Below are 72,089 nucleotides of genomic sequence, written 5' to 3'. Positions count from 1 at the left end.
ACCCCAACATGCAAGAGATCTGTCTCTCTGATGCAACTTGGGCTAATTTCTATCCTCTTCTAATTTGGCACTGCGTTCAAAAACTCAATTAGCCAAGCTTTATCCTGGGACATAAGAACGCGCACCTTCATGGAACATACAAACCTCCAACAGCCAGAATCGAACCTGGGACCCTTATGCTACATGTGGGAATGCTAACGCAAAGTAATGGGCCTTCCCCATAACTTAGCGGTAGCATTCCCGCCTATAGCACAGGGGTCCCGGGTTCGATCCTGGCTGTTGGAGGTTTGTATGATATATATATTATTCATTATACTTTGTCGCTGTCTCCCGCGTTAGTGAGGTAGCGCAAGGAAACAGACGAAAGAAATGGCCCAACCCACCCCCATACACATGTATATACATACACGTCCACACACGCAAAAATACATACCTATATATCTCAATGTACACATATATATACACACACAGACACATACATATATACCAATGCACACAATTCACACTGTCTGCCTTTATTCATTTCCATCGCCACCTCGCCACACATGGAATACCATCCCCCTCTCCCCTCATGTGTGCGAGGTAGCGCTAGGAAAAAACAACAAAGGCCCCATTCGTTCACACTCAGTCTCTAGCTGTCATGCAATAATGCCCGAAACCACAGCTCCCTTTCCACATCCAGGCCCCACACTACTTTCCATGGTTTACCCCAGACACTTCACATGCCCTGATTCAATCCATTGACAGCACGTCGACCCCCGTATACCACATCGTTCCAATTCACTCTATTCCTTGCACGCCTTTCACCCTCCTGCATATTCAAGCCCCGATCACTCAAAATCTTTTTCACTCCATTTTTCCACCTCCAATTTGATCTCCCACTTCTCCTCGTTCCCTCCACCTCTGACACATATATCCTCTTTGTCAATCTTTCCTCACTCATTCTCTCCATGTGACCAAACCATTTCAACACACCCTCTTCTGCTCTCTCAACCACACTCTTTTTATTACCACACATCTCTCTTACCCTTTCATTACTTAATCGATCAAACCACCTCACACCTCATATTGTCCTCAAACATCTCATTCCCAGCACATCCACCGTCCTCTGCACAACTCTATCTATAGCCCACGCCTCGCAACCATATAACATTGTTGGAACCACTATTCCTTCAAACATACCCATTTTTGCTTTCCAAGATAACGTTCTTGACTTCCACACATTTTTCAACGCTCCAAGAACTTTCGCCCCCTCCCCCACCCTATGATCCACTTCCACTTCCATGGTTCCATCCGCTGCCAGATCCACTCCCAGATATCTAAAACACTTAACTTCCTCTAGTTTTTCTCCATTCAAACTCACCTTCCAATTGACTTGTCCCTCAACCCTACTGTACCTATCAATCTTGCTCTTATTCACATTTACTCTTAACTTTCTTCTTTCACACACTTTACTAAAATCAGTCACCAGCTTCTGCAGTTTCTCACCTAAATCAGCCACCAGTGCTGTATCATCAGCAACAACAACTGACTCACTTCCCAAGCTCTCTCATCCACAACAGACTGCATACTTGCCACTCTTTCCAAAACTCTTGCATCCACCTAACAACCCCATCCATAAACAAATTAAACAACCATGGAGACATCACACACCCCTGTCACAAACCAACATTCACTGAGAAGCCATCACTTTCCTCTCTTCCAACTCGTACACATGCCTTACATCCTCGATAAAAACTTTTCACTGCTTCTAACAACTTGCCTTCCACACCATATATTCTTAATGCCTTCCACAGAGCATCTCTATCAACTCTATCATATGCCTTCTCCAGATCCATAAATGCTACATACAAATCCATTTGCTTTTCTAAGTATTTCTCACATACATTCTTCAAAGCAAACACCTGATCCACACATCCTCTACCACTTCTGAAACCACATTGCTCTTCCCCAATCTGATGCTCTGTACATGCCTTCACCCTCTCAATCAATACCCTCCCATATAATTTCCCAGGAATACTCAACAAACTTATATCTTTTTTTTATGCATATTCGCCATTTCCTGTGTTAGCAAGATAGCGTTAAGAACAGAGATCTGGGCCTAAGAGGGAAATATCCTCACTTGCCCACCTTCTTTTGGAAAAGTAAAAGCTGGGGGGTAGGATTTCCAGCACATCGCTCCCTCCCCTTTTAGTTGCCTTTTATGACATGCAGGTAATAAATAGGAAGTATTCTTTTTCCCCTATCCCCAGGAATACAGATTGTGTGTGAACGAATGTGGGTGGCCTTTGTTGTCCTTTCCTAGCGCTACCTCATGTGTGCGCAGAGGGAGGCGGGTGGTTTCACGTGGCAGCGTGGCAACGGGAATGGGCGAAGGCAGCAAGTATGAATATGTAATGTTTATGTATGTATATGTCTGTGTATGTATATGTATGTATACATTGAAATGTTAGGTATGTGTATGAGCATGTATGGGCATTTATGTATATACATGTGTATGTGGGTGGGTTAGGCCATTCTTTCGTCTGTTTCCTTGCACTATCTCGCTAACGTAGGAGACAGCGACAAAGTATAATGCATATAATGCGGAAGTGGATCATAGGGTGGGGGAGGGGGCGAAAATTTTGGGAGCCTTGAAAAATGTGTGGAAGTCGAGAACACTATCTCGGAAAGCAAAAATGGGTATGTTTGAGGGAATAGTGGTTCCAACAATGTTGTATGGTTGCGAGGCGTGGGCTATGGATAGAGATGTGCGCAGGAGGATGGATGTGCTGGAAATGAGATGTTTGAGGACAATGTGTGGTGTGAGGTGGTTTGATCGAGTAAGTAACGTAAGGGTAAGAGAGATGTGTGGAAATAAAAAGAGCGTGGTTGAGAGAGCAGAAGAGGGTGTTTTGAAATGGTTTGGGCACATGGAGAGAATGAGTGAGGAGAGATTGACCAAGAGGATATATGTGTCGGAGGTGGTGGGAACGAGGAGAAGAGGGAGACCAAATTGGAGGTGGAAAGATGGAGTGAAAAAGATTTTGTGTGATCGGGGCCTGAACATGCAGGAGGGTGAAAGGAGGGCAAGAAATAGAGTGAATTGGAGTCATGTGGTATACAGGGGTTGACGTGCTGTCAGTGGATTGAAGCAAGGCATGTGAAGCGTCTGGGGTAAACCATGGAAAGCTGTGTAGGTATGTATATTTGCGTGTGTGGACGTGTGTATGTACATGTGTATGGGGGGGGGGGGGTTGGGCCATTTCTTTCGTCTGTTTCCTTGCGCTACCTCGCAAACGCGGGAGACAGCGACAAAGTATAAAAAAAAAAAAAAAAAAAAAAAAAAAAAAAATATACATATAATCTCCCGCACCTGTTCCCAAATGGGACTCCCTCATGGGAGTGGCCATGGCAATATAGTCTCTATAACTAGTGAGCTCCAGGGCTTCTTCTTAGCCTTTAGTGCCTTACCCCTGACTGGTCACTGACAGATGGCAACTCTAGCACAGTGGTTACAGAGGCTTCAACCTAACGTTCCTACTAACTACTTCTACCTAATGTTCCTACCAACTACTTCTATCTACTTCTCCTACCATTTTGACAAAAGGCAGGACTAGTGTATAGTGCTCAATGTATGGAAATCTAATTATGAAGAATGAGTTGTGTGAGTTAAGTGTTGTCAAGTGTTTTGTATGACAAGGACACAATGCTTGAAGTCCACGTGTGGATGAGGCAGAAAGAAAAGACAGCTACCTTGGTCAGAGGAGTGCAACTTGACAACCACTGAAGTACAGCTCAATACATAGCCATCACTAACCCTCCCAATACCAAAGCAGGTAGTATAGGTACTATAACTCACTAGTCATTGGTTGTCTTCCAGTACACGTATAGCAAACCATTAATAAAAAAGAGGGGCAAATATACTGCAGAAGTACAATATTTCTTTAATAAGTAACCAGCTTTTACATCAGTTAATTATGGTGAATTCTTTGGAGTGAGAAGTACTATAGTTTCATCCATAGATTTCAAACTCCAACGAGCAATAAGTTCATCTTCTTCAGTCCAGTAGAATTTTTCTAATATCTTTAGCTTGCAAATCTCACCTAGAAAGTAAACCATTATAATTAGATAAGCAAACTTTTTCTTTCTTAGGAGTAAAAAATAAATAACATTTTAATAGAATATTCTTCGAAAAGACAGTGGCTTTCCTTACAGCATACTGTACCCTGCACACACATATCACACAATTTCTAAGTAAACCTAAAGTTCATATGAAATATCCTCTCTGTTTTATCACTCTATTCTTTCAAAGGCTCCTGTCATTGTTAAAAGTCCTCTCTATGGTAAAGCCTTGAATAAAGTGGCAATAGTGAGAAAAAAAGTATAAACAAAGAAGAGGGTGTAAAGTGTGGTGACAAGAAAGAAAAAGTATCTATTATCTACTTCTCTTCCAACTTACACTGAGTAAGAGCATTCATCTCAGTGCACTCATACACATCCTCATCCTATGTTCATTGTGTGGAAGTGAAAATTGGCTTCAACATTAACAAACTTGCTTCTTTAATTTTCCTCTTGAACACCATATTAGTTCATCAAGTAAGACTAATGCCTCCAATCAGACATGTGTTTCCCCACCTATCCTATGAAGTCAGATGACTTTGCAAGAAGCAATATGGTGAACAGGAAGAGAGGAAGTCAGCTGAAATGAAGGAAAAAGTAGAATTCATGAAAACAGGTGCAACTAAAGGAGTAATATCAATATCTGAAATAAATTTAACCTTTAAGTAATGATGCAATGTGAAGGTAGCCTAATATCAGTGAAAGGAAGCATAATCTGTCAATTACTTTATGTTAACGATAAAACTGACTGATGTTTCATATGAATCCATATAAAGCTAGCACACGAAGAGAACTGGTAAAAAAATGCATGCATAAGTACTATCAGCATCAAAATTCAGAACTTCTTGTGTTAGCAAAAATAAAAGTGAAGAGAGGTCAGAAACCTGAAGAAAACTGCACGTACCAAACAGTTCCTCTATGAGTTCAGTAGGTATGTTCCTTGGTGGTCCACTGAAGTTTTCATTTGGTGTATACTGAGTAACACTCAGCAAATATCTAAAGTCTGATGCCAGCAGGGATTTCAATATACTGACATAACTGCAACATAAAAAAATATCATAAAAAAATATTCTCAAATCTAGCATTATCAAGCTCATTGTAAAGAAAAAAAATGTAGGCTTTGAAAAATGAAAAATCATTTCTTTACCAATGACTGAGCCCAACTTGCATCTGAGAAAGTACTTGCTCAGTGCATGGTTAAAACATCATTTTATTCAAGAATATCATGTATTCATGAGGAATCACTTACCACAACCAATACAATCACAAGAAGCTGGCAGGTTCATCATAAGGACATATGATGTCTTAGCAAGGAGGTAAGATGGCACCATGCAGGTTGCTACAAGTAACATTTGCTGACCACAAAATTCTGTACCTCAAACCTATTACTATCAGGAATCTTGAAAATAAAAAGAGGATAAGGAAGGTAAGGAAAAACAAAGGCATGCTCTATCTTCACACTTGATTGCCACTTCCCGTATTACTGAGGTAGTGACAGGAACAAACTAAGAAAAGCCACATTAACTCACGTCCATTCCCTAGAAAAGCACCAAAACCACAGCTCCTAATCCACAACTAGGCCCCAGTGTGGCTGCTTCACATGCTCTGGTTCAGTCCACTGACAGCACATCAACCCTTATACCACATAATTCCAATTCACCCAATCCTGTGCAATCCCTTCACCCTCCTGCATGTTCAGGCCACAATCATTCAAAATCTTTTTCACTCCATCCTTTCATTTTCAATTCAGTCTACCTCTTCTACTTGTTCCCTCCATTTGACACATAAATCGTCTCTGTTAACCTCTCCTCACTTATTCTTTTCGTATGTCCAAACCATTTCAGCACACCCACTTCAGCTATCTCGTCTACTCTCTTTATTACCACATCTCTGTCTTATCCTTTTATCACCTGCTTGACCAATCCATCTCACACCACATAATGTTCTCAAACGTTTCATTTCCAACCCTTACACGTGTACCTCATCCACACGTCCTCATCTGTAGCCCATACCTTGCATCCATATAACATTGTTGAGACTCCTATACCTTCAAACATACCCATTTTTGGCCTCACAGTCCACAACTTCTCTTTCCACACATTCTTTAGGGCTCTCAGAACTTCATCCCCACACCCACCCAATAATGCACTTCCACTTCCATAATTCCATAAGCTGCCATGTCCATTCCCAGATATCTAAAAAAATTCACTTCCTCCAAGTTTTCTCCATTCAAACTCACACAACAACTAATCTGATCCTCAACCCTGCTAAACCTAATAACCCTGCTTTTATTCACATTTACTCTCAACTTTCTCTTCTCATACACTTTTCCAAACTCAGTCACCAATTCTGCAGTTTCTCATTTGAATCAGCCACCAGTGCTGTATCATCAGCAAACAACAACTGACTTTATTAGCCCCCCTACCCTCATCCCCTATAGACTGTATACTCACTCCTCATTCCAAGACTCTCACACTTACCTCCCTCATCACCTGATTCGCAAACAACCTGAACAGCCATGGTGATATCCCACATCCCTGGTGCAAATCAAACTTTGCTCAGAACAACTCACTTTCCTCTTTTCTCCCTCATACACATGCTTTACACCCTTTATAAAAACTTCTCACAGCTTCTAAAAGCTTTCCCCCCCACATCATATTTCCTTAAATCCTTCCACAAGACATCTCTATCAATCCTATCATATGCTTTCTCCACATCCATAAATGCTACACACAAACCCTTTCATTTCTGTAACTATTTCTTACACATAATTCTGATCTGCACATCCTCTTTCACTTCTGAGACTACACTGTTCTTCCCCAATCTCATGCTCTGTACATGCCTTCACCCTCTCAATCTCTACTTTCCCATACATCTTACCAAGTACATTAAACAAATTTCTACCTCTGTAGTTTGAACAATCACCTCTACCCCCCTTGCCTTTGTACAGTGGCATATACATAGCTTCTGCCGATCCTCAGGCATCTCATGATGATCCCAGCATACAATGAAAATCCTAACTTACCAATCAACAACAGTCACCCCCTTTATAAGGAAAGTTAACTGTAATATCATCCACCCCAGCTGCCTTGCCACACTTCATCTGATGTAAAGCTTTCACCACCCCTTCTCCCTTTACTAAACCACTCTCCAGTAATATCTCACTTTGCATACCACTTCAACCTAAACATCCTACATCTGCCATCCCATAATCAAACACATTCAACAGTCCTTCATCACCCACTATTCCATCTCCTCCTCACCTCAACAGTATCTGGTACCACTTCCCCTTTTGCCCCCTTTACTAATGTTCCCATCTGTTCTCATTTTTTGTACACTAAATATCTCCTTCCAAAACATCTTATTCTCTTTAAAACTTACTGATACTCACTCATTCCAACACTCATTTGCCCTCTTTTTCAACTCCTGAACTTTCCTCTTACCTCCTGCCACTTTTTCTTGTATTCCCCCAAATCATTTGCACTCCTCCTTTGTAAGAACCAACCATACACCTCCCACTTCTCTTTCACAAGCTACTTAACTTCATCCCTCCACTCACAATGCTTTCTAATTTGCCCACCTCCCAACTTCCGGATGCCACAAGCTCTCTTGCATAAGCTAACACTGCATCCCTAAATATCTGTCATTCCTCTAACTTCATTTGCTCTCATTTTTTTTTTTTTTTTTACCATTCTACTCTCAATCTCTCCTGATATTTCTTCACACGTCTCTTTTCCAAGCTCACATACTCATACCACTCTCTTCTCATCCATCTGTTTCCCAAAATCTTTCCAAATGTCTCTTTTACATGATCATCAATCAGTATGTAATCCAAAAATGCCTAACGACCATCTTTCCAAATCTCTTATGTATACTTGTGTATGTCCCTCTTTTTAAACCAGGTATTCTTAATCATCAGTCCATTTTCAGCATATCACCTCACAAGCTGTTCCCCATATCCATTTACTCTACTGAATACTCCATGCTACCCAATTATACCCTCAGCTACCACATTACTCAATTTTGCATTTAAATCACCCATCACTAATACCCAGTCACTTGCATCAAAACTGCTAACCCACTCACTCACCTACTCTAAACAGCTGCCTCTCATGAGTTTTCTTCTCATGGCTGGGTACATAAACACCAATAATCAACCATCTCTTGCTATCTGCCTTCATTCTTTCCCATATCAGTCTAGAGCTCACTTTCTTTCACTCTTTTATACACTCCCACAACTCCTGCTTCAGCACTAGTGCTATTATTTCCTTAGCTCTTGTCCTCACACCAACCTCTGCCTTTACTCCTACAACATTTCCAAACCATTCTTATCCTTTATCCTTGAGCTTTGTTTTACTCAAGAGCCAGAACATTCAAGCTCCCTTTTCAAACATACTACCTAACTCTCCTTTCTTCTCATCTTGGTTTTTAAATCCACACACATTTAGACACTACAGCCTGAGCATTCAAAGAGGATAAGTACTCCCTGCTTGGCTCCTTCTGTTCCTTCTTTTAGAAACTGAAATACAAGGGTAGAGCTTCCAGCCCTATACTCCCATCCCTTTAGTTGTCTTCTAGAACATGCAGAAAATATGGAGGTAGAATTCTTTCTCCCCTACCCCTATCAATGCTTTATCAATGGTTTTTCATTCTTCAAATCTTACATTTCTCACCTACACAGAGTCCTATAAACTATAAGAACATAATCACATAAACAAATGCATTAGGAGCAAGACTACAGAAAAACATTAGATTTCAACACATATTAGGTGTTTATCATTCAGTAACTAAGACCATCTAATTATAGGTTCCTTAAATATACAAAGAGAGACCTCACTTTCATAACATTATGGACTCTATCAGATCTATTTGGAAATATTACCTACTGATACATGCTTGAAGAAGTGTGATTAAGCAAATCAAAGTTCTCTTAAGCAATTTTCAGTGGGATCAAGAAAATCTGAGAGCTTTGACTGAACAAAAAGAATTATGCTCTAATGAAAACATTTTGCAGGATTATATCAAGACAGATATATCTTTAAACCTAAGCATCTTATTTTAGTAAAAAACACTGGGTTTGGATTGACATTTACCTAAAAAGGAAGATTTTCAAACTTAAATAGATTTATAAATCTTAACACTAGATGAATTTCATTAACTCTTCCTCCTGATTCTAAAGCACTACTTATAAGTTTTCAAAAGAAGGCATCATGGTGCCATACTACAGTGAAATCAGAGATAATAAGGGATTCAGGACCTTCGATATTCCCCATTAAGGCAGACATGAGAAAGCTACATGCTTCCCGACAAAATAAAACAGGATCTCAATCTACCCCACGTAGGGTCTGAGACAATGCCCAGAACTAAAAAGGTGAGTGATGTCAGTGCTGCCTTAATGCTTTTGTTCTTAAGACAAAACAAAATTACTTGTAATTCTTCACACAAAAAGCAAAGATAATCAGCCAGCCTTTAAACTGAGAGCCAAATATGAAGATGTATATATTTCCTGATGTATCTACAAACTGCCAGAACATTTATCTTTACACACGATGGTGTCCCCAATGTACCCTGCCATATCAATTATGCAATGTGATGTCATGGGTATTGAAAGGTTACCCTATGGTTTTTAAGTCTTTGAGATACATACAAGTCACCCTTATACATTTTCATAAAATTGCAAGTGATAAATCCCCATAGATAAATCCCACTTATGGAGGGAAAATGGAGTTTAGCCATCCCCCTAAAGAGCATCTCTCACATGGTCATGGGGCTCTGTCCATACATGGAAGAAGACATTCTTAAAAATTCTAATAATCGGTAATCACAACAATATGAATTATGAGGATGCTCATGATATAATCGACAAATCTTTAAAGAACACTGAAATCTTTGAATATCAAGTGAGTGAAGATGGAAAAACCAACCTGACTGAGTACATCTGGTTTGGTACTTAATCTGAACTTTCAGGGTTTGTTGTATACTCTGATAAAAACCATAGCTACCCATAAAATCCCTAATCAGTTGCTTTGTAACAAGTATTTACATCAAATATATTGTTAAGGCATCAAAACATTCTAAAATACTAAGGCTACCACACAATGGATGGAGGCTAGAGAGATTATCTAAATGTTTACATATGTAAGCATTATTCCATGTGAAACATGAAAAATAAAAGGGACCTTTCCTTTTTTGAATAACCAAAACAGCTGTAATACTTCATTTACAGAAATACAAAACACAAACAACCAAGCCTATGTTGCTAGCATTCATCATAAAATTGCCACATAAAAATCTAAAAGCAAACTCTGAATGAAACTGTGATGATTTAGTATTTTTACAGGATATCCAAGATAAAACAACAAAGATAAAATTACCTCTTTCTGTCTTCTTCATAGATAGCAACCAATGAGCCCCTGTCCCATACAACATCAAACTTGCCTAAGGTTGCTATGTCAACCTTAAACATGTCACAACAGTAGATATTAAGACGATCATCATTTGTCTGAGGGCAGAATGAAAAATTTTTAGTCTAAGTGTACGAAAAATTATAATCATAATACCAAGTAATATTCTTTGAAATACAAATAAAGTAATAATTATTCAACATTACATAAATGTTTTTTATTCATTGAATACTTATTCACCAATTCCCGCAATGGCGAGGTAGAATCTGAAACAGATGCAGAAATAGCCTCATTTGCTCACATCCACTTTCTAGCTGTTGAATATAATACATCAAAAGCATGGTTCCCTATCAACCAGGCCCCACACACCTTTAAACGGTTTCCCCTGACTGCGTCATATATCCTGGTTGAGGCTACTGCCAGCACATCTACCCTGTGTAACACTTCACTCCAATTCACTCTATCCCCTGAATGCCTCACACCCTCCAGCATGCTCAGGCACTCAACTCTCAAAACTTCTTTCACTCCATCCTTCCATCTCCTCTTTAGTTCCCCTTTTTCCTTTCACTTCAAACATGTATATGCTCTAAGTCATTCTCTCCTCACTCATTCTCTGCATTCATTCAAACCATTTCAGCATGTACTCTTCAGTTTTCTCATGCATACTCTTCTTACTACCTCACCCTTATCTTACCCTATCATTTCTTAATCAACAAACCATCCTCTCACCGTACATCATCCTTACACACTTCATTTCCAACAAATTCATCTTTTTCTATACTTTGTCATCTAAGGCCCACGCCTTCTATCCGTAAAACACCATTGGGATTACAATACCATCAACTAAATCTCTGCCCTCACAGACAATCACCTCTCTATACATTCTCCAGTGCATCTAGGACCTTCACCCCCTAATCCACCCTATAGCTAACTCCAGCTTCCATTGTTCCATTCATGGCCAAATCCACTTCTAGATATCTGAAACACCACTCCCTCTAAATACTCTCCATTCAAATTTACTCTGCAGCAAACCTCTCTCTCTCCACTGGTACACCTAAAAACTTGGCCTTTATTCAAATTTACTCTCTTTTGCATACCTATTGATTAGTTCGTAATCCAATAATACCCTCTTACCATCTTTCTGACTCACCTAGATACAACATCTGCAAAAAAATAGTCCATCCCTAAATATCTTCAAAGGCTATAAATGGATAATGTTTATTGTGTTCACAAGTATGTGACTCTCTCAAATTGAATCATACATCTTGTCCCTGAAGCTAGTGTTTCAAATGGTGTGAGCACCAGCAGCCCACCTCATGAGTGCTTCAGGCTATCTTTGGGGGAGGATACTCCTCTTTTACTCTTCCTAGATGCCAATTCATTTTGGGGACATCATTTCTGGGCACTGTATTCCTTCCACCTGTGCCTTAAGATTGTCTGCTTTTACTTTTCTATGGAACAGACTTGAAAGCCATTTCCTGTGTTTGTGAGGTAGCACCAAGAACAAACAAAGGCCACATCCACTCACATCTATTCTCTAGCTATCATCTGTAATTTACTAAAACCATAGCTCCCTATCCATAACCAGGTTCTGAGACCTTTCCATGGTTTACCCCAGACACTTTGCATGCCTGATTCAGTTAACTCCTGCATACCAAATCACTGTCCTGTGCACACCTTTGACCCTCCTGCACATTCAGACTCAATCTTTTTCAATACATCCTTCCATCCCCAATTTGGTCTCCTGACTCTCATCTTTCCCTCCACTTCTGAAACATATCTCTATGTCAATCTTTCCTCACTCATTCTTTCCAAATTTCCAAACCATTTCAGCACATCCTCTTCTGCTCTCTCAACCACACTCTTATTATCATATCTCTCTCTCTTACCCTTTCATTATTTACTTGATCAAACCACTCACACAACATATTGTCCTCAAACATTTCATTTCCAACAAATTCAACCTCCTTCACAGATCCATATCTATATCCCACTTCTCACATCCATATAATATTGTTTGGACCACTGTAACTTCAAATATACCCACTTTTGCCCTCTCAGATAACGATCTGTCTTTCCACAAATTCTTCAGCACTCCTTGCACCTTTGCCCCCTCACCCAGCATGAATCACTTCTGCTTCCGTGGTTCCATTTCCTGCCACATCTACTCCCAGGTGTCTAAAACACATAACTTCCTCAAATTTTTCTTCATGCAAATTAACATGTCCCTCAATCCTGCTACACTTAATAACCTTGTTTATATTCATATTGACTCTCAACTTCTTTTCACACACTCTTCTAAACTCACTTACCAACTTCTGTATTTTCTCACTCAAATCTACCACCAGTGCTGTATCATCAGCACATAATGCCTGACACACCTCCTAGGCCCTCTCATCCCCTACAGACTGCATACTTGCCCCTCTCTCCAAGGCTCACATTTACCTCCCTCACTTCCCCATCCAAAAGCAAATTAATCATCCATGATGACATCACACACCAATGCCCCAAACCAACTTTCACTTGAAACAGTTAACTCTCCTCTTTTTCTACTCATACACACTAACATCCTTGATAAAAAATCTCATTCCTAGCAGTTTCCTCCCATACCATTTATTCTTAAGACCTTTCAAAAGGCATTTCTATCACTCCTATCACATCCTTTCAGATCCATAAATGTCATATACAAATACATCTGTTTCTCTTAAGTATTTCTCACACACATTCTTTAAAGCGAACACCTGATCCACACATCCTCTACCACTTCTGAAACGAATCTGATCCTCCCTAGTCTGAAGCTCAGTACATGCCTTCACAGACAGGATAGATTAACTTGTGTATGTGTGGCCAATGGCAACTCATAGGTGGGCCATTTTGATAACTGTTTCTTTCCCTACAACTTAAGCCTTGAAACACTCTCATGTCTTTTCCAATAACAATAACCTCGCACATTTTAAAAGACAGATTCTTCACTTCCTCTAAAATCCATAAACGCTTTCCCTTGCCTCTTCGCTTTCCCTTTCATATCCTTTCTATCATTAAGACCTGGCCTTAACATGGATTTCTGTCTCTGACTGGAGTCTCTAACATAAAAAGAAAAAAAAAAAGCCTATGAAGTATTGTTTCTGATAAGTGTACAACAAACAGGGTGGTGTTTAGGACTGGGTTGGGAGGGCAATTGTTTAGTGATTATCTAATCATTTCAGTATGTACTCTATGTTTTGCCGTAACACTGTTTGTAAGGGTCAGTTGTTATTTCTGCTTGGGAACAGAAAATGAATAACACTAGATGTATCTCCTGCATCAGATTGGGGAAGAGCAGTGTGGTTTCAGAAGTGGTAGAGGATGTGTGGATCAGGTGTTTTTGCTTTGGAGAATGTATGTGAGAAATACTTAGAAAAACAAATAGATTTGTATGTAGCATTTATGGAACTGGAGAAGGAATATGATAGAGTTGATAGAGATATTCTGTGGAAGGTGTTAAGAGTGTATGGTGTGGGAGGCAAGTTGCTGGAAGCAGTGAAAAGTTTTTATCGAGGATGTAAGGCATGTGTACAAGTAGGAAGAGAGGAAAGTGACGGAAGAGAGGAAAGTGATGGAAGAGAGGAAAGTGATGGAAGAGAGGAAAGTGATTGGTTCCCATTGAATGTCGGTTTGCAGCAGGGGTGCGTGATGTCTCCATGGTTGTTTAATTTGTTTATGGATGGGGTTGTTTGGGAGGTGAATGCAAAAGTTTTGGAGAGAGGGGCAAGTATGCAGTCTGTTGTGGATGAGAGGGCTTGGGAAGTGAGTCAGTTGTTGATCGCTGATGATAGAGCACTGGTGGCTGATTCGGGTGAGAAACTGCAGAAGCTGGTGACTGAGTTTGGTAAAGTGTGTGAAAGAAGAAAGGTGAAAGAAGAAAGCTGAGAGTATATGTGAATAAGAGCAAGATCATTAGGTACAGTAGGGTTGAGGGACAAGCAACTGGGAGGTAAGTTTGAATGGAGAAAAACTGAAGTGAAGTGTTTCAGATATCTGGGAGTGGATTTGGCAGCGGATGTAACCATGGAGGCAGAAGTGAGTCACAAGGTGGAGGAGGGGGCGAAGGTTCTGGGAGCGTTGAAGAATGTGTGGAAGGCGAGAACATTATCTCGGAAAGCAACAATGGGTATGTTTGAAGGCATAATGGTTCCAACAATATTATATGGTTGCGAGGCGTGGGCTATAGATAGAGCTGTGCGGAGAAGGGTGGATGTGCTGGAAATTAGATGGATGAGGACAATATGTGGTGAGATGGTTTGATCGAGTAAGTAATAATAGGGTAAGAGAGATGTGTGGTAATAAAAAGAGTGTGGTTGAGAGAGCAGAAGAGGGTGTTTTGAAATGGTTTGGTCACATGGAGAGAATGAGTGAGGGAAGATTGATAGAGAGGATATATGTGTCAGAGGTGGAAGGAACGAGGAGAAGTGGGAGACCAAAATGGAGGTGGAAGGATGGAGTGAAAAAGATTTTGAGCGATTGGGGCCTGAACATGCAGGAGGGTGAAAGGCATGCAAGGAATAGAGTGAATTGGAACGATGTGGTATAACGGGGTCGACATGCTGTCAATGGACTGAACCAGGGTATGTGAAGCGTCTGGAGTAAACCAGGGAAAGTTTTGTGGGGCCTGGATGTGGAAAGGGAGCTGTGGTTTTGGTGCATTATGCATGACAGCTAGAGACTGAGTGTAAACGAATGTGGCCTTTGTTGTCTTTTCCTAGCACTACCTCGTGCGCGTGCGAGGGGAGGGGGTGTCATTTCATGTGTGGCGGGGTGGCAACAGGAATGAATGAAGGCATCAAGTATGAATTATGTACATGTGTATATATGTATATGTCTGTGTATGTATATATATGTATACGTTGAAATGTATAGGTATGTATATGTGCGAGTGGACATGTATGTTTGTATCATGTGTATGTGGGTGGGTTGGGCCACTCTTTCGTCTGTTTCCTTTAGCGCTACCTCGCTAACGCAGGAGACAGCGACAAAGTACGATAAATAAATAGAATATAAAAATAAAATACTACTACTAATAATAATGATAGCAGGCAATTAAGTATAATAAATTAACAAAAAAATTAATAATAGCTTTCCATTTCTTTCATGTTAGGATTTCTCTAAAGAACTTGAGAGACCTTTGCACTCTGTACCGAGTCATTCATGCAGCATAGCCAAGTGCTGACACAGGTGCTCGGAAGAACTGGCGTATGGCCCCCACAAGAAGGGAGGCTTGGGGGCCTATTTGATAGGAAAAACAGCATGACAGCAACAAATCGTATTCATTATTCATGCAATTACATTTATAATTAATTTCTCCTATTATTAAATCAATTACATTATCAATTTTTCACCTCTCCTCTCACAAACCCCTAGAGGCCCAAGCCTCAAGACTTTTGTAACTAGTATCCATGCCCTCTCAGATAACAAAGGTTACAGTGAACAATGTTTTTTTTCTAACACCACACTACATTGCATATACAAGAGGGCAACACTACATTTGTCCCTGCTAAAGTCCTTCACTAGAAAGCAGATTCGTTTTGGTGTAAGTGAAATTTCCAGAAAAAAAAAATTCCTGTCACCTGCCGGGAAATAAGGAAATACACAATGTGATGCCATCTACTGGTGGCTTAGGACAGTGAGGCAGTTCTCTCTTTACAGAGTCAATAAATAATTTGTGGGCACTGGTTTTAGAGGACACTAGACTAAAATTATGAACCTAAGTAATATCTTAAGATGACATATGACAGCAATGTCCACTGCTCATTATCAGGTTCAGAAAGAGGATGACTGAGTATTAGGGGTTTAGAGATTGAGTATAGGTGGGTCATAAACAGAACATAAATGAGAGATTAGCGGAACAAAAGTAAAACCAACTGAAGGCATGACTGAAGGGGACAGTAAAACACTGCAAATGTGCAAGGAGTGTCCTGTTGTAGTGACCCAAAGAAATTTCTGAAGCACCCGAGAGATAAATGATTGCAAACATAATACACATGGAGACATTTGATCTTACAGTGTGAGCACCAACGTAAATCTTGAACAAAATAAAAATCTTTATGACAATCTTACACAATGAATGAGCAATATGCATGCCATACTTAGCACATAAATAGAGTACTTAATTCAAAGAAAACTTAACTACTAAGATAATTATACAAAAAAATTACTGTGGCTACAAATTAATTATACAACTAAATACAAACCTTATACAGCTTTGCCCAAGTCAGCTGTTCAGTTTTATAGTTTAAGCTGTGTTCAGAAAAAAACTCCACAGCTGCCTGTTCCACTCCTTCAACTCCAACAACTGTGTGTCCTTTGTCATAAAACCTGAAATCAGTAAAAGTACCAAATTAAGCCAGAATTATAAAAAAATAAATATCATCTATATGGCAAAAGCATACATCAAAATAACTAACTTTCTTTTAACGTTATAGGCTCCAATTACAGAATTATTAAAGCTTTTTACAGAAATTATCAAGGGGTAACATTAAGGTGCGAAGTGTGAAAACAAGATGCAGGAAAAAACACATGAATAGTGTATGTAAAACTAACATATACTCAAAGTCCTCCTATTACTTTAATCTTAATAAAACAAATTATAACACTACCAGTCCTGATAAGAAATGGTGTTGGATGGTTTCTGACACCATTTCAACACTTACTTTGAAAATGAGTTCTTTCCCGGGAAATTAAAGTAATATATACAGTCAACTGCTGTTTAACTGAATAAAGTGAGTCTGCCTTCTATAGTAATAAAAACATGTATTTGGGGCATTAGTATATAGTTTACAACATAAAACAGATGGAAAAACATGCAAAAAAAAGTAAATTTTGACAAAACATTTTTCATTTTTCATTCCACTTACACTTATTTACATTTACTGATTTACAGATGACATAAGCATACCAGCACACAAATACTCTACATGTATATCAGCCTTGATCACTGAGCCACACTAGGATTTCGTTTTCATATAAAAGCATTCTTTTGTATCATCTGAACTCTTGTCTAATGATATCTATGATTTTATACCACAAACTGAAAAAACATAAGAGTTGGTGACCCATAAACAATTACAGAAAGGAATTGACCTGAGGGGAAACTATCTATCTACCTGTATCTCTAACTCCAGTTCCCACATGGAACACCCTCAAGGGAGTGGCAACAGCAATATAGTCTCCTCAAGTAGTAAACTCCAGTGCTGCTTCTTAGCCATTAGTGCCTCACCTTTAACAGGCCAATGACAGAGGGCATCCCAAGTGCACTGTCTGCAGTTGCAGAGCCTCTGAACTAATGTTCTGACTGATTTCTACCTTATGCTGCTGCCTAGTATTCCTACCTATCATTTCTACCCAGTGTTTCTGCCTGGTGCTCCTGCCTCAATGTTCCTACCTACTACTTCTATCTATTGCTCCAACCATTCTGCCAAAAGGCAGGGATAGCACATAGTTCTCACTGCAGGAAAATCTAAAGTTACAAAGAATAAGCTGCGTAAGTCAAGTGTTGTCAAGTGTTATATATGAAAGGAGAGACTGTATGGGTGTGGATAGAATGCTTGTAGTCCATGTGTGAGTGAGGTAAAGAGAAAAGACAGCTATCTGGGCTAGGGAAGTGAAATTTGACAACCACTGAAGTCCTGGCTCACTACGTAGCTATTACTAACCCTCCTAGTACCCAGGCGGGCAGTACTCATAATATACCTCCCCAGTCGTTGGCTGCCTACCATCTATTACCTAGTACCTGAGAGGAAGCTATAAGGGCAAAGCATAAAATTAGTTGAAACATTTTCACAAAGGAGAATCTACAATAATCTCAACCAATTTTCTACAAGCACTCACATTTGTTTTCTTTTCCATGATGCTCGAGAAACAGGCATATTTTATAGCTGTGGTTCACAGTGAGAGCTGGGAAGACTGGTCAGCGAGTTCAAGCTCGAGCAAATGTTAATCTATTAAGCGTAGTGCATATTCTTACCAAAAGGTAGAAAAGAGTAGACAAAATTCATATTCCTATGTCCAGATCAAATACTTAAAAATAAGATAAATCTCAGCTGCTACAGGAAATGGGGTGAGATTTTATATTAGGTATCCAACCATTTCCCTGAACTTCATAGCCCTCCCTACTGTCATATAACTTAATAGTTTGTAAAAAAAAAAAAATCTCCAAAAAAATCACTTTTACCATCAAAACACGTCATGCAAACTTCCTTTCAAAACATGAAATAAGGTAGCATAAGTAAAAATTTGTTATTTCTATGGGTGCCCCCCTCTACAGTAATATCTTACCAAAAAATATTTTCAGACTGACATATGTCAATAACATATTCTGCTATAAGCAACAGTTCTTGTTTCATGTGACTTTCATGACCGTAAGTCAATAAATAAGGTCACACTCAAAATGAATTCTTTAACCTTAAACTGTATTAAATATGCAAGTTTCTTAGGTAACAGTAGGCGAAAAAAAAAGGTTTATGTAAATGTTTGATATGAATTCAATTACAGGTGATGAAGGTGCACCCATAAATTATATCTATTTGTACAGTCTTAATCACAGGGATAACTACTGGGGGTTGCATGTAACGTAAGTCAACGTGACTCATACCATTTTAGGTCCACTGATTTGCCACAAAGAGGGACGAACACCCGGAGGCCTGGAGAACGTAGTAACAGCGTCTCATGATGTAACAATGCATAGTTAACATCATTTTTGTGCCAAAGTGTTCTACCCGTCGCCCACTTCTGTGTCCATGTCTCAATACGACCAGCAACACTCATGGCGGTAGGTGGACTACTGAATGGCACGGGAGTCGGTGACCCGGCCTTATCCCAGAGATCGTCTGCGATTGGCATCAGAAGCTTTATTTCTGCTCATTTACCAGAACTATGATTACAATATTTTCGATGATTAAATATCATTATCAATATCTGCATCCGTTGGATAGGTTGTATACGGGGGGGGAGGGGAAATATCATATTTCATTTAGTGCAGTTACTCCCATTCACGTTTTCTCACTGGCAGCAATTTATGCTTGCAAGTTCTCCATGAGGCAAAGCGTTCCTTTAACCACAGGATTTACGATAACCTCTCCTCATCATCCACTGATTTCTTTCAGGTCTTTATCTTAAGGGCAATGCTAACAACTGCCGATCTAACTTTCCTTCACTTTTCCGTTTTGTTTACACAGCCTATTCCTTCACATTAACCTAGGATATAGTGTCAAGGGGTCGAGACCCACCGTAGTTGAAGGCTGTTGGGATCGCGACACCGTAGACAAAGTAATTCTGGTTTCCGTTTTTCCTCTTACTCCACCTTGAATGACTTGTGTATCCCCAGTGATAAGTAAACCACACAATTCTCGACATGCTGCTGCATCACTGGATAGTGTGTGGCCATCAGGAACTCAAGGGTGGACTGTTTTGATGAATATTTCTTTCCATACACGTCGAAGCTTTGGAACTGTACCTTCTCATGTCTTTCCCAGTACCTATGACCTGGCATACTTCAAAGGACAAGTTTCTCACTTCCTCAGTAATTCGTAAATACCTTACTTTGCCTTTTTTTCCCCAGTTCACAATTCTCTCTATGTTTCAATTAAGTCTCGGCTCTTGATGTGGACTTTCGTCCGTGACAGAAGCGTTCAACACACACACACACACACACACACACACACACAAATTCTGCGTCGGAATTCCTCCTCCTCGTTGAGTGAGCACAGTTCATTTGCCGGTCGAACCCAATTCGAATCTCAAGAATGCCGAGACAGTGGCTCGAAACTCACGAACGCCGAGTAAAGACAGCACTTATTAATTTCGCCACCAAAATAGTTTGAAACCTTCTCCTGAGAAAGGTGTCTCCTGTAGTACATAACTGTTCATACAGAAGGGAACATTGATTCAGTACAGGAAATGAATATTCATACAAAAGAGAAGCCATAGAAATGTTTAAAAAGGCCCCCCTCTCAGAAGATTAATTCAGTAAGTCACATGAATATTCGCACAGGAGAAAGGCCCTACGAATATCCATGGTGCTAGAAAGCCCTTTTCCCTTAAGATTCCTTTAATGCAGCAAATGAATGTTCATACAAGAGAAAAAACGCATAGATGTTCACATTGTCATAAGTCCTTTTCCAAGATAAGTTCTTCAGTGGTCCACATGACCTTTCATACAGGAGAAAAGCCATATGAATGTTCACATTGCCAAAAGACCTTATCCCAGAGGGGTCACTTAGTGCAACACACAGCTATTCAAGCTGGATAGAAGCCATGTGAATCTTTACAGTGCTGAAAGACCTTTTCCCGAAGAACGTTAATGAACCACATGAATAGCCATGTAGGAGATAAACCATATCAATATCCACATCGCCAAAGACGTTCCGGAGAAGTAGGTTGATAGAGCTCACAGTTATCCTGGGAAAAAATATCAATGTACACGGTGTTCAAAGAAACTTCTCCTGAAGTAACACATCAAAAGCACATACAGGTGAGAAGCCACATGAATGCTACCAGTATCTGGGGAACCTTTGATTGCAGGAGGTATGTTGTGAAACATATTACTGTTCAGAAAGAGAGAAGCCAAAGAGTCATGTTACCAAAAGACTTTTGGCCATAAGATTCACTCAGCCCAAAATGTGATAGTTCACAGAGATGAGAAGCCATTCATATGGCTCTTTTAGTCAAGGCTTCCACTGCAAAGCTGGTCAGACATGCCACTGTTCCTGCCATGGTGATCAATATCAGTGTCTTCTAACAGGCAGCCAAGGACCATTTGCCAATAGGGAAAGTCTGGGAGCCATGAAGAAGTGAGGAAGTAAGTTGGTAATGAGCAGAATCTATTATCTGCAAGATGGACCATCATCCACAACTGTTTAGAATTGTCCCGCAGTCATACTTAAAGGTTCGTAAGATCGATATGATATTGTTAAGGAAGCGCTCTGAAGTTTAGGAAATTCGACTATGTCAAAGATAAGAGAAAAAAAAAATCGTGCCACTTTAGTCATCTTTTGATTCATCAGTGAAACAGGAAATTAACAGCCAATAAACTTGGCAATCGATCATCAAAGTAGACATGATGTACTTGGTGTCTTCAGTAAGAAAACTGTGTCGCTTTCTTCATTTTCTTTGTGAATGGAATATCATAATTTCATTCACACTTTTTTGCATACACTGATTCATCAATAGTTTTGAGAAAGACAATTGTTACATCTCGAGTGATTTTGATAGTAATTAATTATTTTTATATCTTTGTAATCATAAGAGGAATATTAGTGTATGGTGTGCATGAAGTTTCCATGGTTTAGTATTTGTTTTAGTGCTGGTACTATATGAACGTGAAATCCAAGTGCATATAGCTCAGGTCAGAAATGACAGCAACAGAGATAGATAACTTGTGTGGTACAGAATGACAGACACGATGAATATAGGAGAAGGTCATGTGATGTGAAAAAGCCATTAAGAAGGTGCGATGGTATGGTCATGTAGAACATATGATATTTTGGCAAAGAGGTAATATAACAGTAGAGTAAGAGGTACCGAGAGGGGAAGCTGACAGCAGAAGGGATGATTAGATGGGGCTAGAGAAATGATTAAGGATGAGAATATTTCGGGTACGGATGCTAGAGGTGTGATCAGGGGCTGGATGCAACTGAAACAATTTCTGTATGGGGGTAGGGTGCATGTAAGTAGTAAAGTTGGTTTCACTTGACGATCCGACTTGGTTTGTAAAGTGAAAAGGTAAGAAACTCTTTTTATAAGATTGGAAGTCCATCGTTTCTCATATGACGAGATCCTGGTTGATGCAGAAATACAAAAGAAGTCATCCAAGGCTTCCCCGTCATAAAACCACCGCAGAAAGTGGACGAACTCCTATGACCAGCTATCGGTATGGATCACCTTAAGAGTCCTTCTACCGTTGTCAGGTCCAATGGGGTGTTGGACCGTCTTCAGGGTCATCTGGGGGCACGCCTCTGTGATTAACGCTTTCCTTCCGGTAACTAACAAAGAATAACCTTTGTCTCTCAGTCCTGATGACCATAACGACACCAATAGGGTCGACCCTAACCGTACTGAAAGGGTCCGATGTGCACCCATCACGACACACGCACATACACAACACAAGCACATCTGTTAGAACCTACGTACATTCATCTACCCGAACATATGCACATCTACCACAACATACGTACGTACACATACTACATTCGTCTGGAAGACATTTCCTCTACCCAGTCACCGCCCCTGCTTTACCAGATCGAGAGTGAGGAAAATCAAGATTGTCACGGAGAAATTTAGAGCTGAGAAAAATTTAGAAGAGAGACGGACAGTCTGTCTCCTCCCACAGACCACTGACCATGAGCGTCGTTCGACAGGCGATACAGAGCAAGCCATCCACCACAGACTGTTACTCTCTGGTCGACCTTCCTCAGGCGATATAGGGTAACCCATAACCTAACATGACCTGTCAAGTCATCGACAGGCACCATTCGTCTAATACTATAGCTTCGGATAATTTACGTATACACTGTATTTCCACTAACGCAAGTTGGTAATTGGTCGCATCTCCGCGAGTTCTTAGTATCAAAGAATTAATCCTTAGGATATTATTGGTAAAGTATGTGCTGACGCTTCTTGCATTATCTTTATATTATCTAATGCTGCGTCGAAGTCCACGCCAAGGGGCGGTCCTCAGCCCTGACTCGTCGATTAGCCACCATCCAGGTGCTTCGCCACACACACACACACACACACACCTGGGTCCTAAATACCGTGAGAGAGTGTTGTCATCGTCTGCAGTCTGAACAACAACAAAGCCCTTGAATATCTCATGCTGATATTTCAAACAACAAACGCTGACAAAAAAAAAAAATACTTTAACCTTAATCTGGAATTTTGAGATTAACACGCTGATACTTCCGCGAATGCGCCGTTTCACACCGACGCTGACGAGGTTCTTATGCGTCAGACACATAGGCTGTGAGGATTACGATACGAGAAAAGGCTGCATACGGCTTCAGTCTCCCATGGGACACGGGAGCAGTAAGCAGGACCAAAACCTGTAAGGAAGAGGCCAAAGACTCGCTGGTAGGGTGTTAAAGACTTGCTGATCCAGTACATAGAAAATTCCTACATTGACTCACTATAGTCCCCCTTTATGTTGTCAAAACTAAAGTAGTTTTATGTAAAAGTTTGTCTTTAGAAGATTAAAGAAACTTGTACAGTAGCCTTGCTCACATACCTTAAGGTTAGCCATTGTAAATAAGTCGAAAAGACTACACTCGCTTCGCCGAACAATAAGGACGCACAGGTATTGACTAGGCTTTGTAACCTGAGTAGACGATTTAGAGACGGGTGCCGCTTTAAATCTGATAATTTAGTAATGAATAATATCCTACGAGGCTTTGTAACCTAAGCAAACGATTTAGAGACGGGTGCCGCCTTAAATCTGATAGTGAATAACGTTCGGGTTTTAACACAAGCTTTGACAAAATTATGCGATCGTCAACACTTAAGTTCCCATCCCGAGACCCACTTAACTGATCGAGCCATGACGTGTTTGGTGATGTTCCTTCTTCACCTTCCCTGCAGGAGAATGGCACTGAGCGGGAGGCACCTAAAGGTGGCCACGGGGTTGTGGGTGCCCTGGGTCGACCTACACAACCACCCTAACGGTTCCTTCAGCGCCTTCGGCATCGCCGTCACATTCCTCGACATCATCGCTAACAAACTCAACTTTACGTAAGTTTGCGACATTCTTTATCTTTTAACTGACTTGTGATGAATACGTTAATATAATAATCGCTAGATCCTGTCCGTGTTAAGATCTTCAGACAACAAAACTACGTATGTATATGTTCATACGGAGAATTACGGTGCTATCTTACCAAAAAGGAGAACAACGGAGTCATTACACCATACATGATTAACAAATTTTTACGAAAGTCTAACTAATCTTCCAGTAATTAGTAGTGATAACCATTAACATCAATATCCTGTTCATTGGCTACAATACCACAGAAAAAGCGCGACAAGAGGTTCCTAGGTTGGACTCGATACAACCAGCAGATCACTTATGAATCCAGAGAATTAACGATAAATCCAGAAAATTAAAAGACAAAAAACTCAATTGTCTGCATAAAAGTTGTCTCTAATCTTTGAAATGTGTACTGAAAGATCGTAAATAGATTTGTTAGGAGTTAAAGAATCGGCTTTTTAAAAACTGTTATAAAGAATCTGAGAGTAAACGAAGATTCAAAGAGGCGATACAATTGTGGTATCTATACAGAGCGTAAACAACCTTGTGTAAACATAAATTGCCTACCAGAATTCCACATCCAGAAGACAGGACACTATCTTATTATGTTCTCTAAAATCTGCAGTGAAGAATTCGTACGTCATCGGTCATACAACGTAGGAAAATGCAAATTGTTAAGGACATATCGATGAATTTTATGAAGCGAAGTCTTCGAGATACGTTTGTGCTTTTCCTGCTGTGGATATAGGACACCTTTCTGAAAGCTGAAATGCATGTTAATTCTCATCTCCCTTGAGGATCTGCTGACATCTTTGCTATCCAGCAATTTATGTGTACGTAGAAGAATGGCTGACAATATGTAATCCCTCATTTGTCATGTATGAAGAACGACTGACGATATTCCCAAAGGTATCACAGATTCATATTTCACTTAACTGTGTGTGACGCAAAGAAAATGCACAGACTCAATCGCACGTGAAACAAAATAAATGCAATGTGACATTTTTTCTGTATTTTTTTTTTTCTGATCTTAAACACTGTGCCAGTATGGCCGAGACTTGAGTATCTTGCTATAATTTTTTTTTTCTTCACAGTAGCTTCACACCTTAACTACAACAAAAATAGCGGTAAAACTGACAACCACCGTATCCACATATATAGATGAGGAATTTAAGATGCTGTTATGGTCTTCCTATAATAAACTGGTCTTAGTCCAACAGTTCTTCTGTTACCTGGCTTTCCCAAGTACGCCCACGTGTTCCTGTGTTCCAGCAGATGACGACTTTGTCATAAACCAATAGGTCTTCTGTTACGATACCTTCCCTGTTACTCCTGTCTCCCACATAATCGTTTCTTCAGTTATGGTTTTAAAATAAGTTCCCCCCGCTCGTCTCTCAGCTACACGCTGGTGAAGCCGGACGACATGGAGTGGGGGAGAGAATTGCCCAACGGCTCGTTCACCGGCATGATCGGCATGTGTGAGAGGAAGGTGAGTCCCGATGCAGATCTTGCACAGTGCAGGGTCACACAAGCATACTGTAGGGTCATACAGCAGGTCAGGCATGGTGTAGGGTCACACGGGAAACAGGCGTAACAGGCACAGATTAGGGCCACCATGAGGTCTCGTTCAGTATAGAGACATTCAGGGATCAGACACAGAGCCACCCTGAAGCTAACACCAGTACAGGGCCACTCAGCGGATCATTAGGATACAAGGCTAAGCACAGTAAATCATACAAAGGTCTAGAGAGAGTATGGGCCGCCATGTGTAAACAAAGACGAGAACTTTCCCCTTCATGGAGTCTTACATGGGTACACCACTTGTGATGGTAGGCTCCTTGTGCTAAAGAACTGCCACACTCAAGTAGAAGTTCATCATATACATATGGGAAAGGAAGTTCAGCTAACATAAAAGGTTTTCCGCCTTTGTAATGATATCTGTGTGTATGCAATAATGAATGCACCGACATGGTAGAAACACAACTATACATAAAGGTATTGAGAAACAGCCATACACTTGAAAGCACAAAAACACTTCGACACGCACACCGTCAGGGTCGTCTCTTCGGCAGGAGGTAGACGTAGCACTCGGCCCCTTCGCTGTCACCTACAAGAGGTCCCAGGCGGCGGAGTTCTCGACGTCCCTGTACGTGGAGTCGTGGGGCATCTTCCTCCCTCGGCCGAGGCTGACGGGTGACCTGGCAGGCTTCCTGAAGCCCTTCGCATGGCAGGTGAGGCACGTCATGACCCCCAACAGTTAGCTAAGTTCAGAGGTCTTGAGGAACATGAGCGAAGCAAAGCCTTCGCGGCACTGTGTTGCTGGCAGGTGACTGGTTGGTCGGCGATTTGACTTGGTAGGAGGAAACCAGCTTTCCAGAGCCATCAACACGGATAGGTAACTCCCATGTTTCTGGCACTTCCCTCAATTATCACTGCGCGTTTGTACAAACACACAAACGCGCGCAGATTCGCATGATATGTACTGTTCATCCTTCGTGCTGTACGTGGGCGAAAATAGAACTTCGAGAGTTCTGTTGTCGTACATGTTAAATCGTCTGCTGTTATGTACTTGATATTTATCCTCGCCCCAAACCACCCGATGGACATTTTCAGCACGTCCTATGTCTCAATCTTGTCTATGGCGACAATGCAGACAACATATATATATATATATATATATATATATATATATATATATATATATATATATATATATATATATATATTATCCCTGGGGATAGGGGAGAAAGAATACTTCCCACGTGTTTCCTGCGTGTCGTAGAAGGCGACTAAAAGGGGAGGGAGCGGGGGGCTGGAAATCCTCCCCTCTCATCATTTTTTTTTTCCAAAAGAAGGAACAGAGAAGGGGGCCAGGTGAGGATATTCCCTCAAAGGCCCAATCCTCTGTTCTTAACGCTACCTCGCTAACGTGGGAAATGGCGAATAGTATATATATATATATATATATATATATATATATATATATATATATATATATATATATATATATATATATTATTACTATCATTATTATCATAATGGTCGCTGTCTACCGCGCTGACGAGGTAGCGCAAGGAAACAGACGAATGGCCCAACCCACCCACATTCACATGTATATACATAACCGCCCACACACGCACATATACATACCTTTATTTCAATGTATACATACATATACATGCACAGACATATACATATATACACATGTACATATTCATACTTGCTGCTTTCATCCATCCCCATACCAACCCCGCCACACATGAAACAGCACCCCCTCCTCCTGCGCACGCGCGAGGTAGCGCTAGGAAAGACAAAAAAGGCCACATTCGTTCACACTCAGTCTCTAGCTGTCATGCGCAATGCCCCGAAACCACAGCTTCCTTTCCACACCCAGGCCTCACAAAACTTTCCATGGTTTTCACATGCCCTGGTTCAAACCATTGACAGCATGTCGACCCCGGTATACCACATCGTTCCAGTTCACTCTATTCCTTGCACGCCTTTCACCCTCCTGCATGTTCAAGCCCCGATCGCTCAAAATCTTTTTCACTCCATCCTTCCACCTCCAATTTGGTCTCCCACTTCTCGTTCCCTCCACAATCGTCAAGTGTATTGAATGAAATACGGCGTCTTCATCTCCGTCGAATGTATTAAGGTATTTACGGAATATCGAGTTTTCTGTAAGGCACACTTGCGTTAAATACAACCTCAAGTGTAGCCATGATGCGTCTTATTTGTGGTAACAGACCTTGAAGCAAAAGCTTATATATCTGAATATTTTTCTACATGCTCTTAGATGCTTTTATTACTCTGGAACAATGAGGGAGGCAGAAGACAAAGAGCGCGGGGATATCTGAGATAAATTCTGTACCAAGCGAAGACCTGGCGAATGTAACAGTAGGAGAGCCGAGGTAGCGCACCAAAATCAGTGTGTGTGTACGCTAGCCAGTCCCTCCCTCCACGATGGCACTTGCGGACGATGTGCATCATCTTGTGCCTTTGTGATCAGCGAGGGAAATATTGGTTTTCACAGGGGTCAAATTTTTTCCAGAGTAATTGCCGGGAACGTTAAGTTCTTTGTTCCTTGTATTTTCCTGTCAATTGCATCCCTGTTCTAAATTCTGTATTCTTTTTTTAGGGGGTGAGGGGGAAGTTTATCCGTACATCTACTTACATTTTTAACGTTTTTCCTATTTTGCCAAATGGAAATTCTGCCCTTCAGTTAACTTCTCAGGGAATAAAGTGAAACCACGTGATTTCAACTTCATAATAGTTTATAACTTAATAATTAAATGATCTGCGTGTAATCTGCAGCGAGTATGAAAAATAGCGAGAGGCTTTTCCAATCTCAGGCTACGTCGACATCAAGAAATGAAAAATTTTGTCATTAATTACAAAGTTTTGTTTTCTCCTATGCACCTGGAGGTGTAAGCAGTCGATGATTAAAGATCAGTACTCTATGAAGCTCATCAATTGATTCTTCTTCTTTTTTTTTTTTAGGTCAAATTTTGAGACGGTGTACTGATCCACTCCTGCATGGAGAGCTGCTGCCGTCTCTCCGATCCACAACATAGCCTAGTCAGTGTGATTATGGTACCTCCTTATCCTTCATGAGAGCCAGTTTGACCCGGCAGGTGTGGGTGGTGCTGGCGGGTATGACTCTACTGACTACAGCCCTGGGCAGTGTCCTGAACTGGCTTACCTCCAAGGGGTCCTCCGAGACACCTGGTGGTGACGACGAGGTAGGCTCGCGGGATGAACATCACCCGGGCAAGTCGCGTCCGTTCCGTTCCTCGTGGATTATAAGGGCCATCGTGAACGAAGGTAAGGTTTCCTCCTCCCTCGGAGCGAAGCTAAAGTAAATGTCATGTAGTCATGTCTGTGGTTACCTTATGATTAAGACTCGTTTCCCCGTAAGCTTAATTATACTTAATAGCGTACAGACAGACATGTCTACACCCCGTATGTCCGAAACTTATAACAGAGATTCAGGAACGGTAAGCTCATAGCCACCGCCTCTACACTTCAGTCAGATTGAATCAAGGTTAATTATTATCGTTTTAATGATCCCTACATTCTTACGTAAACAGGAGCACAAATGTAGCGCTTTTTAAGATATAGAAAACTTGTCAGATCACGTATTTGTAGATTTTCCTCTGTAGATCAGTGAGGCTGAGGTAGACAATTGCTGACACCGCCATAAAATCTGATGGTAGATAAGTGGGAGCATTGTGGAGGATTCATCGTACATTATTCCCTCAGCTTATCGGCCGATCTGGACGAGTCTAGCGGCTCCTGGAACGAAGTCTCTTCACAAACGCTCTCCTGAGTTATTGGTGTTTCATATCTCCGGCAGCCATCAAGGTCCTCCCGCGGGACGCGACGGGACGGGTGTTCGTGGGGACGTGGTTGGTAGCGGCCTTCATCCTCGGCTCAGCTTACCAGGGCGTCCTGACGTCCCTGCTCACAGTGCCGCTGGTCACCGTGCCCGTGAACTCGCTGGAGGACTTGGTCCACTACGGCAGGATCCCCTGGGCCATCGAAGTCGGGACACTCTTGCAGCAGGTGTTCGCGGTAAAGATTATTGTTATATTCTCTTTGCTTGAAAGGTACGAATGATGAAGCTTTTCTTAAGAATAAAAACGAGTTAGGAAGAGGGTAACTTAAATAAAAGTGGTTCAGAACTACAATAAGTCCAGTATGTTCAGAAACAAATGATACAGTCGCGAAATAATTGTGTGAAATGAATATAGACGACACTTTCTAAGAATAGACAGTCGATGCTCGCCCGAAACAAGTGGAACACATCTGTATGTAGTTGGTGAACACCGCAACACATGACGCAAGCCAAGAACAGACACTGCTCCCTCGTAGCGGCTTCTGCGGGAGAGAGTGAGTGTTGGAGCCCCACAGAATTCTACTGATGGGAACTGTGGACGGACGGGAGTGTAGCACCAGAAGAGAGTGCATAAGTTCCACCATGTTCTGAAGGGGCCACATGATTTCCTATATCCGTACAGTCACAACCTCGTCACACACTGCAGTAATGTCAGATTCTATTTATTCACACTTGATGAATGCGACTATTTTCCCCCACTTTATTTCCACATTCGTAACTCTACCTCCTGCTATACATAGCTCCCCGGGTTAACCAATGTGTTCTTACACCTTCCGTCCTCTTGTCGTGTGGGGGAGTGGGCGCTTTCCCTGTACAACTGTGCTAACAACACGTACATGAAGGATTCTCCTTCAAGCTGATGTATTCAGCCTTATGGCTAGCTTTTGGTCTTGTGAGACTGAAGCGATGGTTGGTGTGATTACTATATGTGTGCAACGATGAGAGAGCTTTACATTCGTGTGTTGCCCCATCTCGTATCATGTCTTTACTCATAAGTATGTGTTCTCACTCACACACACACACACACACACACACACACACACACACACACTAGCCTATGTCAGGTACCCTGTGTGTGTGTGTGTGTGTGTGTGTGTGTGTGTGTGTGTGTGTGTTTACTTCTTTGCTGTGTGACAATATCAAGTGGAAATTTGCATTATCTATGCCTTATGATAACAGTTACAGCGTTAGGTATGACTTGTTGTCTCTAATCTACACACACACAAAAACGGACAGATAAATGGAGCGATTAAGAACTGCTGCACTGCACCAAAGCAACTAGACCAACACAAGCTACAGAGGAGAAGCTAACATCACTACACAAAACGTTCTTACAGGAACTGGTTCAAAACCAATGCAGATACTCGATACACAAGTCATGGAAGCCGTCTGGACCCACTACCATTAAGTTTAGATTGTTTATAAAACCGATCAAAACTAACACACAAGAAATAAACGGTTAACGAGATTTTTTTTTCAATGTTGATGAAGTGAACAGCGACTGACAACGCAGACCAGCAACGGTGCCACAAACAGACCAATATAGCTACTAGGTAAACAGCTAACGAAACTATAACTGACAACGGTGCTACAAACACACCATATAGCTACTAGGCAAACAGCTAACGTAACTATAACTAACAACGGTGCTACAAACAGACCATATAGCTGTTAGGTAGACTAACGGAACTAAGGTAAACAGTTAGGGTGCCACAAACGGACCAGTTCTCAACGCGAGGTTCCGTCCTCACCCCACGCAGGACGCTGAGTCAGGCGTGTATCGGAAGATCTTCGAGAGCGCCAGCTACGTGCTGAGTTCGTGGGATGCCAAACTCAGGATCAAAAAAGGGGAGCTGGCTGTGTTCGCTGACAACTTCTCCATGAGGAAGGTAAGGAGGGTGAGGGGGAGATGATAGAGATGGTGAGATATTTAAGGAGGTGAAAGTATTGAAGAATATTTAAAAAGATTCTGTGTATTGTGAGTTAGAATATCGAGGATTGTGAGAGTATTGACGAGGTGGATATGAGATTTCTTTTTTAATACTGAAGAATCTGAGAGAACTGAGGAAGAGGAGGGTAGGCGTATTAATCAGGACGGGAGAGTACATTGATCAGGATGGTAAGTACAGTGATCAATATGGGGAGAATGTTGATCAGTATGGTAGGTGTATCAATCAGGATTGTGGGTATACTGGTGAGGAAGGGGAGTATACTGATCAGGATGAGGGAGTATATTGATCAGGATAGTGGGTATATTGATCAGGTAGGGAATACATAGTGATTAGGATGGAAGTATATTGATCAGGATGGTGGGTATATTGATCAGGTAGGGAATACATAGTGATTAGGATGGAAGTATATTGATCAGGATGGTAGGTGTATTAATCAGTATGGTGAGTATGCTGATTAGTATGGGGAGTATATTGATCAGGGTGAGCAATACATTAAGGAGGTTTATTAAGAATATCCAGATCGGTGGAAATGATTTTTTTCAGAAATCATGGATACTGACAACCCGTCGAGAGACACACTAAAACAAGGCCAAACTGACAGTCGGTCCTCAGACGAGGATATAAGATATTCGTGTATATGACCCACTGTACACAAGAATCCACTGCTATGAAATAGGTTGAGTGTGGCTGAAAAAATGCTGGTCAGATGTTGGTTTAACACGTTTGTGAACGGTAAAAGATCCTGTAAGGTCACCATAGATGATCGCCTAGTAAGTTAGGAATGAGGAGAAAGCCTATCTAATACCTCGCCAAAAAGGTATATAAAGTAAATGAAATCAAAGAGTACAGACAACGGGCGCATCAGAATCAACCTTCTTTCTACCGTGTCTTGTTTCCTGTTACTTGTAGATCATGCATGACGACTACGGCAGGACGGGCAAGTGTCACTACTACATCGCCAAGGACATCATCAGGTCAGCCCCACTGGCATTTGCCTTCCCGAAACGCAGCCAACTGGCGCCCCTCTTCAACAACTGGTGAGTGGCGACTCAACACCACCCGACTCTTGGCTGTGACAGTCAAAGCTTTTATTTGCTCTTTATGTAAGCTTCGTTGGAGATACTCATGCAGTGAACAGGAGGCTTGATCATTGTCTATCTTCTTGTTTTGGTGATATCTTTTATATGTTAAGGTATGTGGTACATGCTTAAGTATATGAATGTGATATATCTGCACAAAACATATGTAATTCACCTGACCAGCAAAGCATTACATTATTATTATTATCAGTAGTAGTAGTAGTGTGTGTGTGTGTGTGTGTGTGTGTGTGTGTAATTACCTACTATATATCAAGTACGAGAAGGAAAATGTTACCCTCACGGGGCCCCATCTCACAAGTATACTATCATAGTTTTTTTTTTTTTCAAACTTTAATGTTCGTTCAGTCACTTTTCTGGAATAACAAAAGTGCTTCTTTACATCCTTTCTTGTTATGACCTCTGGCTTTTTTCTCTTAGCATCGTTCGCTGTTGACTTTGTCAAACTAGATTAAGAACACCGATTGGTGTGATTAAGTCACCCTTCAGTCTACTCTCATAATGGGCAAATTTATAGCCTCTTACTTTAGGTCAGCTTTTTTTTAAATTCTGGTACTACCTGTGTTGTCCTCCTGTGGACCTTCTCTATTATTTCTTCATGGTTCTTGAAGTGTGTTGACCAAAGTTAGAAAACTATATTCCAGTTTTGGCCAATATAATCTTCAAGTAATTTGCTAAACATTTCCATCCATCATCCATTTGCTTAGATATGATTCTAGTATTTGACAGCAAACGGTTATCTTTTCCAATGTGTTGCAGCCCACAAACCTCAGAGAGACTGGTGTAGTGACGTGCAATTTCCTCAACTTTCTGAAAATCCATTCTCTTGGCACTCGACCCTCCTCCAGCGATGTATTGGTTGATATTTCAAGCAGCCTATCATGTGTACTTACACGTCTCTGCAGCACACATGGAGAAACATCATCAGAACTATTAACTTTAGATGGCTCAAGGCCCTTTAGTAGCCTAGTCGACCCCTGTATTATCCTATTCATCTTTTCTATCTGTTTCAATGTTATCCAAGATCTCATCTGCATCCTATCTCGATGATAATAAGGATATGGTGTCTTCCACTCTGTAAACACCTCTGAACTTGCCACTGAGCTCCTTGCATTATCTTTAAATCGTCCTCTACTGCGTTTCCCCTCTTTGCGATCCTCCGCAGGATGGCGCCGCTGAAGGAGTCTGGGCTGGTGAGTCGCAGTCTGCTGGAGCTGACGTCCAACGCCACGGCTTGTCTAGTGCCACCGGGCAGGGAGGGAGGCTTGGTCTCCTCCCTCGTCCTGACCCTCTCTGACCTCGCTGGGGTCTTCCTGCTCTTCACTGGCGGTAAGTTGAGAGGAATGCTTATTGTACTCACTGTTCCACAGACGGTTCACATGGCGGAGGTTCAAGGCAGCGACACCAGGAGCTCTAGATGTTTATGAAGTGTGTGTGTGTGTCATCAGAAATTATTTCCTTAGGTCCTTGGGGACTTTCTCAGGTCATCAACTCTTGTTCCTCACTTCTACTAATTCATCCTCCACTTCTTTCCTATCTTCGCTCATCTGGCTTCCCGCTTCATTATATCATCATAATTCGACTTTTTTTTTTATCACCCTCCCCACTTCTTTTTCATCCTCACCCACTTCTCTCTCTTCATTCACAATTTTCCCCATTGTGACAATACTCTATCAATCCTTGCAGTTCCTTCAACCATCCCTATACCTCGTTTATCATCTCCAAACCTTTGCTATCCCTCCTGTCGTTAAGTTCTTCCTCACATTTCATTAACCTTTCAGGTCTAGCCTTGGCTACTGCTGTCTTTGTGGTGGAGAGATGCGTTCGGTCGCTGGCTGGGTGTATGAGGAAGCCTTAGTAAGGCACGTAATACAACCACTCCAAAACCACCCACAACATGGCCGTAACCACGCCAGAGCCTGGTTACAACCAACTTCTCCCCGGTCAGAACCAAACTACTGCCAGGTCATTGCCAACCACGCCCTGATCAGTCAAAAACAACCTGTCAACACCCACCCGCACATCCTAGTCGCAACCAACAACCGACAACGACTTCAAAAGCTTATTTTAAAGTACACGGTGATCTTGTAGCGACTGCCTCTGAACCACAGCTTAGAGAAAAGAATGGTTTGATCGCATTGTAGGGTAAACCCTTCCCTGCAAATGAGGTCACTGCAATTTTTCATGAACAAAAAGCCGCCTGTTGACGTTCGTAATGTGAGAATTATGACTCATGCAAGAAGTAACTATATGTAGAGCAGCTGATTGTCACTAGCTCGTAAAACACATTTAGCTGATAATAAAGATTGATGAAGATCTTCAGTGTCTCTCAACAGGTAACCTCGATCTCTTTTTTCATCCTAAGTTGCTTATGTGGTCCTTGGTTGGTTGACTGGGCTTATGGCTAGCTAGCTAGCTAGCTACCCACCAACCGAAAAGATATCTTAAACCTTCCACAGGCGTTGAGCATAATTCTCAGACCACATAAACTCTGACTAGGCTTGTGGTCCTTGTTGATTTATCGTTTAAATTTTTAATGCTCCCGAGAATATCAAGGGACTGGATATTCATGCAGAAATGAGGTACAAAACGAAGAGGACTTACGAGGAATGCATACAGAACGCACAGTTCACTCTACCAATAGTGCAGTAAAGCTTTTACTTACTCTGTATAATTTGCTTCAGATCATCAATATGTAAATTGTTGTACAATATCACCATTAATGTAACCACAGAGAGGCACAAATCTTAACACGAACTCCATGAAATACACGAGAATTTCCAATGTACGAGAAACTAATAATCTTAGCAGAGACGTGGTATATACAGACATCACTTAACCTTCCATTTTCTTCTCTATATTCCCATTTATCCATATCTTCATGTTTCACATCTGTCGAAGGTCCAAGTCTTCCCGCGCTACTTCAGTGAGCGGCGGCGCCTCTGGCAGCCGTTTAGCCCATGAACCTCCATTTGGGTCAGACGTTCCATGAGACGTGTTATGTATCTTTCTTCCTCCTAGTGGGACGAGCACGTCTGGTCTGTTCCCTTTTCGAATCATGTGGACGTCAGTTCGAGTTTTTCATCGAGCAAGTTCTTGTAGCTAAGGAGTGCTTCCAGTGTCCAGATCAAGACGCCCAAGACCAGACCTGTCAAGAGATGGGTGGTAAGGTAGAACTGAGGCCCGGAGCAGTCACGAGTGATCCTATCCCATATTCGAGATGAAAACCTCATTGAACTGAGTGCCTCAAAACAAGGTGGACTGAGAGCACAGAAAGATGTTCTAAGGGAGAACTACCGTAACTTAGCTTGGCAACTGTTATGGCATAATCTCTAATATAATATGCAATAGCACATTCAGGCATATACCCCCTACCCCACACACTTGATCACCGTTTCCTGTGTTACTGAGGTAGCGTCAGACACACGAAAAAAGGCCGCATCCGCCCACGTCCATTCTCCCTGTCCACAACCAGGCCCCACAGACCTTTCCATGGTTTACCTCGGTCGCTTCACATGCCCTGTTTCAGACCACTGACAACACGTCAACCCCTGTATACCATATCGATCCAACTTACTCTATCCCGTGCACGCCTTACACCCTCCTGCTTGTTCAGGCCCCGATCGCCGAATATCTTTTACAGTCCATCCCTTCATCTCCAATTTGGTCTTCCCCTTCTCTTTGTTCCTCCCACTTCTGACACCTTTCATCACTCATTCTATCTAAAATCCCACAACTCATCTTAATTCCCTGTTACCCATCATAGTTCAGCATGACCCACCATGAGTTACAATTACACCAAAGACCCATTTTGACTCACCGCCAACAAAGAGCAGGAAGACCCCAGCGAGGTCAGAGAGGGTCAAGACCAGAGTGGAACCCAGTCCGCCCTCCTTGCCCGGCGCCACCAGGCAAGCTGTAGCGTTGGACGTCAGCTCGAGCACACTGCGACTCACCAGCCCAGACTCCTTCAGCGGCGCCATCCTGCAGAGGATCGTAAACCCTCCGTCAAACGAACACACACTGCGCCAAATACGATTTTGAAGTTAACATAACCTTAGACATTAACACAACCTTCTTCTTTTCTTCTACGGTGACGTAAGCCAAGTGCTTAGTGCGTTAGCAAAGTGTGAAGGAGAGTGCGGAGGGGATGATGCCACGGGGTCTCTTACCACCGGTTGAAGTGCGGGGTGAGCGGACTGCCCCTGGGGAAGGCGAAGGCCAGAGGAGCAGATTTGATGGGTTCGGCTGCAATGTAGTAGTGGCACTCTCCCGTCCGACCGAAGTCGTCGCTCATGATCTGCCGCGACACATACTTTTGACTGACGGTCCTCGACCAAGTTCCGGGTTATATAAATATGACAGCCAGACTGTTCCTCTTGTTCCTTCCTTGCCTATGAGACTTTAAAGCTGATCTATCTTTTCTAGATGACAAAATTTGTGTTTTGTTTGTTCCTCATCTCCTTTGGGATATTGAGGAAGACAATGAAAGACATCATAGATAAGCATCGGTACCATACTTCGATGTTCAGATAAAAATATTAAATGATTTCTTAGGGGTTTTCTAATCTTCCAGTACTACCACTATAGCTACTGACACTCATTACCATTATCATCACTACCTCTATTACTACTACTACTACTACAACTACTACTAGTGCGAGGAAGACTAGACAAAACAGGGAGACTAAAAGAGGAAAGATAAACCATGAATTGTCGTAAGGAATGGTTCTCCTCCGCCATAACCCACGTGACCGTCATCCTAGTCCTCACCTTCACCAGCAGCTCGCCCCACCGTCCTCACCTTCCTCATGGTGAAGAAGTCACACAACACGGCCATCCGCTCCTCCTTGATCCTGTGTCTGGCCTGGTAGGCGTTCACGACCAGGCTGCCTCCGTCGTTCACCATCTTGTACAAGCCAGACTCAGCGTCCTGCAGCGACACCTGAACCTGAGTTCCTCTATCTTATTATTCATATCAGCTGGCATATAATGCTGCCCATCCTTGCCTACAGCTGGAAACTGTACATACATACACCAACTGGCACCTGGGAGTTGTACAGACACACAGGTACACATATATAGCAGTAAAGACACGGTACAGTATGTATGTGCATATATACAAGGGTTAGGAGACTGGGCAACACGAGTGTAAAACTCTCTCCTCTTACCATACAAACAGTTATGACAAGATAACGCCCCATGAGTGTATAACTCTCACTCCGTACTGTACTCGTAGGAAACAAAGGCACAAATACATTCCTAAAATGCACTAAAGAAGCAGGAGACAAATCTGCCTTCTGATCTACTTCACAAGGATCGATCCGATAACTTTAAAAGGCTTTATTAAATGAAAGAATCGTTTTCTCTCTATGTAGCGTTTTCTCATTCAGACACTTTTACCTTTATTTTCTTTGACACTCAGACGTCCCCACATACTTTCCTCTTTTCCCTCAACACTTTACTCTTACACTGTTCTTTTTCACAGTCATCCACCTCTTTTTCACATTGGTTCTACATTCTAGACACTATCAATTTTGTTTACATGCTTTACTCTTTCCAAATGACACCTTCCATTTTTCCTCACAGACACTGGCTAACACTGGCTTTAGCTCGTGAGTCTGAATATCCATCGTGTAACCTTATCTGGTACAGGTTACCAGTACGAATGCACAAGACCTGAATGAGTGACTACTGGGGCCTAACCTGAAGGCTCTGCGGCCGCCACTTCGGTATGTTTACGGCGACTGCGACTGTTGATGTTGTACTACGCGTCGATTGTGAAGATCGTTTTTCTACAATCCTGTTTGAACCATTACGTATCCGTAAGTTTCAAAAACGTCGTTTTATATTTTCTTTTAAGGTAATAGATTCTAGTAACAAAGCAAATCATATTCCTATTTTTTTCTACCATCTCTGGATGATATGCTAACGCGGGAGACAGCGACAAAGTATAATAAATAAATAGAAATGATATAGTAATTTATATCAAAGATCAAATTTGTTGTAGAAGTATTTATATGTGATTTAGTTTGGAATGACGTGGTTTGCTATACACAGGAGCTTTAAGTAATCGATGTTTACAGCCAGTTTGAGAGTCGAACCTTTGTGTACTGAAGACCATAGTAATTCACTTTCTCAAGGATATAAAAAAAAATGAATAAACATATCTTTACTAATTAGCGAAGATTGTGATAAAGGTGCCATCAGTGTTGGTACTACAGGCGACTAGTTGTGGCCCTAATGTGGTATTTCCTTACGATGACAAGCTATGCTGTAGCATGTAAGACAAAGTGCCGATCTTGCTGCGAGAGAAACTTACATTTCTCCGCTACATCCTGACATTTGGACGCAGCGAAGGAAACGAAAACTATAATTACGTGCGAACGTTACATCATAATACCATCCTAAGAAGGAAGCAACAAGACTGTGCAACATTATGACTCACACTGAAGAGTTGGTGTAGGGAAGTGCCTCGCTCGTTGGCCCAGGGAATCTTGCCGTGGTTGACGAGGTCCTCCAGCGAGTCTACAGGCACGGTGACCATCGGCACAGCCAGCAGTGAGGTCAGGACGCCCTTGTATGCCGAGCTGAGGACGATGGTTGCCACCATCCACGTCCCCAGGAACACCCGACCCGCTGCCGCCCGTGGAAGGACACTGATGGCTGCAAGAGGCAGACGATGTTGCTACTAAAGCCAATAAACGTGAGAAATATCTTACCCAAATATGAGACCCTTCCACTTACACTCTTCATACTTACGCTGCCTCAGTACTGCTTGCGCGAACCAAATGTATGGGAACGCTTCGAAGAGGTGACCATCGCGAGCTCTGGTGGTATATCTGGGTCTATCTGCCGGTACGGTGATCTCAGGGTTCCCAGCTGGTGAGAGGAACCTCCTACTGCCGAGACTAGTTAAAGACGGTGGCTAGCAACAGGGTTACTCCGAGGAATGCTGCCAACACCAGCCACACCTGCTGGTCGAGAGGAGGAATGAGTATTTGGAGAAATACCTGGGTAACTCAACAAGAGATATAATATCATTAGCTTAAAAAGATTCATTAAAGAAAGTTAGGGGAACAGTCAGCAGAAGAGGGAGTGGCCAGTATCCTCCTCTCCAATGTGCTCCAGTGAGCCAGCGGGACCAAGCCATCCGCCACGTACTGACAGGAACGTCATAAATGACACGAGAAAGTCTTCTTAAAACCCATTTTAACTTGGATACGCTGCGATCTCCTTTACACCGTCATGTTACGCGAACGATTTTTGCTACTCGAACTAAATATAATGAAAGGCCTCTTACCTTGATCTATGACCTGAATTATCCTGTAATGATTCTTGCAATACCATCAACTCTCTACCCAGACAAAGTTTTTTCTTATATTCATTAGTTTCAGGAAGTATTCCGGATATGTACTCCTTATGTAGCCTTTTGGCGCTTACTAATAATCCTTAGTATAAATGTATAAATCGAAAACACTAAGTATTGACGGAAAACTGACCTCCACAATAAGTACCCTAACGAAAAATGAAATGTTTTAGGTTTAAACACGGCCAGGGGGAATTTCTCATTCACAGTTTCGAAGTCTTTAGATATACGATATTTGCCATTTTGTAAAAATCATATTTGAAGGAAAACTGGAAGAACAAAACATGGAGCAAAAGGCAAAATTATCATGCGTTTCCCACAGTAGCGACACCAGCTCCAAGAGGTCATGTAGTTTTTCAAGAACTTAAGAAGGTGTTGCCTGTGACGAATATGAACACTAGGCTCCATACCAACCATGGATGATGGCTTCACCTGCCAGGCCAGGGGCTTGGTGAACCCCGCTAAGTCCCTCTCCAGCCTAGGACGCGGCAGGAAGATGCCGAACCCGTCCATGTAGAGGGTTGAGGAAAAATCCACCACCTGAGCTCTTTCCCACGTCACACCGAAGGGACCCAAGGCCATGTCCACCTCCTGAAGATGTGAAAACCTGATAGATGAATGCAGCTGTTCTCTACACCCTGACAGCCTCCCAGAGAGAATAAACCTTATCATATTCTCACTGAAAGTTAAGATAAAAATATTAATAACTAACGAAATATACTTCTCTTGTGCTCATCTTTGGTCTAGTTCCCATAAGTTCTTACAAATTACAGATAATGTAAACATCAACTGGACATTGGGCCCTTTTGACTTAAAGCAATCGCTAGGCTAGGCTTTCATGACCGATTATGGTCACCACATGGGTGCTGCGTTCTGGATATACTGGTACTGCGGTAGCCATAGTGTGCATCATATTCTCATATTACAAGACATGTCCTACAAGACCCTTAGTGTACACCACCTTCAATGGTGGCACAGCAGGGTTCGTGGGGTGCTTCACCTGGTGATGGCACAGCGGGACTCACCTTCCTCTGACACATGCCGATCATGCCCGTGAAGGAGCCATTGGGCATTCCTCTCCCCCACTCTCTGTCTGGAGGCATCACCAGCGCGTACCTGACAACACACCATCACGTCACTATTCCTCTGCCTGACCACACACCACCACACTTCACCAGCATGTTCCTCACCACACATCAACGTGTTCCTGATTATACACCACCACACGAATTTTTGATATTCTTTAAAAAGAAAAATACACATACGGCAAGTTAAGTTTATAATGGTTCAAGTTCTGTGTAGGGGTAATAAGACCAAAATAATCAGATAGAATACTTCTATTTTCACATTACCAGGTGCAGAGCTGTTGTACTCAGATCAGTTTTCCGTATCTAATGATTGCATAGTGAATTAAACCACTGTTGTGTTAAATCTAATACTAGAATTAACACTTTACCAACACGTGATTTAAATTGTCGTTTTCTGACGTGAATTATCGGTGCGAATCACTTTCTCCTTCAATAATTTTTCACTTTTACCTTAAAACTGACGATCGAGCGAAACCTTCCGTCAACTCTGTTGTTATTATGTTACATGGGGTGGGGAAAATGTGGCTTATCTCGCACCGAGCAGCCGTCTTGTCATAGAATTTAAGGTTTGGTGTTCATTTGTCATACTGGAAGGAAAAGAAATATTAGTGTCTCTTTCCCCACAGGAATAAATCTAACTAACGTGAAATTCAGCTTCGTTGCGATCATGTCGAAGAACTCGGCGGCGACGCCCGACGCGGTGAGGGTCAAGCCGCCGAGACCTCTTCCTCCCTCCTCCTTCGCCGCCTCCCGCAGATCCACCCACGGCACCCATATGTCTGCCGCGACCTTCAGGTGACGCCCGCTGAGGGACATGGTCGAGATGGACATCTTATGGCCGCTGCAGGACCTAAAGGGATGATCTGAAGGAGGGATTCGCAGGTTAGTTTATTTTTTGAGTTGAATATACAAATATGTTTGACTCAGGAGTTTGGAAAGTAAACAGGAAGGGAAGAGAACTTCCAGCCACTTGCTCCCACCCCTTTTACTCGCCTTCGACGACACCTAGGCAACACGTGGAGGATAAGCAGCTAGGTAGAAAGGCTATGAATCAACTGTCAAACCCAGAATTCGACCCAGGTGCATGAGTCGTGGTCAGCAACGCTGTCCGCTACACCATGGAAGCCCATAGTTTATTCTGTGAAATACCGATTTGATGTTTGTTTGGTGTTGTAAAACTGTTCTTGGTTCCCGAGGAACTGGTGCGTGTAGGAAAATGGTGTCATATGCCAGTACTCTGGAAAGAGTTTAAAGACCACACACACACACACACACACACACACACACACTAAATGATGAAACTATAAATCCTTAGATTATACAAAATAAAAGAAACAAATAAAAAGCAACTTCAAGAAGTGGGGCTCCATAACACTCCATTCTCGTAGAATGCAAATACCTAATCACACACACACACACACACACACACACACACACACACACATCTTTATACAAATGAACATGCATGTAAACACACGGACCTGCACTACCTACATCAGAGACAGAATGATTTCAGGGACCTAAACAAGCCTCAACCAAAGTCGGTCTGACACATAGTTGAAATTCAACCTTAGTAAACGCAAATTAATGAGGATCGGTCACATTAAGTGAAGAAGGCCTCGATATAGGAATATTATCGAGCATGAATTGAAATCTGCAGGAATCTCTGTGTGAGAGAGGGACTTAAGAGTTGACATTGTCATTGACTTGTCGCTAGAGTCCTAGATCAAGAGAAAAGTAAAGGAGGTAAACTGTTTGTTGGCAGAGGAGTAATCAAGTACGTAGAGAAATATTCATCAAGTTATTCACATCAAGGCTAGGCTCTCACTGCATATAGGAACAATAATCACGTTTCAAGTACTGTCAGTCAATGCAAACAGGGCATTTATGTAAGATAGCTTAACATGTCTAAGCTCTCTCTTTCCCCTTATCTCAAACGGGTATTTATGTAACAGTGCTTAATACGTCTAGACTCTCTGTCTGTCCCTTATATCGCAATAAGTTAGCGGGGGAACCACTGCATTCTCACGAATGTTGGTATTTCTATCTATGCAATGTGTCTAAATTATAAGCATTTACCAGGCTTTGCTAAGGATTGTATTACATATCCATTTGCTAGTGAGATTTCTATATAAATGCACTTCAAGAGTGCTAGGCGATCTCTAATCTACCTCAATTCATTTCCAAATTGTTACACTAACTGTTTGAATACATGATTCTTGACCCAAAGCTTTCCATGTAGATAAAGATGAATTCCATCTGTCCACCGCTCATAGAACCTAGATCCTAGCGTACATTCGTAACCTATAGGAAAGGTTAACCTAAAATGTCATCTCTTCCTAGGTAAGCCTACGTTAAGACGCGTCCCTACCTGCACGTCGCTTGAAGCCCACCAACACCCTGCCCGACCCTCACTGCACCTCACCTATATACCCGCCCGCTGGGGAATCTACTTATACCCCCAGCGCAGGTTCCTCTCCTGCTGTGTAAGAGAATGATTCATTTTACACTCGTCAGCGGCTCGCTAAGGTATTATTGATGAAGTGTAGCCTACCTTGCTTCTTATTATTTATCGTCTTTACCATGGATTTGCGAAGTTTATGTAAAATTCTGATATTTAAGTAGATAAGACTGGGTGAGACGACAAGCTGGATGTGACATATCTATCATACAGTGGTTACTTCACCTCGTCAACACACTTGTCGGTTTTGGGGTGCCTTTTCAGCACCCATTACGACGGTACTGTTAACAACACACTAGCAGTCCTAGAGAACAGGGAAGGGAAATTATTAGAACTACATCATTATGAGATAAAGGAGAATGGCTGCTACTACAGTAAGCTGTGGCTACAGACTGAATGGCTCTACCGCTGGCTCGGAGTACACTACCTGAGGACTCGAGGAGGTATTCATCTGGGCCACATGACTTGACCATTTAAAGCTGGGAAAGGACTAGGACGACCCTGGGCGAGGAAAATAGAGGATAACGTTATCATACAAGCACTAGCATTCAATGATCGTATCTAAGCCCCTAACACCAATGTAAATAAGCGACCAAGCCATCAACCCAGGTCTGTTTCGGATTTTCTTACGGAGACGGAGCTGAGGTTAAACGTAGGAAATACATATACACGGGGTTAGTACCTGCCTCTGCCTGCTTTTGGTTACTCCGGGAATAGAATATATGCGGCGAGGTTTTACCAGAGCCAAAGGACGAAGTGAAGTACACTCTCGTCCAGGAACTTCCCACTACAAACTAGTCCATTATGTTCATGTTACTGATTATACCACAGTCTTAAAGCTGTAGGACCCACGTAAAAGAGGTCATGGGGTTGTATGCTAAAAAAGAGTATGACCTAACACATCATGAATGCTCTTGACATGGTTATCATTCCTATCTCGTAACTAAAGGTGATAATTTCAGTCTCTCAAAAACGACCACATATGGCACCAGCCACCAGCGGTGTATTACAGCCTAATGTAGTGTATGAGGGGCAGGATGACGTACCTCATCCTGTGAACTCATGCATACCACAGATAATACCCCAATACCTTATCGAGGATATCAAGATCATCTGGCGCGGTCTATATCTGCTTCGCAAACCACATAGGTAGGCTTATGTAGGGATAGATGTGTGTGTACCGTCCCAGAACATGATAAAAAATTGAACCGGCCCATATTCTTACTTCTCATGAAAAGAAAGGCGGGAGATATTGATAATTGATATTCCCCAACTCCGTTATGGTCAAACAACTGAATAATTCTGCTCTGAATGAGGAATCAGTGTGTAGGGCAGTGAGAGATTATTTGCTTTTAAGAAAGACCGTTGTAGTCTAAAGTGTGGGGGTCCTTGCTGCACTTTGTCACTGTGAGGATGGGGTTGGGGACCCAGTTTCGGCAAAATGAATCCCTTACAGGCGCATGACTGTATGCACTTGGTCCGGCCCATGCAGATGGGGAAAAGAAAGAATCGCTGATAATAGAAAGCGAAATAGATAGAGTATAAGATTCGTGAATTCTTTTAATCAGGGACTAAATAAACGTCAGTATTTGTAGCTGGGCTGAAGAGCAATCGTGTGTATAACCCTAGTTTTCACCTATACCTGACACCCTGAAGCTTGTCTCTTCGCTCCTAGACTTGACCAGTACCTTTTGAACGACTCAAGAGAACCGCTGAAAAAAATCAGCTACTGGGACACCTGCGAGTAGTTCCCTTCATGTCGATTAATCGCCTCATTGAAGCTATTACGGATGACGTATTTTCTTTACATATATACTACTGTACTTAATGGGATGAACAAAGCCAGAGACCGGGCTCTAATAAGACAAAAGACGCGCTCCAGGTGGGCAATCCGGCGAATCTAAATAGACGTGCAATACATAGTTATTAGTCATCGACTGATCGTTTCATTGTCCACATCATGTAGGAATAATGAAAGTATAAAGGGCAATGATCAGCGAACTACATGATAGCGAGAAAACTGCGAAGATTAGATTATAGTGAATAATTCTCTTATGTAAACAGACACTGTGGTACGGGTGATTTGCTTAAAATCTGGTTTAGTAAAATAGAACTTCCAAGAAATTTTTAACATGTACTGCATGGCGTCTCAGCTAAAGGACTGACAGTTCAACATCATAATGTCAGGATTTCTGCCAACTAACAACACAGGCAGTGGTCGAGGAGCCTGTGGGATACATGACCTTTATCTAATCAAAATCTTGCCATAAATCATTCACCCATACAGGGACACTGTCGGAGAATCGAGTCACATAATGATTTTTGAATTGACTCCCGTCTGTCGCTCTGAAACATTTCATATAACTCAAAAGACTTGACGATATTAAGTCACACGTTTCTTCATCTTTAACCAGGGTCCAGTATGAGTTATTTGTCTTGTGTGAAGGTTCCCCTCTGCTGCTCTTCTGGTGCTAAATATCTTGAGAACACAAGCACACATTTTCTAAAAGTCTTATATATATATATATATATATATATATATATATATATATATATATATATATATATATATATATATATATATATATATATATATATTGGGAGGTTAATGGTGAGCAGTCACTACTGGCATGTATATGATTATAGGCTTGCGAAAGAGACTTTTGGGTGTGATTATACTGTAGCTTGCCTCTTTGTTTTTACCACCTGTATGTAAAACTTTGCCCTTGCACTTATTGATAACAAAATACGTTTGTCACCCATGAGCCCTGTCTATCAGTTTGTTTTAGGTCAGGGTAAAGCTGTAGGAGTTTAACTTTATTTCCCAGCTTTGTATCATCAGCAAATATTGATATCTTGCAATGTAGCCCGTTATCAATATCAGTGATATGCATGAGAAGGAGAATTGGTCCCAAGATTGATCCTTGCGGCACTCCCTTTGTTACGTTTAATCATTCTGAGATTCGACCATTATGCACATCTCTGTTTATGGCCAGTCAACCAATATTCTATCCACAAGACTTAAATTTTTGCAGGTAACCTTTGATACAGAACCTTATTAAAAGCTTTTTTGAGAATCTAGGTAATCGTATCAACTGCTTTACTTTCATTGAACATGATGATTATAAGAGAAATCAAATGGATTTGTCAGACATGAGCGATTTCGTTAAAAAACCATTATGAAAATCGTTACTAAGTGGTGGTACTCTACATGGTTCCCGATTCTATGTCGAATGATGGTTTCCATAAGTTTTCCAACTACAGACGTTAAGCTAATAGGATGATAATTTCCAGACAGTGAATTTTCATCTGTAACTTTTATCGTAGCAAGTGACATTGACAAGGGAAGTGCTTGTTTTTTTTTTTTTTTTTTTTTTGCATCTCACATTGTCCTCTGATAAAAACTTACCAGGACCTGCCCGTTTTATTTAATTTCATTCCGTTTATTGTTGCAAGTATGTCTTCAGCTACTGTGTCAATTTGATGAAGAACTTCCCCCTCTCTTATCAGTGAAACTGGATTCATAACTTGGGTTGTCTTCTATCGTAAATCCTGACGCAAAAAAAGTCTTTCCATATTTATGCCATGATTTCGATGTCTTGAACCAATTAACCGTTTTCTATTATTATTGGACTTATTGACCAGGTGTTGACACTTCTAACAATACTGTAAAAATCATCAGGCTTTCTTTCGTTATTTTCAACGACATAGGCTTCATATTGACGTTTACTTTGTTAAACAACTCTCACTTAACGCAAATTTACATAACTTAATATACCATTTTGGTTATTGGATTCTCTGAGTTTCTTTTGAGCTACTTACTTAGACGACAAGCACTTTTTTATTCACCGTTTTACCATCTTGTTCTTCGTTTTAGAAATAGACCGTCTATTAGGCATATACATGTATGTCCCTTCTATTGCTTTAAAGGTTTTTCTGAAGAATTTCAAGCTAAGTTCGTGTTTACATGGACCATATCATCCCAGGTTTGCCTGTCAAGTGCAATGCGCAGATCATCTAAATTTGCACATTTAAAATCAGGGACTTTCTTTGACTCATGTTTGACCAACATTATACACAGTATATATAGTAGTTTGTTTGTAATCACTTATACCAAAATTTTCTCCAACTTTTAACTTATGAATGAGAGCCTCATTTGCAGTCAGAACTAATTAACATATTCTCATCACGAGTGGGTTTCTTGACTAACTGTTTTACGGCAATATCAAGTAAAGCGAATGTACTTTGAGTAGTATAGCTACTGGAAAGGGATTCCCCCCATTTAGGTACCGTTATGTTGAAATCTTATGTGATAGAATCTTGTTCATTAAATTTCTGCTATCATAAAATCATGTCTACCTCCGGTGTCTTGCTGATGGCCTATACACTAGTCATACCGGTATCTTATGTAGTTTATCTTTAATTTCTACAAAAGTAAAGTTGACATTCTCAATGGATATTAAACTACTTACTCTAGGTTTTGAATGAGCTTTAACAACAAGGACACCACTGCCAACTTTGTTTCCTTTACCCTATAAAGTGTACCCTGGAATTGAGTATTTGGAAGAGAAATCTCTGTTGCTGATATCTGACCACGAATCAGAAGTGGCAATCATAAAATTGCAATCATAAATTCCCTTTAGTGCTGTTCTCACTACAGATCTTATTCCATAAACTCCGAGCATTATCATAAAATATTTTTAGGATAACAATAACAACAGCTTTCACCTAATCCTTGGGCAAAACCTTTTGTTTTCTCATTAAATTTCATTTCAATTGCATCCACTTTGCAACGTCTTCCCATATTTCAGTGTTTCATCTGTAATCCCATCCGCTCGTGGTGCCTTCATAACTTCAACCTCATTATCACCTTTTCGCCTCCCTTCTTGTTATAGGCCCCCCTCACTTGTATCCTTTTCTTTCCATCCTCCAAACCCATGCATATGACAACTGCTGCCTTGGACATTCATCAGTTCTTCAAAACACTCTTTTAATCTTCTTTGATTCAGCACTCTATTACACTCTTATGTCCACCTTTATTTTTTCAACTCCCTCCAGTGCAATTTCTTATTTTCCTTAAAGTTTTCACTCAATTTTCTTCTAAAATCTTCAGCTACTCTCTCAAATAGATATTGGAGAAATTAATTTCCTTGCCAACTGAAAATCTGAGATTATTCTAGTGTCTGCTATGCAACTGCTAAGCAGTGTAATTTCAATCATTTCATAACACTCGCAGACCCATATCTGCAAATTTGAGTCCTCAGATTTCAAAAATAACTAATTACAGTAACATATAAATAGAAAGTACAGTTGATGGAAGAGAGGTAGACCACTGTAGAGACAGATAAATGTAGAGAATCTAAATATATTTTGGATAAGGATGTCAAAGGAATGAGGGACCTAGTGTACTGGCAGCATTTCAGGTACAGAAGTGGTGTGAATTGAGATGAGAGTCATACTTGATAAGCCAACTAAATGAGCAACGATAGATTTTTTTTTTTTTTTTTTTGCTTTGTTGCTGTCTCCCGCGTTTGCGAGGTAGCACAAGGAAACAGACGAAAGAAATGGCCCAACCCACCCCCATACACATGTATATACATACGTCCACACACGCAAATATACATACCTACACAGCTTTCCATGGTTTACCCCAGACGCTTCACATGCCTTGATTCAATACACTGACAGCACGTCAACCCCGGTATACCACATCGCTCCAATTCACTCTATTCCTTGCCCTCCTTTCACCCTCCTGCATGTTCAGGCCCCGATCACACAAAATCTTTTTCACTCCATCTTTCCACCTCCAATTTGGTCTCCCTCTTCTCCTCGTTCCCTCCACCTCCGACACATATATCCTCTTGGTCAATCTTTCCTCACTCATTCTCTCCATGTGCCCAAACCATTTCAAAACACCCTCTTCTGCTCTCTCAACCACGCTCTTTTTATTTCCACACATCTCTCTTACCCTTACGTTACTTACTCGATCAAACCACTTCACACCACACATTGTCCTCAAACATCTCATTTCCAGCACATCCATCCTCCTGCGCACAACTCTATCCACAGCCCACGCCTCGCAACCATACAACATTGTTGGAACCACTATTCCTTCAAACATACCCATTTTTGCTTTCCGAGATAATGTTCTCGACTTCCACACATTCTTCAAGGCTCCCAGAATTTTCGCCCCTTCCCCCACCCTATGATCCACTTCCGCTTCCATGGTTCCATCTGCTGCCAGATATCTAAAACACTTCACTTCCTCCAGTTTTTCTCCATTCAAACTCACCTCCCAATTGACTTGACCCTCAACCCTACTGTACCTAATAACCTTGCTCTTATTCACATTTACTCTTAACTTTCTTCTTTCACACACTGAGAGGATATATATGTGATAAAATTCATATTTTACTCCGACACCTTATGTATGATTCTAGGATGCTTATGGGTAACTTGGTTAGGTTGTATGTACCCAGTTCACACCATGGAACTAGAAATGAGATGATTATTAATATCATACTAAGTCACTGTCTCCCGCATCAACAAGGTAGCGCAAGGAAACAGACGAAAGAATGGCCCAACCCACCCACATACACGTACATACATAAACAAGCGCACATATACATACCTATACATTTCAACATATATTCATATACATACTCAGAAATATACATATATACACATGAACATAGTCATACTTGCTGCCTTCATCCATTCTTGTCGCCACCTCGCCACACTTGAAACGCCACCCCCTTCCCCCCACAAATGCACGAGGTAACACTGGGAAAAGACATTGAAGGCCACATTCATTCACACTCGGTCTCTAGCTGTCATGTGTGATGCACCGAAACCACAGCTCCCATTCCATATCCAGGATCTACAAAACTTTCCATGGTTTACCCCAGGTGCTTCACATGCCCTGGTTCAATTCATTGACAGCACAGTGACCCCAGTAAACCACATCGTTCCAATTCACTCTAATCCTTGCACGCCTTTTACCCTCCTGTATGTTCAGGCTCCAATCGTTCAAAATCTTTTTCACTCTACCCTTCCACCTCCAATTTGGTCTCCCACTTCTTGTTCCCTCCACCTCTGACACACATATCCTCTTTGTCAATCTTTCCTTACTCATCCTCTCCATGTGACCAAACCATTTCAATACACCCTATTCTCCTCTCTCACCCACAGTCTTTTTATTACCACACATCTCTCTTACCCTTTCATTATTTACTTGATTAAACCACCTCACACCACATATTGTCTAAACACTTCATTTCCAACACATCCACCCTCCTCCACACAACCATATCTATAGCCCATGCCTTGCACCCATATAACATTGTTGGAACCACTATTCCCTCAAACATACCCATTTTTGCTCTCCAAGATAACGTTCTCGCCTTCCAAACATTCTTCAACGCTCCCAGGACCTTCGCCCCCTTCCCCATCCTGTGACTCACTTCTGCTTCCATGGTTCCATCCACTGCTAAATCCACTCCCAGATATCTAAAACACTTCACTTCCTCCAGTTTTTCTCCATTCAAACTTACCTCCCAATCAATTTGTCCCTCAAACCTACTGAACCTAATAACCTTGCTCTTATTCACATTTACTCAGCTTTCTCCTTTCACACACTTCACCAAACTCAGTCACCAGCTTCTGCAGTTTCTCACCCGAATCAGCCACCAATGCTGTATCATCAGCAAATAGCAACTGACTCACTTCCCAAGTCCTCTCATTCACAACAGGCTGCATACTTGCCCCTCCCTCCAAAACTCTTGCATTCACCTCCCTAACAACCCCATCCATAAACAAATTAAACAACCATGGAGACATCACATACCTATGCCGCAAACCGACATTCACTGGAAACCAATCGCTTTTCTCTCTTCCTACTCTGATAAAAATTTTTCACTGCTTCTAACAACTTACCTCCCACACCACATATTCTTAATACCTTCCACAAAGCATCTCTATCAACTCTTATGTATGCCTTCTCCAGATCCATAAATGCTACATATACAAATCCATTTGTTTTTATAAGTATTTCTCACATATATGTATTAGAACTAGTTGATAATGAGGATATACGTGTCAAAAGTGGAGGGAACAAAGAGAAGCAGGAGACCAAATTGGAGATGGAAGGATGGAATGAAAAAGAATTTGAGCGTTTGGGGCCTGAACAACAAGTAGGGTAAAAGGTGTGCACAGAAGAGATAATTGGAAAAATTTGGTACACTGGGGTCCATTTCCTATCAATGGACTGAACCAGGGCATGTGAAACATCTGAGGTAAACTGTGGAAAGGTCTGTGGGGCTTGGTTGTGGATAGGGAGCTGTGGTTTCAGTGTATTACACATGACAGCTAGAGAATGGATGTGAGCAGATGTGGCCTTTCACCGTGTTTCCTGGTGCTACGTTGCTGTTTCCTGTGGGGCAGGATGACACTGACGGATAAAGGCAAGCAAGTATGAACATGCATGCATATGTAAGTATATGAATATAACTGGGAGGTATATCACCAGTACTACCTGCCTGGGTATCAGTAGGGTTAGTGACATCTGCTTTGCGAACCAGCACTTTAGTGGTTGTAAAGTTGCACTTCTCTGACCCAAGTAGATGTCTTTTCTTTTCTGCCTTACTAACATGTGGACTACTGGCATTCTGCCCACAAACATATTCTCTCCTTGTCATATGCAATGCTTGACAACACTTTGCTCATGCAGCTCATTCTATGAAACTCTAGATTTTCTGAAACTCTAGATTTTCCAGCGGTGAGCACTATGTGCTAGCCCTACCTTTTGTCAAAATGGTAGGAGCAGTAGATAGAAGTAGGTAGGAACATTTAGGCAGGAGCATTAAGTAGTAGTATTAGGTAAAAGCATTAGATAGAAGACATTATGAACATTAGGTAGGAGCCGCTGCAAACACTGCACTAGACTTGCCCTCTGCCAGTGGCCTGTTAAGGGTGAGGCTCTAAAAGATAAGAAGCAACACTGGCATTCTTTAGTTATGGACACTCAGTTGCTAAGGCCAACCCTTTGAGGGAGTTCCAATTGGAACAGGTGTCAAACATATATATACAGACAGATAGGGTAATGAAATGCTTGATATACATATTTGTAATTCTCTATGTACATTTCTATTTACAAAGTCAAGGCTAAATATCAAGTTTAACTAATCATATGAAGTCCAGAATAAAAATATATTAATTTTCACCCATCACACAAATTATTCACCTTTAAGGATCTGTTGTTCTTACAAACATAATAACTCATCATTTAAACTCATATATTCAGCTAAGACAGTCCATCAACATTGTTTACATAGAAAAATCTTATAATCTCTTAATGATATTACATATCAATACCTCCCCTCAATAATTCACATTCAATAAATGCATAAACTTTCATTACGTGGTCTTTAAGTTACAAGTTACATAACCCTACAACCATTCTTGCAGAGCTCCTGCACCACTAAGGCCATGCTACTACTATCAGTACCTGGGATACAATGGACTCCTTTGTTGTGAAAACTTTTTAGACAACAGTGTACTCATTTTGTCCACTGACAAGGATAAAACCTCCCTAGAAGTGACTGATGTAACCTCATGCAGGCAGATTTCATTTTAACACTAAGGGCTGTCTTATAAATGACTTATGACACAATACTTTATCTTGTAACTTGAGAATCTAAATTTATCATACAATGCAAAAATTATACGTACTGAGGTAGAGAATGAATCAAAACCAATCTAATATATAGAGCTAAGTAAATAATCAGAGCAATTAGGTAGACGGAGGGCCATTTTGCATGGCAAATTATGTGTACAATCTATCAACATTGATACTTTTACAAATCACTTTTATCTAGGAAATTAAATCTGCAGTACAACTATAGGTTGACATGGCTTAATAATTGTGATATATCAAAGATTCTATTGCCTGTACATGAAGGATGAAATGGATATGATATCTGGGATGAGATTTTTCACTAAATGGGGCTAATACTACCAACTTCATTAAATCTTCAGGATCATAAGTTGATATTAGACATTTGAAAATGTGAAATTTCCTGCATTTTCAGTAATTCAAGCTGGCAATAACAGCCTGAGAAAAGTCAAAGGTTGTTGAGTGGCCTCCCATATCCTTGGTCCGTACCTTGAATAAAAAAAATAGATTGAAAAAGAGCTGAATGTCTGATTAATGAATAGTTATGTATTAGAGATGTTAATGGGTCAAATCATACTGTACATATAACAAACAAAAAAACAAAAAACATAATTCGCTATTAACTAAAAGAAAAGAGGTAAATCAATAAGCTTTAAAATAAGCCAAAGTGTGAGGTGCTGTCAAAATGTTGTCTTCACTAATACAGACATGAATTATTATCAAAGTATACTTTCATATCAACAGTCTGCTGTTCAAGAAGTTGTTAAGCAGTTATTTTCTTGAGTATCTTTCCCTCAGTGTTACTCTGAATTTGAGTAATCATGCCATACCTTCTAAGAAAGTATCCAGATAATGTGACATCACAATTCATCTTAAGTAAACTTTACAACTTTTCTAGCTAATAATCATCAAGACATTCACAAAATACTAAAATACAAGGGAAACATGTCAACTACATGTTAAAGTACGTATCTTCATTGGAAGCATACTTTCATCATTCATTATATGATAGGAATATCAGTAATGATATATGTATACATCTTTTTTTTTCATACATATTCACCATTTCCCGCATTAGCAAGGTAGCGTTACGAACAGAGGACTGAGTCTTAGAGGGAATATCCTCACTTGGCCCCCTTTTCTGTTCCTTCTGTAGGAAAACTAGAAAAAAAAGGAGGGGAGGATATCCAGCCCCCCGCTCCCTCCCCTTTTAGTTGCCTTCTACGACACACAGGGAATATGTGGGTAGTATTCTTTCTCACCTATACATCTTTTACTTTTATATAAGTACTGCACTGACAATCAATTCCCTGAAATAAGATGAGTGACACTAATCGTGGAAATCTCTGAAAAAAACAATAAAAACCGTATGCCTTCTAATTCAGCAGCAAACAACAAAGAACAAAGTAAATGAGATCGTTCACTCGGCTAGATTATGGTAAGGATATTATAGGAGATATTAATAAGCTATAGGGAAACAACTGCGTGTCTCCCACTACTTTCAATATTTAAGTTCTCAAGTATCACACTGAATCTTAATACTGACAAGATACATAAGTCTCAGTAACTTTTCATCTGTGTATCTAAGCAATCTACAATTCTAAATACATGTGATCACCTGAAGAGAACGAAATTACTCATCACAGGACTTTCTGCACCTACACGTAAATCATTCTGTTCCTCACTACAAAACTACCTATAGCCTAAATTCAATCAATGTACAGACCTATATTCCATAATGATCCACTATAAAGACTAGCATTATCACCCTTAGAAATGGGAACCCTTTAAGCCTGGGAGTGTTTTCAATGCTTGAGGTTGGCGATGACTGCATTTGCGAAGGCTGAAGTTGTGGCAAAACCACCCATGTCCTTCGTCCTTACCTTCACGTAAGCAAGGATCAAAGAGAGAAACAAAGTTAAAAGAAAAAAGCCTGAGATAAGGGAAGGTTTCTGGAAATAACAAAGTAGATCAAATACAGTTGGGAAAAGAGGTGTCAAATGCACACCATTAATGACTCTTGCAAAAAGTCTGTAACATATGGATGAAAAAAAACATCAGGACCAACTAGTGGTAAAATCATCTGATGATTAAGTTTTACATATCTATACAAGGGAACCATACATATTTTGAAAAAGAGTTCTCGCCACAAATACCCAAATATCTCATTCTGTTCTTCATTTGTACTTCTGATGTCATCATCATGTATCTCTCTGGAAAACAATGCTGCTAATTCTTCTACACACCCTAACATCTTCAAAGAGTCCCTGGCTACTGATCTCTTCAAATTAGAAAACTTTAATTTTTCAATCTTCTGTGTATCTATATCTCTAATGCCTGTTCCCTCTGGGAATTCCCATCGAGGGGTGGCCATGGCAAAAGTCTCCACTTATCCCTGTGCTTACATACCTCCCTCACATACAGCATTCCACACATTCTTCCTCAGTTTCTCTCCCTCTAGTATTCCTACACCGTATTTGCCCATGTTACAGGTGGTCTTGCACTCATATCAACCTATTTAAATGTACTACTATCATTGACTCTCCTTGTAAACTCCCAGTCTTGCATTCTTTCCACATGCCCAAACCACCTCAAAATATTATGTTTCATCCAGTCTACCACTCCACAAAGCATTCCCTTTGCATTCCTTACCATATCACATCTCTCATACACCCTTTTATTTATTTCTTCATTCCATCTAGTCACACCACATGCTCTTCTCAAATTGCTCATTTCAACAGCCTGGATTCTTGACCTCTGTGCCTTATTCCACGTCCATGTTTCAGCTGCATAGGTCAGGGCTGGGAGGACCAAGCTGTCCCTTAATCCTCTCTTCACTTCCATACTTACATCTCTATCCCTAATTAATCTATTAAGAGACCCAATAACTTTTCTACCCTGTACTGCTCTCTCCCTTATTTCTCCCTCCATATCACCACACTTACCCAAGACAGCTCCCAAATACTTAAATTCCCTCACTGATTCCAGTCTTTTCTTCCCTAATTCCACAGCACAATTTAGTACACTTTCTTCTTTCACTCTATCTGGTTTTACAAAATCTATATTTTCACTCTGTTTCCTTTCAAACACCATTACTCTAACTTTACTTGTATTTACCTTCTGTGTACTTTTACCAATTAGAGAATATGTATCATAACTTGACCCTTTTGTCAGTCACCAAAATTATTCTAAGCCATACTTGTTCTTAAACACATTAAAATCATCCTGTCTCATCTCTCTGCTTCACCTCATTACCTTAATCTAGTTTGCATTATCGCTCAACTCCCTACTTTCATACACTACAAACCCATGACATTAGATTCTGCTGTTCCTCTCACAAGTCTGTCAGCAGAGCTGTCATCTGCCAACAGCAACTGGCTCACCTTGTACCACTCCCCCATGATACTACAAACCCACTCCTTGCCCTAAGACCCTTATATTTACCTCCCTCACCATGTAGTATATATATAGATTAAACATGACATCACATATCCTTGATGCAGACCCACCTTCACTTGGAACCACTCATCCTCCTTCCATCCAACTCAAATACACATCTTGCTCTTAGGTAAAAATCCTCACTCCTTTCATTAGCTTTTCTCACATACCACATATTTGTTCCTCCTTCTACAAAGCACTTTTATCAACCCGACCATACACTTTCTCCAAGTTCAAGAATGCCAAATACAAATCCTATATAATCTTCAAATCAAACAAGTAATCAAAAAATCATCTGCCATACCAAGAGTCACAAAGCTCCTCCCCAATCTGATGCTCTGTGCATGCCATTACCTTTTCAATCACCACCCACACATACATATCACTAGGTATATTTAACAGACTGGGGAGGATGAGGAGGAAGCAGAGAGCTTTAAATACTTGGGAGTGGACATAGCAACTAAGGGAAACATGGAAGTTGAAGTGATAAGTTATAAGAGAGGGGAATGGCAAAACAAGACAGCACAGTGCTAAAGGGAGCAGAATTTTAAACAAGGGAGGCATTGGATTATGTATGGTGAACTACTGTTCTTTGGAATCAGTTTGCTAAAATATGATATATCCAATGAAAATCTGCCAGTCGATGCCTTTGTTCATATCTTGTGTGCTATCATTCCATGGCCACATGCTTTAAAGTTCTTCATAAAGTCTGTGAACCTCTATTAAGGGTCTTCACAGAGTCGTTTGACAAACTTAATTATCCAGTTCTAATATCATGCTGTCCTGTATTGTGTAGGTTGTTTTATCCTATGCACTTTATAACCTTTTTCCTTAGCACCGACTTTCATGGCCAGCCATGTTAATGCTATTGGCCCTTAGGTCTTTGGAGGTACCATACTAACTCTTTCACAAGTACAACTGAAGAATTACTAGAATTAGTAGTATTCTGGGTCTTAGTTGGGAGAGGAGTGTGATTTACCTCCACAGTTATGTCTATATGGATGATGAAATGAGGGAGATATCAAAAGACTCTTTGGGTAAATAAAAAGAATTAGGGAAGGATGGTAAGGCATAGATGTTGGCAGTATTGTACACAGAAGACACATCATTAACCAGAGACAGAGGAGGAACTCCAGGTCACTACTTCACAAACATTGTATTCATATTCCTCTAGGATTTAACATAAACTGATCAGGGTTAAAATATTTCTAATTTCCAATTTTGTATGATACTATGTGCATACCCTAGAACAAATTGCAAAAGCATTATGTAAAGCCTCCAACACTGTAGTAAAATACAATATGATGCAAAAGGAATTACTTACCTTTCCAACTCGAATAACACGATCAACAGCACTTTTTATCAAGTCCCCATAGTATTGGAGATTAATATGATTCAGCAAGTTTGCAGAAGCTAAAAGCATTGCAGTTGGATTGGCTACATTCTTACCCACAGCTTCACTAAACGTATGGCGTGCTCCCTGTAAGAAATAACTTATGTGACAAAGAGACAATAATTTCTCTTAAAAATGCTAAAAAACACTTAAGAAGCATAACTACTACAAGATTTTTGTCTACATTTATATACCTATTCACATTTTTCGCACACATTATCAGAGGTCGCATAAGGTCTTGCCATGAACTGGTGTATGTCATCTGTTGTCTAACACAATCTATCAGTGTCTGTTCATTAAGTTTCCACATTTCAATCTCTTTGGAACTACGAGGTAACATGAACCAAATAGAGCATGATAGTCCTTGGGCAGTCCCTTATCAAAACTGGTTCTGGTAACCTTAACTAAATCCAAGAAGTCCATGATTTTTTTTTATCATAAAGGCAAGGTGAGCATTACTTGCTATGTGAATCTCTAGTTATGTTAGAAAATGTTCCTCATTTTTCCATCCACTATCAGTATATAAACAATATCAACTTAGTTCATTTTCCATGGAGCGATTTAAGTGCCTATTGGCATGCACCTTTATTACAGTCATGTATTGTGTATAGCTAGCTATCCAAAACCAAACCATACAGCCTACCCTTGGTTTGTAGGTAAAGGGAGTAAACCAAAAATTTGTTTAAAAACCAATGAAGTATTTGCGTAGTTGGCAAGATGAGATAGGTCAGTGAGTGATCATGTTAAAAAAAATTAAAAAGATTTAGTGAGCTCCTGATGGCGAGAACCAAAGTTTAATAAGGACAGAGAGATCAAATTTTTACAATAAACAGGTACAGTAACTGTAAAGTTTTATAAAAAAAAAAGAAAATGTATACAGCAGCTATAAATCTTGAGAAGGAATAAAATGAAGCTGAAAGAAAGCTGTTTATGAAGTTCTCAATATATATGGTTTTCAAGAAAGACTTCTCATTATATTCGGAATACGGTGTGTGCGAGTCTCCTTCGGAGTCTTTTCAAGTGAAAAATAAATATGTAAATCAACAATGGTATTTCTCCTACTGTACATACAACTTAGCCTCAGAAAGCTCGAAACAGATATACATGGTATGACTTCAACAAACAGAATCTCACTAGCTTACTTATCTCTTAAAATCATATGTAAATCTCTTAAAATCATATGTAAATTTGAAATTCATATTCATATTAATAAATGTGTAACAGTTCTTACACATCAATCTCATTTTCAGTTTCTTTATTCATCACTCATTAAACCTAATTCATGCAAGAAAACTTAGACTGTACTGTTGTGATACCCTCATCTATATATCAGCTGTCTCATCTGCATATGGTTAACCGAAGAAACACACTTTACTTCACCAAAGGGAAAACAACCATGAGTGATTAAAGCATACCTAACTACTACCAAAGCAAACTATCCATACCATAATATAATCAAGTATTTCTCAGTAACAAAGTCTCTAACTCTGATATTACAGCAACCAAGATAAGAACTTACTGGCTCAAATACAACAGCATTGCTGGAATATGAAGCTCCAGCAACCACACCTGCACCACCCACCAGACCAGCAGCAAGATTATCCACAATGTTACCATAAAGGTTGGGGAGTACCAACACATCAAACTGATGAGGGTTGGACACCAGCTGCATTGTGCAGTTGTCGATGATCATATTGCTAAATTCTATATGAGGGTACATTGCAGCCACCTGCAAAACACATGGGTTTTACATACTCATAATGAATATCCTGTTCTTCTAAGTTATAAGATAAATTTACAGGCAAACATCTTGGGTGATGAAAACAATTTAAGTAACAAATGAACATGTAGTGAAAAAGCTGGAGATATTGATGGACTGCTGGATGAGATAGTGTATAGTAAAATTGATGATGCTGATGGATATATTTCAAAGTGTATGTGACTGCAAGGAAAAGAGGTTAAGCCTTAAAGGACATGACATTGCTTTTCTCTTCTCTGGTTTCTGATTTGCATAACAGTTACAGGTACTCCGTCACCCAAATCTTGCAACAGCTACTGGACAAATTTTCCAATCTATCTATCTGGAAAATCTATATATCTATGTCCTTGGTATCCGTTCAATCTGGAAACTCCCATCAAGAAGGTAGCCATGACAAAAGGCTCCACTTATCCCTGTCCTTTTGTGCCTTCCTTGCTTACACCATTCCACACATTCTTTTACTAATTTTCTCCCTCCAGTACTCTTCCACTCTATCTCTTACCTTTCACTGGATACTTATCCATCATCATCTTCACCACAAAAATCTGATCCATACATTCCCTGCCTTTCCTAAAACACCCTTGCTCCTCACTTTTCTTACATTCGGTCACTTTATCAAACAAGAGTTTTACATAGACTTTTCCTGGTATACATAACAGGCTTATTCCCCTTTAATTGCTACAAACATCCTTTGCATCTTTTCCTTTTAATGAAGGAAAAAATAATAGCTTTCATCCAATACTTGAGCACAACCTTCTGCTTCTGTGCAAAATTACATATCAAATGGACAAACTCTATCACACTTTATCCTCAATACTTCACATTTCAGCCATAATGCCAACCATTCCAGGTGCCTTTCCTACCTTCAACTTCATTATTGCCCTTTTTACCTCCCTACTGCTAAAGGCCTGTGCACTTGTATCCTCCTTCTTCCATCCTCCATACCCATGCACGTAACAAGAGCTGCCTCACCTTCCCCATTCATCAGTTCTTCAAAATACCCTTTCCATCTTTTCACTTTCTCCTCCTGATTTAGCAGCTCCCCTTCCTTATCTTACATTTCCATTTCCATTCTTACATCCACCTCTTTCCTTATTCACCTCTTTCCAGTACACTCTTATTTTCCCTAAACTTTCTAGCAAAATCTTCAAATGCACTTTCTTTGCTTTTCTCTCTCAGCTTCTTAACATTCATACCAACTAGAGGCATGCATAGATGCTAGATGTCACTCCCAAATCTATCAAAAATGCATAAATATAACTATAACTCAGCTACCAAGAGACAACTTTGGTGGGAACAAATGGCAAATTCTCCCTGGCTGGGCCCCTGCCAATTCTACCCAATGTATACAAATGACTTTACATGCAATTCAGATGAAGAAAATAGCAAACTATCATTTTTACAAATGTTAGGAGACCATGAGGAGCAATACAGAGCATAATATCACAAAATTCATTCTCCAGGCAAAGAGAGTAAAGTCAGATAGAGGATCACTCATTCAGTTTGTGGGTTAACACTTCAAATAAATGGCTGCAGTGCACAAAGATTTAAAGGTGTAGCGGCCTGTTGAGGTTAACAAGTCTATGTGGCACAATACTTTAATGGTTGGTGTTGTCAAAATGCATATAATACTTGCTTTTAATATTTCTAGTATAGCTAAAAATCCAAAATTAGTGGAAAAGGAGTTCTAGAAATGTCTTGGCCAAAGAGCATTGTTCTTTTTCATACTAGTTCACTGTTTATCATATAGCAAAGGTAGCACCCCTAACAAAGGATAACCTCATTTTCTCACATCCACTCTCTAGCTGTTATGTAGAATACATGAAAACCTATGCCCAAAGATCCTGACCACTTCAAATGCCCTGGTTCAGCCCAATGCCAGCAGGAAACTGCTTCTCATAATTGAATATCACATCTCAAGAATCATACAGGGTTAACAGAGAAGGCCTAGAGGAAAGCAAAAAATATTGTTTTACAAACGTCATTGCCATCTTCCGTGTTAGTGCCAGGAAACACACGAGGAAAGGCACATCTGCTCATACACAAATATATACATATATGCACACACATGGACATATACATATATACATATATATATACACATACATTTACATACACATATATACACATGTACACATTCATACTTACTCGCCGTCATCCATTTCCATTGCAAAAAATATGGAACCAGAATTACGAGGGCCAAGCTATAGAAAATAACAGAGGCTTAAAATCTAACCATCATGGAAGACTGAGTGAGGGGTGATCTAATTACAACTTTCATTTTCTTAAAATACTAATGACAGTAAATTGGGACACTTTTTTAAGATATTTAAGAATAGAAACAGAGGATATAACATTAAATTAGGCAAGAAATTTGTTAAAAAAGACAAGAGGAAATACCTATAAAATACAAGAAAGATGATGACTGGAATAAAGACTAACAACATGATTAATGCAGACAGCATACAGAAATTCATGACGATGTATTGAAGAAAATGTTCATGAGAAGGGGTCCCAGGAATGTAAACGTACCATTTGAGCTGAAATCAGTTAAAATGCAAAATTAATTTTAAAAAAAATTAATGCTTTGTCTATCAAACTGATAATGGATAGACAAAAAATATAAACAAACATACCTCTTCACACTGTCTGAGAAATAGTCCATCACCAAGCTTCATGATATTAGCCTTATGAACAGCTGTTACCCTCTTTCGTTCATATTTTGTAGCATAATCAAAGGCAAACTTGGCAATGCGTCGGCACTTCTCACGGGTCATGATCTTGAGACATTCAACAACTCCTGCTACACTCTCATGTTCCAGAGCAGAGTATTCACCTTCTGTCTGCTCACGAATGACAACCATATCCACATTCTTATGTCGAACGCTGAGACCATTCAAGGACTTGACATGAACAACATTGGCAAACAGATCCAGTTCATCTCTGAGGGAAATAACATCCATTAATGATTCATCACTGAGTCCTACTTTGAAAGTATTACCATATCTACATACAGCTACTGCCTTTGTCATTTCTCTTCTTTTGATTTCTCTCGCTTCTGCAGAAATTTCACCTTACCCTAAGTATATCTATGACTATATGAACTAATTCTCACCTTAGCTTCATATTGAGGGTCTTGAGTTCTCCATCAGAGCTATGGTCAGGGGTGGCCAAAATGCCTTTCAGACAAATCCCATTGCGTCGGATACTTTCCACAACATCATCCAGACTATCTGACTTCCTTCCATACAACTCTGTTAGATAGTGTTCTTCAAAGTCGACAGGTACACCAGCATTTCTGAAGACGTCTAAAACTACTTGACATAACTCAGGTCCTACACCATCACCTGGGATAAGTGTGGCTGTGGTGTGACCTTCTGGCTTGCTAACTGGTGCCTGGTATCAATATGTAAAAGGCATACAATAGAGTTAAAAATCATCCCTACATATGTATCAAATATTCCCCATTTTTACTGAATTCTCTCTCAACATATCCCTCATCATAAACTTCACCCCACTCTAATAAAACAAAATGCATCACACAAATCTGTTTCAAGTACATAACTGATATAATGACTGTAAAACAAGGTTTCCACACTTTAGAGCTGATGAAATTCCAAACCATTTCTGCATCCAACTTAAATACCACAAAGTTCTTTTCCTTTAAGATTACTGGTATTCAAGAAATTTCCCTTGATTATAAACAAACTCTGGATGATTACAAAGTTACCGAGACTGATGTTCAGAAACAAATTTTTCTGGAGAGTAGTACTGAGAAAACAAAAATGCTTAAGACTCTTCAAGCTGTACACTTCATGAGTGAAGAACAATGTATGGAACTGCAATCTGTTTATTGAGATGAATATGATACACAAAATCTCTTTTTCCATCTGGTTATGACGACTGATTACATTTCAGCATACATGAATGAACACACCGATATTGTCACTTAGACTTTGTTACCACTCTATTCTTTAACGGACGCCTCTTGATTTATCCATTACCTCCCAACAGCTGACTGGAGGCGTTTTAAGAGACAGTGGGACTGACCGGTTTCATCAGAGAGGCCAATCAGGTTCAATATTACAGAACAAATGACACGGGACAATATTCTATATAATTAGCACTCCTTTTTGAATAGCGTGCCACCAAAAGTATAAACTATTGACCACTGTACATAAAAATTCCTAAGATAATCTGTACAATTAGAAACATGACACTGATTTGACAAACACACCACTGCACCCCTAAGACCAATGGTCCTTGACCTGAATCATATGCGTCTGAATAAGGCCCGAATTAGGTTGCTGATTGTTGAATATAAAAATGATAAAAATAAGTCAAAAGAGTAAACTGAGCCAAATGACTATGTTCTCCCATCAACAGACATAATTAAACAGTCAAATAGCATGAAACCGTTAATGTTTACACATACTATTGCAAAAATCACATAGATTCCCATTAGCATAAGATTTTGTATACTATGTATGTATAAAAAAAAAAAAAATCATCAGCCAGCCAATGTAAATATACAAACACACAGCAAAAAAGACCATCCATACAAAAATGAAAATCTTAAATGGAAGGAACAAAGGTGAATTCCAAAGTGTTTCAAGCAAGACTTTCAGATAATAATTCCAAAACCAAGCAGAAAATATTCTACAGGATCATATGCTGTGCAGAGGAAAACAAAGTAAAAAACAGCTGGATAAGAATACAAGGTATGACTAACAGTTTTGGAATACGTATTAATCTTTACAGTCTTCAAGAAACCATGCAAGAAATTCAGCACAGGCCATTCCCATACTAAAGAAGAAAGTACACCTATGTACTTTTAGCAAAAAAGCATATCTTTCCATGAATTACCTCTGTGAATAGACACCAATCACAGGCATTGGTGCCCACAAGTTCAATAACCCTGGGAAATGTAGTCAACGAGTGTTACTATGGAAATGAAATCATGAGTATATGAATAAATATAAAACACAGTAGTCTTTTTCAAGACCAAGAAAATAAAACATCTATGGAAAACAATACTTTGTAATGAGAATATTCATAACTATAAAGATAATGTGAAGATATAAAATAATTTCTCAAAAATTTACTGTTAACAAAGGATGAACAAAACTAACACCAAGAAAACTAATATCTAACATGACAAGATGAGAGAATGCAAAATACGATGAAAGTAGGAATGCAGAATGATTATACGAAGATACTGAAAATGAACTTACCCATGCAGGAGGCACCTGAATCACATGTAGCAAGAAGTAGGCAAAACGTTTTAGTACGGTAGCATGATGGTTGCAGTGCAGCAGGTAATGCAATTTTTGAACTGTTCCAAATTACAATTCATTTTAACTTTCATGTCAAAACAAAGAATAAAGTTAGCTTCCTAAATATCTACAGCATGGCAGTGTGATACATGTAGCACCAAGCAGAGGAAATAGCAGTCCTGGGATGATATCCACACAATGAAGACAGTGTCTGACTGATGTCCAGTTTATAGAATATCAGTGTTCTGCCCATGTACCCAAAAGCTTGTCATAGGCCAATATGGTTCGTATAAATCAATAAGGGGTAGGTATATCCCATCCAATCTCTACCAGGGTAAAATCACAAGACTCCAATACTATCAGCTTGCAGATGAACCCATTAATGTTATCTGAGTGATAAGTAAGCCAAACCCAAAGGACAAGACAGGCAGCATGCAACTTTTTTTTTTGTTAGCTGAAGCTGTAATCAAGGCCATCCTCTTAACAATATATGGATAAGGGCAGCAAGTATGAATTATGTACATGTGTATATATCTGTGTATGTATATATATGTATACGTTGAAACGTATAGGTATGTATATGTGCATGTGTGGACGTGTATGTATACACATGAGTATGTGGGTGGATTGGGCCACTCTTTCGTCTGTTTCCTTGTGCTACCTCGCTAACGCGGGAGACAGTGACAAAGTATAATAAATATAAATAAAGAATGGCCCAACCCACCCACATACATGTGTATATACATACACGTCCACACACAGACATATACATACCTATACATTTCAATGTATACATATACACACACACAGACATATACATACATACACACATACGTAATTCATACTTGATGCCTTTATTCATTCCTGTCGCCATCCCGCCACACATGAAATGACAACCCTTCCCCCCCGCACGTGCACGAGGAAGCGCTAGGAAAAGACAACAAAGGCCACATTCATTCACACTCAGTCTCTAGCTGTCATATATAATGCAATGAAACCACAGCTCCCTTTCCACATCCAGGCCCCACAAAACTTTCCATGGTTTACCCCAGATGCTTCAGATGCCCTGGTTCAATCCACTGACAGCACGTCGACCCCAGTAAACCACATCGTTCCAATTCACTCTATTCCTAAAAGGTTGGTAAATTTCTTAGATTCTGATGTAAACAAGGGAAATTTCTTCGATTTCACCTGGATACCACAAAAATTTTAAATACCCATATCAAGATTATAAGAAAAAAAGGTCTTGTATCCCTAGAAGTCTTCAGAAACAAAATAAGTAAATAATAACAAACAACTGTCCTTAAAAAACAATACTAATGAAACTAACCTCTCCTTTCTCTTGGGGTTAAATTACAGGAAATGAATCAAATCATTTTCACAATTACAGAAGTGTTATTTGTCAAAGGAATGTATATGTACTATTACTAGACAACCCATACCTTAACCTTTACTGCCGTTGTACCACTCAGAATGCTCCACAGGAGACATCATTTCCTTGACATTTATATCATTATGCCTGAACCAGAGATTTTATCTTATAATGAAAAAATAAGAAAGGCAAGTTTTCAGACAACTTATAAGACTATCAGATGCTGTTTCACCATAATGAACTATTACTTAAATGAACTGTGATTCCCAAATTGCTAACAGAGGTTATGGGTAATTCCTTATCAAAGCCAACCCAATTAATGTAAAGATAGGTATGCAGCACTTCATCTGACAAAGTTTTACAGATATCACATTTCATCCTTAAGAGAATTATCCATACTAGAATTTGGTTCTCTGGGCTGCTTTATGGATGGATTGTACCAGCAAAGGCCACACTTAACCCTCTTATCATGATTCCACATTTTCAAGTGCTACTGCAGGTAAAGCTTACTTTAAGTGTGGTTGGTTTACACACATTGACTTTTCACCCTAATCCATAGTTTTGACTCTATATCAAATCATCGTTTACAATATAGGTTTATGGGAAAGAGCTTATCTAAGTTCACAAAACTAAGTTCATCCAAGCAAGGTTTACCGTAGGATCATCTGAACTGGGAAAATAATTACCGAACTAGTGTTGATTTATGTTTATTCGCATACGTCTGGCAAGCCCATTCTATTTTTTCATGAACAGATTCTGCTCTGAGATAACTTGTGCTTCACTAACATCTTAACAAGATCAGAGTCTTGAAGACAAAGTCATCTTTATGGTATGTGCAACTGGTGATGTTCTACTGCTGCTGTTTTACTTGAGCCTCCTCCCTTTCAGTTTACTGTGGTAAGACTACTACAAAGATAAAGGGTAAGTGAACCTCAGGAAATTCTGCATCTGCCCTCATTTTGCAATCTATATTATCTAAGAAGCTTGATTTCATATCTCTCATTACGTTCTGGTAAAATACAGGACACTGAAAGTGTCTCACAAACACCTATTACATCACTCTTACTAAAAAACATTAACCATTTCCACCCACTTCAATAAATCTATTCAGTTATAGAATCCTATATATTCTGTTTTAGTTTAATATACTTGCTGCTTTGGTTACATGCAGCTTTTGCGGGAACTACCTCAAAAAAAATTGGAATCCCCAACCCAGATCTTACAGGCTGTCCTACTCTCCGAGGTAGACTTGCTTCTCTTGATAGAACATTACACTAGTATTTAGAAAAAAAAAAAAAAAAAAATTTCATTACCCACAATTCATTCAATCAATACCTCCTGTTGTCTGTCATTCTCATGTAAACATACCTCAGCTCCCTGTATCAAACTTTTTTTTACTGTACAGTATAAATAATGTAATTTTTGCAATTGATCTCAAGAACATAAAAGGTTTCCTCAACAAAAACAGTTTTCTATACATCATTCATGATGAATATCAATAGCCTACAAGGTGAATCACTGATAACATATATTATCAATGTGCACACTGTAATAAACTGAATAACTTAATGTCTAATAAAAGGATAGGCACAATGTTATGTGCTATGCCCACAAAAAGCCCTATTACAGTATCACACTTGAATAATTAATTTCCATCCATTATTTTGCTATAGTGAATAATGTATCAAAACCATCAACAGCTTAGCCCTACAAAGTATACCAGTTTACACACACATCTTAATGTGCGCATGTTCTGCCCACTAACAGTACATCACTATTAGCATACCACACTGATCCAATCTATTCCACCTAATCCTAGCCTCACCTTTGTGAATGTTCTGGCCCTGATATCTCAATACCTCCTTCACTCCATCCTTCCATTCATTCCCTATACTTCTGACATACGGGTCTTCGTCAGCTATTTTTACCTCATTCTCTCCATGTACCTGAACCAATTTAGAATAAGCTGATCAGCTTTCTGAAACTACTTGGATTACCATACCTCTATGTGACAATCATTCCTTACATGAGTACCCCACCAAACATATCTATACCCCTCCTGCATTAAAGGTCCATAACAGAAATATGCACCTAAAATTAATGAAAATGGATATCATATCAAGTAATAATGTGAGGTAAGCTAAAAAGCTATTTTGCAAGAGGTTTTCTTTACTGGATGTGTCCCTTTACAAAAACTAAACCCTAACCCACAATACTCACAGTAGCAGAGGAAAGAGGAGCATCACCATGCAATCCTTGAGCCTGGACTGCACACACCAGGGGCCGCAGCTGAAAAATTGTAAGACTTGAGAGTAATATATAAAGAGCAGAATCTTGAATAACTAGGGCTAACCAATATACACAAGACTATAACAAACCCATATATTTCATATTACATAAAAAATATTGAACTCTTTCTAATAATAAGAAATCAAGTAGGGTTTTCAGAGGTTCAGGTAATTTCTTGACAGAGTTAACCTACTTTTACCTTTAACAACTCTACGTTTCTCCAAATTTTCATAACCCATGCAATCTATCGTAAAAAAAAAAAAAAAATTACCACGTTCTAGCATCCCAAAGGTAAACACTTACAAAGCATAATAAATAACATTCCACTATTTGGGAGTCGAACCCCTAGTTATGGGTCAGGTAAGATTCCGACAAGCCATGTTCAATGACCATTTGTTGCCTTGACCTGGGATACAGACTGCCCGAAATGAGGGTGGCCCCCTTCCCAAATTGCTTAAACCACAAGAAGTCCTAACTCCTAAACCTCACAAAAAGCAATCCAGTCGTAAAGGTGAGAGTTACCCAAAGGTGAAGCAAAAGTCATTTGCCTGCATGACCTACAGATACGTAGGTAAGATCAAAATACCCAAATTCCTACTACAACATATTTGAAGCTGGTGCTACTGACAGGAGTGACATCATTGGAGTCCTAAGGTATCACAAGTAATACATGAAGGACAACCTGCATCAAAAACATATTCAGGGGGAGCATCCGGACCCATTACGCAATGTCGATTTGACAACAGCTGATTCCTTCACCGTTGCGCGAAGCCTCCATGCGAGATTTTGCCGGAATGTTGTACAGGAATATTAACTGAAAGTATCACCTCAACTCTATTAAAAACATACCAGACACCTCCCAAAAACACTCTCCTAGTTCCTCTTCACTTGAAAGCAATCTGTAGTAGGGGAAAACTGACTTACGGTATTGAAAGAAGAGAGTACTTTCCTGCTGAGTGCTGCCATTGCGTTTTCTGATACTGGATGAAGGTAGCGGGCTAATAACTTATGAGAAACTGGAAAATTTTATCACAAAAAATTCATTCAGTCGCTAAGATATTCTATGACAAAACATTGATTTAAAATCTATATTAATAATGTACTCCAAGGAAATATCAAATATTACATTTATTAATTGCAGACGCTTGAGTTAGTAATATCTTTAACCTGGCTCTCTCTTGATGAGCAGACGACAATATATAGTTACCATTAGTTCACTTTATCTTCAGAATACATTTACTGTACACATGCATGCATGTATTTCTCGATATATATATATATATATATATATATATATATATATATATATATATATATATATATATATATATATATATATATATATACATACAGTAGATAAACGTACAGCTTATGGGCACTACTAAACTTGAACATTTGAGGAAAACGCTCATCAATTGACTTCTTCCTATCAAAAGCGATTTCAGACATGGAGTGTACTCAAATAAACAATGACATTGGGGAGGACTATGATGGGTAAACGTTAAGTGGAACACTTTCTCAGAGCCTATGGAAACCTAGCTATCCATAGGAAACTAAATTTCCTTTTCCCCCCTAATTCTATCAGAAGAGAATGTGAATCTTATTGTATTTGCATTCAGTTGTTGGAATGTTTATTCGCTAACTATATTTATTGTGTTCGACTGTGATTTGGAAATCAAGGTAAATCTCGGCCCTTAGATGAAGTTCGCTTATTTTTAAGTTATGTTGATTTATACTGGTGTTTCACGAGTATGTATTGAAACATCATCCCTTATCACAGCCCAGACCACTATCACATCCCTTATTCGTAAGGATTCGATAAAACCATTATTCCAAGTCAACCTCCACTGGATTATATCACTTCTTTATTTCAGGTGTTGGCAATTTATCAAAAAAGGGGGCCCCGCATTTGATAGATGATGGGGTATTTGTTGTACTCATATATTTCCTTTATAAGAAATTAAAGGAATTTTCATTTCCTCCCAAAAGGATCACATTTATTTCAAAATTCATCTTTCAGTATCAACCCATTTGTGTGGAAGGTCATGAGGGAGAAAATGTTAAGGACATGTCACTGTATGTGGAAGGTCATGAGGGAGAAAATGTTAAGGACATGTCACTGTAGAATACAATTTGGTTCCTTTCACATACAGTCTTACACATTAATATTTTTTCATTGCGATATGGTATTGTCAATTTTTTTTCACCCATTTGAACATCCCATGCGATTTGGTGTCTGTTTCTTTTCGAATAAAAGAATGGGGAAGGAATTATTTGCCAATGTTAGATGGTGTGTTTACCCCAATTTTGGACATTAAAAGTTTGTTTGACCACGTGACTTTCGGGCGTAGTTGAGTTTGTGATCTGATGTTTTGTACTGTGGCGCTAATTCCAGGACTTAAGCACATTAGTTTGTTTCCTTCAGTAGCATCAGTTAATTGATAAGATAACTTAGTGCCCGCATTGTAGTGCTGAAGTGAATTTGATTGGGAAAAATAGTTTTTTTTTCCGTTGTGACAAGACAACGCGGTGACGAAGAGAAGGCAACAGAGAAGCTATGTAAGGTATTCCACTTTCTTTTTAACCTTTATGAACACGTTGTTACCGGCTCGTACATCGATTTACATTCTATATAAAGTTCATTATAAACCGAGCAAGCACCATGTGGTGATATGTATTTGGCTTTCAGTAGTTTACGAATGAACTCGTGCCCAGGTCGAGGACATTTGTACATAAAATTTAAGATGCCATAAGCGCCCATCCTCTTTCAGGTCACATATTTTGTCGAAAGTGGTATCAATCAATTCCTTACACTGAACAGTTAGTACTTTTACCCCATAATTTTTCCACATTGGTAGTTCTGCATAGTTTGTGGGACAATTCAAAATTGTGTGAGTTATAGGTGCTCCATGGTGAAAACTACACATTCTTTATCAATTCTACCGAGTACAGGGAATCTGTTTGTATCACTTTCTTGAATTTCTTTCAACTGTAATACATGCGACCTTATTCTGATAAATTTCTAATGTGTTCTTTGATGTGGGTTTCATCCAGAGGCATAACTTATCTCTGTGGTGCCCTTAAAGTGGTACTTGACCTCATCTCACCGTATGTACACGCATTTCAGACATCGTTAAATAGATAATTGCATTTAAGTTCATATTTTTTCCATAGCTTTCCGCTGATCAGAGGAAAGTATTACAATTAAAAAACAAGAAATATAAAAAAAAGTTTTGACGAGTTAGAGA

General features: G+C 40.1%; 4 protein-coding genes across 5 annotated transcripts; 1 reads left to right on the top strand and 3 right to left on the bottom strand.

The window, feature by feature from the left end:
• Positions 1 to 3,914: 3,914 nt before the first annotated feature.
• On the bottom strand, positions 3,915 to 19,480 carry LOC139755098 (thiopurine S-methyltransferase-like). The gene is made up of 5 exons (XM_071673218.1): positions 19,132 to 19,480; positions 16,733 to 16,856; positions 10,476 to 10,603; positions 5,006 to 5,139; positions 3,915 to 4,085 (listed from the first exon to the last, which is right to left on the bottom strand). Exons 1-5 carry the CDS (start codon positions 19,377 to 19,379, stop codon positions 3,958 to 3,960), a joined length of 762 nt encoding a protein of 253 aa, XP_071529319.1. The 5' UTR covers positions 19,380 to 19,480; the 3' UTR covers positions 3,915 to 3,957.
• Positions 19,481 to 24,114: 4,634 nt separating this feature from the next.
• LOC139754947 (glutamate receptor ionotropic, kainate glr-3-like) lies at positions 24,115 to 35,042 on the top strand. The gene is made up of 9 exons (XM_071672765.1): positions 24,115 to 24,260; positions 25,675 to 25,765; positions 26,349 to 26,507; positions 28,911 to 29,105; positions 29,566 to 29,850; positions 31,435 to 31,563; positions 32,536 to 32,663; positions 33,889 to 34,052; positions 34,505 to 35,042. The coding sequence occupies exons 1-9, from the start codon at positions 24,115 to 24,117 to the stop codon at positions 34,579 to 34,581; spliced, it is 1,374 nt and encodes a 457-aa protein (XP_071528866.1). The 3' UTR covers positions 34,582 to 35,042.
• A 112-nt stretch (positions 35,043 to 35,154) lies between these two features.
• Positions 35,155 to 43,588, bottom strand: LOC139754946 (probable glutamate receptor). Its single transcript, XM_071672764.1, has 10 exons — positions 43,552 to 43,588; positions 41,824 to 42,043; positions 41,118 to 41,208; positions 40,348 to 40,683; positions 39,486 to 39,651; positions 39,172 to 39,389; positions 37,528 to 37,656; positions 36,896 to 37,023; positions 36,544 to 36,707; positions 35,155 to 35,871 (listed from the first exon to the last, which is right to left on the bottom strand). Exons 2-10 carry the CDS (start codon positions 42,009 to 42,011, stop codon positions 35,780 to 35,782), a joined length of 1,512 nt encoding a protein of 503 aa, XP_071528865.1. The 5' UTR covers positions 42,012 to 42,043; positions 43,552 to 43,588; the 3' UTR covers positions 35,155 to 35,779.
• Positions 43,589 to 52,756: 9,168 nt separating this feature from the next.
• LOC139755096 (isocitrate dehydrogenase [NAD] subunit beta, mitochondrial-like) lies at positions 52,757 to 69,832 on the bottom strand. 2 transcript variants are annotated; one of them, XM_071673217.1, is made up of 7 exons: positions 69,766 to 69,832; positions 68,773 to 68,841; positions 63,020 to 63,300; positions 62,541 to 62,847; positions 59,665 to 59,874; positions 58,077 to 58,232; positions 52,757 to 55,197 (listed from the first exon to the last, which is right to left on the bottom strand). In XM_071673217.1, exons 1-7 carry the CDS (start codon positions 69,805 to 69,807, stop codon positions 55,120 to 55,122), a joined length of 1,143 nt encoding a protein of 380 aa, XP_071529318.1. In that variant the 5' UTR covers positions 69,808 to 69,832; the 3' UTR covers positions 52,757 to 55,119. The 2 variants fall into 2 exon arrangements, with proteins under 2 accessions (XP_071529318.1, XP_071529317.1); XM_071673216.1 differs by having other exon boundaries at positions 52,757 to 53,803.
• Between the last annotated feature and the right edge of the window lie 2,257 nt (positions 69,833 to 72,089).

Source organism: Panulirus ornatus, chromosome 18 (assembly GCF_036320965.1).
Source record: "Panulirus ornatus isolate Po-2019 chromosome 18, ASM3632096v1, whole genome shotgun sequence".
Classification (NCBI taxonomy): Eukaryota; Metazoa; Arthropoda; class Malacostraca; order Decapoda; family Palinuridae; genus Panulirus; species Panulirus ornatus.
Note: the sequence above shows the minus strand (reverse complement) of the source record. Positions and strands in the feature narration are given on the sequence as shown.

Bases quoted from the DNA above. Each gene is read 5' to 3' on its own strand.
- LOC139755096 (XM_071673217.1), bottom strand. From the start codon at position 69,807: ATGGCAGCACTCAGCAGGAAAGTACTCTCTTCTTTCAATACC. The intron at 63,301-68,772 runs GTGAGTATTGTG...TATTGATACCAG, and splicing joins CTCCTCTTTCCTCTGCTACT to GCACCAGTTAGCAAGCCAGA. The intron at 59,875-62,540 runs GTATGTTTGTTT...TGTGTTTTGCAG, and splicing joins TTCTCAGACAGTGTGAAGAG to GTGGCTGCAATGTACCCTCA.
- LOC139755098 (XM_071673218.1), bottom strand. From the start codon at position 19,379: ATGCCAATCGCAGACGATCTCTGGGATAAGGCCGGGTCACCGACTCCC. The intron at 16,857-19,131 runs GTATGAGTCACG...TACTGATTTCAG, and splicing joins AAATCAGTGGACCTAAAATG to GTTTTATGACAAAGGACACA. The intron at 10,604-16,732 runs GTTTGTATTTAG...TTCTGCCCTCAG, and splicing joins CTTGGGCAAAGCTGTATAAG to ACAAATGATGATCGTCTTAA.
- LOC139754947 (XM_071672765.1), top strand. From the start codon at position 24,115: ATGGCACTGAGCGGGAGGCACCTAAAGGTGGCCACGGGGTTGTGGGTG. The intron at 31,564-32,535 runs GTAAGGAGGGTG...TGTTACTTGTAG, and splicing joins ACAACTTCTCCATGAGGAAG to ATCATGCATGACGACTACGG. The intron at 32,664-33,888 runs GTGAGTGGCGAC...GATCCTCCGCAG, and splicing joins GCGCCCCTCTTCAACAACTG to GATGGCGCCGCTGAAGGAGT.
- LOC139754946 (XM_071672764.1), bottom strand. From the start codon at position 42,011: ATGTCCATCTCGACCATGTCCCTCAGCGGGCGTCACCTGAAGGTCGCG. The intron at 41,209-41,823 runs GTTAGTTAGATT...GTGTGTTGTCAG, and splicing joins GCAACGAAGCTGAATTTCAC to GTACGCGCTGGTGATGCCTC. The intron at 39,390-39,485 runs GTAAGTATGAAG...TGCCTCTTGCAG, and splicing joins GCAAGCAGTACTGAGGCAGC to CCATCAGTGTCCTTCCACGG.